Genomic DNA, 72,089 nt, shown 5'->3' on the forward strand with positions numbered 1-72,089 from the left:
TTCTGAATTTATAGGAATTTATGGCGGTGGAATTACGTCGGTTGGGCCCACGAGGAGGTCACAAGCGTGCCCTGCGCCACCTAGGGGGGTGGTGGCGGTGTTAGGGCTTGTGACTCCCTCGTGGCCCATCTGGCCTTCTTCCAAAGCTTCGGGGGTCTCTTTTGGTCCAAAAAATCATCATAAAGTTTCATTCCATTTGGACTCCGTCTGAAAAATGGTCAAAAACACGGAAAAAATAGAAACTAGCTCTTGGCACTGAGTTAATAGGTTAGTCCCTGAAAAGATGTAAAATAGCATATTCATGCATATAAAACATCCAAAGTTGACAAGATAATAGCATGGAACCATAAACAATTATAGATACGTTGGAGACGTATCAAGCATCCCCAAGTTTAACTCCTGCTCGTCCTCGAGTAGGGAAGTGATAAAGAATGAATTTTTGATGTTGCATGCTACCTAGCATAGTTGTCCTTTGTAACTTGTCTCATGTGACATGAATATTCAGATCCGTTAGATTCAAAACAATAGTTTGCTATTGATGTGGAGACAATAATACTTCAAGCAAACTAGCAAGGTAATCATGAACTTTCAAAATAACAAGGCCAAAAGAAAGGTATCCCTACAAAATCATATAGTCTGGCTATGCTCTATCATCCTTGCACAACGAATTTAAATCATGCACAACCTCGGTATTGGCCAAGTAATTGTTTTCACACCTTTACTTTCTCAAACTTTTTCAACTCTCACACAATACATGAGCGTGAGCCATGGTTATAACACTATAGGTGGAATGGAGTGGTGGAGGTTGTGAGACAAAAAAGGAGAAGATGGTCACATTGGCTAGGCATATCAATGAGCTATGGAGATGCTCATCAATGGATATCAATGTGAATAAGTAGGGATTTCCATACAAATGATGCACTAGAGCTAAGAGTATGTGAAAGCTCTTAAAGAAAACTAGTGGGTGTGCATCCAACTTGCTTGCTCACGAAGACCTAAGGCAATTTTGAGGAAGCCTATCATTGGAATATACAAGCCAAGTTATATAATGAAAATTTCGCACTAGCTATATGGTGGTGACAAAGCGAGAGACTCTCAATCATGAAGATCATGGTGCTTAATATGAAGCACAAGTGTGGAAAGGAGATAGTAGCATTGTCCCTTCTCTCTTTTTCTCTCATTTTTTTGGTGGGCTCTTTGGCCTCTTCTTTTTTGGGTGGGAATCTTTGGCCTCTTTTTGTATATGGGCTTCACTGGCCTCTTTTATTTCCTCACATGGGACAATGCTCCATCAATGATGATCATCGCACTTACAACTCAAAACTTAGAGCAATGATGACTCTATATGTAATGCCTTCGGTAGTGTACCGTGACAATGATCTAGCATGGCATAGACATCAAATGGAAACATCATGCTAGCTATCTTATGATCATGCAATGGCAATGTAGAAGTGGTGGCACATGTCATGGTGGTAGTTGCATGGCAATATATCTCTAATGGCTTTGAAAAAGCCATAGTAGGTAGGTATGGTGGCTGTTTTGAGGGAGGCTAATGGTGGGTTTATGCACCGGCGAAAGTTGCACGACACTAAAGAAGATAATGATGGTGGAAGGTGAAAGTGCATCTAAACCATGGACTCAACATTAGTCATGAAGAACTCATATACTTGTTGCAAAAGTTTTATTAGTAATCGAAACAAAGCATTCAACGCATACTCCTAGGGGAAGGGTTGGTAGGTATAAACCATCGCGCGATCCCGACCGCTACACAAAGGATGACAATCAATAAACTAATAATGCTCAAAATTCATCACATAGCGGTTCACCATACGTGCATGCTATGGGAATCACTAACTTCAACACAAGTATCTCTAGATTAACAACACCATACTAACATAACTTAAATATTACCACAACCACATCTCAAAACTAATTGAGAGGAATCAAGCTTCTCTTTCTACTCAATGCACATGAAGATGGAGGTTTTCGTATCCCTTTGGATAACTACCACTTTTGAGACTACTTTAAAAGCATAGATCAACTACCAAGCCACGCACCGCTGCGCTCTAAAAGATATAAGTGAAGCACATAGAGCAAAAGTATCTAGCTCAAAAGATATAAGTGAAGCACATGTGAGCTGAATTGTCTACCAAAGGATATAAGTGAAGCTCGACAAAATCACAGTGAGTGCATGTCTCTCTCTCTAGGTGTGAAGCAAGGATGATTGTGACACAACAAAAAATAAAAGACTCCTACGATACAAGACGCTCCAAGCAAAACACATAACATGTGGTGAATAAAAATATAGCCCCAAGTAACGTTACCGATGGATCGAAGACGAAAGAGGGGATGCCTTCCCGGGGCATCCCTAAGCTTAGGCTTTTACGGCATCCTTGAATCAACTTGGGGTGCCTTGGGCATCCCCAAGCTTGAGCTCTTGCCACTCTCTATCTCTTTGTACATAAGAACTTCACCCAAAACTTGAAAACTTCACAACATGAAACTTAAGCAGAAACTCGTGATATCATTAGTATAAGAAAGCAAATCACCACTTCCTTAGGTACTATAGCAAACTTAAATTCTACTTATGTTGATTTTGGGTTGCTGTATTTTCACTTTTCCATGGCTAGTACCCTCTGATACTATCCATAGTTTCATCAAAATAAGCAACCAACTCAACAAAAACAGAATCTGTTAACAGCAGACCGGTCTGTAGCAATCTATATACTTCGTATACTTATGGTACTTAAAAAATATGAAAACTTACGAAAGTCTGAAGAAATTGCATAGAAATCATAAGCAAAAAGAATCAAATCAAAAGCTCTTACATAATAAAAATGAAAATTATTTTCGTGAGCAGAAAGTTTCTGTCTTTTTCCAGCATGATCAAACAATCATCACCAAGACTAATCATAACGGTTTTGCTTGGCACAAACACAAAAAGAAACACAAAAGACACAATCATAACATAATTATGATGGTGTGGAGAAAACAAAGAGGAAGCAAAAATCAAAGAAAAATTTATTCATTGGGTTGCCTCCCAACAAGCGCTATTGTTTAACGCCCTTAGCTAGGCATTGATTTCAATGATGCTCACATAAAAGGTAAGGATTGAAACACAACGAGAGCATCATGGAGCAAATGGCTAGCACATTTAAGTCTAACCCACTTCCTATGCATAGGGATTTTGTGATCAAACAATTTATTGGAGCAAGAATCAACTAGCATAGGAAGGCAAAACAAGCATAGCTTCAAAAATTTCAACACATGGAGAGGAAGCTTGATACTATTGCAATAAGTAGAAGCATACGATCCTCTCTCATAGTAATTTTCAGTAGTATCATGGATGAATTCAAAAATATAACCAGCACCTAAAGCATTCTTTTCATGATATACAAGCACATAAATTTTACTACTCTCCACATAAGGAAATCTATTCTCAAGAATAGTGGTGGGAGTATCGTAAAAGACTTGAGCACTACAAATTGTGTCCACAATGAAAAAGCAAGGTTTAGCAAAGGGGTTCTCAAGAGTATGACAAGTTTTATCATCCCTCTTCTTTAAAGCATAAGTATCCTCACAATAATCATCATAGATAGGGGACATGCTTTCATCAAAATGATTTTGATCATTCAAAGTGGAAGAACTGAAAAGATCATGTTTATCAAATATAGCATCCCCAAGCTTGTAGCTTTGCATATCATTAGCATCATGGGTATTCAAAGAATTCATGCTAAGAACATTGCAATCATGCTCATCATTCACATATTCTATGCCAAGAATTCTATGTAATTCTTCTTTCAGCACTTGAGCACAATTTTACTTCCCATCATGCTCATGAAAGACATTGAAAAGATGGAGCATATGAGGCATCCTCAATTCCATTTTTTTGTAGTTTTCTAGCGAAAGAACAAGAAACAAAAAGATTCGATTGCAAGATCTAAAGATATACCTTCAAGCGCTAACCTCCCGGCAACGGCGCCAGAAAAGAGCTTGATTTCCCCTCAAGTGGGTGACCTAAGGTTTATCAATCCGCGGAAGGCTAGGATGAAGATGGTCTCTCTCAAGCAACCTGCAACCAAATAACAAAGAGTCTCTTGTGTCCCCAACACACCCAATACAATGGTAAGTTGTATAGGTGCACTAGTTCGGCGAAGAGATGGTGAAACAAGTGCAATAAGGATGGTAGATATAGGTTTTTGTAATCTGAAATTACAAAAACAGCAAGGTAACAAATTGTAAAAGTGAGCACGAACGGTATTGCAATGCGTGGAAACAAGGCCTAGGGTTCATACTTTCACTAGTGAAGTTCTGTCAACAATGATAACATAATTGGATCATATAACTAGCCCTCAACATGCAACAAAGAGTCACTCCAAAGTTACTAATAGCGGGGAACAAACGAAGAGATTATTGTCGGGTACGAAACCACCACAAAGTTATTCTTTCTGATCGATCTATTCAAGAGTCCGTAGTAAAATAACACGAAGCTATTCTTTCCGTTCGATCCATCATAGAGTTCGTACTAGAATAACACCTTAAGATACATATCAACCAAGACCCTAATGTCACCTAGATACTCCATTGTCACCTCAAGTATCCGTGGGCATGATTATACGATATGCATCACATAATCTCAGAATCATCTATTCAACCAACACATAGAACTTCAAAGAGTGCCCTAAAGTTTCTACCAGAGAGTCAAAACGTGTGCCAACCCCTGTGCATAGGTTCCCAATGTCACGAACCCGCAAGTTGATCACCAAAACATACATCAAGTACTCACATGAATCCACGTGTGCCAACCCATATGCATAGGTTCCCAATTGTCACAAACCCGCAAGTTGATCACAACAGATAGACACGTGCAAGACATACATCAAGTGTTCTCAAAGACTCAATCCGATAAGATAACTCCAAAGGGGAAACTCAATTCATTACAAGAGGGAGAGGGGGAAGAACATCATAAGATCCAACTATAGTAGCAAAGCCCATGGTACATCGAGATCAAAACATCTCAAGAACATGAGATAGAGAGAGAGATCAAACACATAGCTACTAGTACATACCCTCAACCCCGAGGGAGAACTACTCCCTCCTCATCATGGAGATCACCGGAATGATTAAGATGGCCACCGGAGATGGATTCCCCCTTCGGCAGGGTGCCGGAACGGGCTCCAAATTGGTTTTTGGTGGCTACAGAGTCTTGCGGCGGCGGAACTCCCGATCTAGGTTTCTTTTTGGGGGTTTCTGAATTTATAGGAATTTATGGCGGTGGAATTACGTCGATTGGGCCTACGAGGAGGTCACAAGCCTGCTCTACGCCACCTAGGGGGGTGGTGGCAGAGTCAGGGCTTGTGACTCCCTTGTGGCCCATCTGGCCTTCTTCCAAAGTTTCGGGGGTCTCTTTTGGTCCAAAAAAAATCATCGTAAAGTTTCATTCCATTTGGACTCCGTCTGAAAAAGGGTCAAAAACACGAAAAAAACAGAAACTGGCACTTGGCACTGAGTTAATAGGTTAGTCCCAAAAAAGATATAAAATAGCATATTCATGTATATAAAACATCCAAAGTTGACAAGATAATAGCATGGAACCATAAAAAATTATAGATACATTGGAGACGTATCAGACATCACCTCCTGCTAGAAATCTTGATATGTCTCCTGTGCTTGATGATGCTTATGATGCTACTATGCCTCATACTGCAAGAGATGCTATGCCTGATACTGCTAGAGATGTTATGCCTGATGATGCTATGCTTGATACTGCTTTGCCTGATGATGCTAGAGATGCTATTTTTCCCGATGATGCTATGCTTGATACTGCTAGAGATACCACTTTGCCTGATATGCCACTAGGGGTATTCCTTGATTCTCATATGGCTAGAGTTACTGCCAATGCTGGTGATGCTTCTGAAACTGCCGATACTATTGAGATAGAACCTGCTTTTGCTCCTGCTAGATCTAGCTCTCCTAGATATGAATTGCCTGATATACCTGAGGGTTATGTTATGGAGGGAGAGATAGCTGAGGATTTTCTTGCGTGTAAGGATGCCTATAACACTGAGAAATTACTTCTCAAGTGGAAGGAAAAATCTCTGAAAGCTAGGATGAAATATGACTCGAAGTTTGCCACTTCACCTATCTTTATCACCGATAAGGATTATGAATTCTCTGTCGACCCTGAGATAATCTCATCCTTTCCACGGCTATGAGTCTGAGACGGTCGTAGCCCATCTTACCAAACTACATGATATAGCCACCCTTTTCACTAGTGAGGAGAAGATCCGCTACTACTATATCCTTAAGTTGTTTCCTTTCTCTCTAAAGGATGACGCTAAAGCCTGGTTCACTTCTCTTGCTCTTGGATGTGTGAGTAGTCCCCAGGATATGGTCTATTACTTCTGTGAGAAATATTTCCCTGCCTATAAGAAGCAAGCTGCCTTGCAGGAAATATACAACTTTGCTCAACTCAAAGAAGAGAGTCTCCCACAAGCTTGGGGGAGGCTCATCCAGCTACAGAATGCTTTGCCTGATCACCCTCTTAAGAAGAACGAGATACTTGATATCTTCTATAACGGACTTACCGATGCTTCTAGAGACCACCTAGATAGTTGTGCCGGTTGTGTTTTTAGGGAACGAACTGTAGAACAAGCTGAGATCCTACTGAATAACATCTTGATCATCGATAATGCTTGGACTATTCCCGAACCACCTCCTAAGCCAACTCCTAAGAAAAGAGGTATTCTATTCCTCAGTCCCGAAGATATGCAAGAAGCCAAGAAATCTATGCAAGAGAAAGGCATTAGATCTGAAGATGTCAAAAACCTACCACCTATCGAAGAGATCCATGGTCTCGATAACCTGATACAAGTAGTAGAAGTGAACTCTCTGCGTAGGTTTGATGAGAGTGATATTCCTTTTGACAAACCTGCTAGCCTATGCTTTGATGAATTTGACAACTTTGTTGCCAAACAACAGAGTTTCAATGATTATGTTAGCAGACATTTGGAACAAAGTACTCGTATGCCTAGTCATTTAAGTGCTTGTGTAGACAGAAATGTCAATGATCTGAAGCTTCTGAGTAAACATGCCTCTATGATTACTACTCAGGTAGAACAAGTACTTAAGGCTCAGAATGACTTGCTCAATGAATTAAATGACAACTCTGTCCGAGTCATTACTAGAGGAGGAAAAATGACTCAGGAACCTTTGTATCCTGAAGGCCATCCTAAGAGAATTGATCAAGATTCTCAAGGAATTAATGCTGATACACCTAGTCATCCTAAGAAAAAGGATGATAGAAACCTACATGTCAGTTCACCAAATACTGTCACACCTGAAGAACCAAATGATATTTCTGCATCTGATGCAGAAACACAATCTGGTGATGAACATGAACCTGGTGACAATATGGACAACGATGTTCATAATGATGCTCAACCTAGCAATGATAAGGATGTGGAGATTGAACCTATGGTTAATCTTGATAACCCACAACCTAAGAGATACGATAAGAATGACTTCGCTGCTAGGAAGCATGGTAAAGAAAGGGAGCCATGGGTCAGAGACCCATGCCCTTTCCTCCTAAGCCATCCAAGAAAAAGGATGATGAGGATTTTGAGCGCTTCGTTGAGATGATAAGACCCGTCTTTCTGCAGATGCGGTTAATTGATATGCTCAAAATGTCTCCATATGCCAAGTACATGAAAGATATCGTGACTAATAAACGGAAGATACCAGATCTTGAGATCTCCACCATGCTTGCCAATTACACTTTGAAAGGTGGAACTCCTAAAAAACTTGGTGATCCCGGAGTGCCCACTATACCTTGCTCCATTAAAGGAAACTATGTAAGAACTGCCTTATGTGACCTTGGAGTCGGTGTTAGTGTTATGCCGCTCTCTCTTTATCGTAGACTTGAATTAGATAAGTTGACACCCAATGAAATTTCTATGCAAATGGCCGACAAATCAACTGCTTTCCCTATCGACATTTGCGAGGATGTGCCTGTTGTGGTTGCTAACACCACCATCTTAACATACTTTGTTATCGTGGATATTCCCGAGGACGATGCCATGGATGTCATCCTCGGAAGACACTTTTTAAACACTGCAGGGGCTGTTATGGATTGCAACAAAGGCAATGTCACTTTCCATGTCAACGGTAATGAGCATACGGTGCACTTTCCGAAGAAACGATATTAAGTACATTGCATCAATGCTATCGAAAAAACTTCATCGATTCTTATTGGGAGCTTTGAATGCCCTATTCCCCGTGTCAAGATGAAGTATGATTTGCTTGTTGGTGAGGTGACTTAGTGGCTATTCGACAATTCTTCGTTTCCTCTTGCGATTCGAAAAGGTTTTGTCATGAGGATTTGATCAACCCCAATGACTGATTTCTTTTGATGACCATGAAATGGATGAATCAAAGAGTCACATACCTCTGTTTTAAGCTTTCACTTTCTGTTGCTTAGAAGAAAAATGATAGATTTAGTTTAGTTTTTCTTGTTTTCTGTTTTAGCGTCCCAGAGAAAAATACCCTGAAAATAAAAGTTCTCCGATGGTCCTGAAAATCTAGTATGATTTTTTCTGGAATATTTGAAAAATACTGGGACTGAGAGCTGGCCTAGGGGCCACACTAGTGGGCCACAAGCACTATAGCCGCCGCCTCCCCCTAGTGGCGGCTACCAAGCTTGTGGGGCCCACAGGGACCCCCTCCACTCATTCCAGCTCCCATCCTCTTCTTCTACCTCCAGAAAAAATCGTTTCGCAGCTCAAACCCGTGTTCTTGCTCATTTGGCTGAGATTTTCGATCTCCTTGCTCAAAGCACCATTCTCCGAACCATTTTGGGGAAATTACTCCTTGGTAAGTGACTCCTCCATTGGTCCAATTAGTTTTTGCTCTAGTGCTTTATCCTTCGCGTATTCTTGCTACCTTGGTGACCCTGTTCTTGAGCTTGAAATGTTGATTTTAGCTTGTCCCAAGTAGTTTTAGCGTGTGATATGGTCTCTAGGCACCAGTAGGAGTAGTTGCTACAAGGTGTGGTTGGTCTTCATTCACTTTTCTCTTGAACTTCGAAAATTTCAGCAAAAGGAAATTATGTTCAGGAGGAAGTTTCATGGTGGTTCCTCAAGTAAGAAGGGTCCCCGTCTTTCTTTCCGGGATCCCGAACCTTATCAACCAAGGGACGCACCGGTACAACCATGTGAATGGCCTTCCGATGAGTTCATGATCTAAGCAGGCTTCAAGGATGAGTTTGATACACTTGTCCGGAATGCCGGTTAGAAGAATTCCTATCAGATAAATGTGAACAGTATGCTATGCTCACTACCTCTTTCGTGCGTAGATTTAAATTTTCAGTTGGCCGTGACTCATCCATACCGTTTGATCTGTATGAAAAATTCTACACCATGGATTTGGAGGATTTCAATAGGATTTGCAAGATACCCGATGGGGGTAGTCTTAATGATCCTGCTAAGTCTTCGGTTAGAGATTTTGTCTCTAGTATAACTGTTGGAGAAACTAGAGACATCACGCAAGCTACCATAGGAGGCATTCATTTCCCCGCCTTGCACTACTTTACCCTCTTCATAGGTAGATGCATTAACGGCAAGGGTGCACATTGTCACCTATGCACATCCGACCTTAGTATCCTTAAGAGCGCAATAACATGTGACAGGAGTTTCAACTTGGGAGCTATAATAGCAAGGAGGCTGAATAATAATGCCATTGATGGGGATTTCTTTGGTGGAATTTATGCTACGCGCTTAGCAAATTTTCTTGGAGTACCCATCCGTTCAGGAGACCCCCCTCTCCGTACAGCCTACCTTGATCGTGTCGCTATAACACGCTACCAGTTCCTTGAGAGGGATGATGAATCCCTCCTATACCGTTTGATATTTAACCGGCAGCGTGTTTTCCATATTACCCTTCCTGCTCCTGCTTTCTTTCACTTTCAGGTAAAACGGAGATACTACATAACCATAGGAGAGGCAGATGAGTATGAGAGGGAGGCGACGGCTGCTCGTCTTCGTGAGGCAGCTATTCAGGCAGTGGCTGTAGCACTCCCGTATAACACCCAGTATGATTTTGGGTTTCGCCAGTATCATCCATGGGAGTAGACCAAGCTAGGCCAAAAGCCTAAGCTTGGGGGAGTACGTGTTTGCACCAACTTTACATTCATGCTTATGCTTTCACTTTGTTAGTCAGTGTTTACACTTTGCCACTGTATTATCCATGCTAGTTTAATTTCGTTTTCTTGTTTTCTTGTTTTGTGTCCTTTTGAGAAAACCCAAAAAGATTTTCCTTTCTTCTTTTGCTTGTTGGGAGTTTTCCCGTGTAAATAGTTTTCTTTTTCTTTGGGTCAAGGTAGAAGATATTGGTTACAATGTTTAGTGGCTCTTGCATGCATACCTGTTTAGCTTTCAAAGAGCCATATTACTTTGTCTTCTCCTTTGTGTTTGCCTGCAGATTCAGCTTAGTCCAATGCACGAGCACTCTTATTATTGTTCACATCGTTCGATCGTGCAAGTGAAAGGCAATAATGATGATATATGATGAAGTGACTGATACTGGAAAAGCTGGTATGAACTCTATCTATTTTGTTTTTGTAAATATGACTAGCTTGTCGTCCCAGATTCAGCTTTGTTGATGGAGAACCATGTTTGCAATGACAACTTAGAGATCATAGTTTCTGATGCCATGTTTAATTAGCTGAGAGCTTATAATGGTTTGTCTTGAATCCCAACATAGATTTTGAGATGACTATGATGTAGTATGATAGGATGGTATTCTCCTTTGAATGATTCAAGTGGCTTGACTTGGCGCATGTTCGTGCATGTAGTTGAAACAAAATCAACATAGCCTCTATGATGTTCGTATTCGTGGTGATTTGTATCCTGTTCATGCTTGCACTCAATGTTAGTCAAACTCATTGCATCTTGATGACTGTTGTCGCTCTCTAGTTGGTCGCTTCCCAGTCTTTTGCTAGGCTTCACTTGTACTAAGCGGAATACTGCTTGTGCATCCACTTCCATAAATCCAATTTTTTTCCATGAGAGTCCACCATACCTACCTATTTGCGGTATCTGCCTGCCGTTCCAAGTAAATTTGCATGTGCCATTCTCTAAACCTCCAAGAAATAATCTGTTTTGCATGCCCGAACCGCTCATGTGGTGACAGGGGGCTATTGATATCTTCCATTTTAGGCGTGTTATCCTCGACATGTGTTTATTCACTGTCATTCACGAGAAAGGGGTCGGTAATTGGAATGCCCAGTTCCACGCTTAAATCGAAAACATAACTGTAAAACAAGACTCCCCCCGGATTGATGTTAGTAAGGACGGTACCCGAGGATTCGGCTCGCCGTGGAGTGTGATTGATTGGTGGTGGGGGAGTTAAAACTTTACTTTTCTGTTTGGGAACCGCCTATAGCATGAGTAGCATGGAAGATATTGAGAACTCTTGGTCATTGCGTTGACAATGAAAGCATGCCACCCAAAATTATTATCTCTGTTTTCAAAGCTTGAGCTCTAGCACCTCTGCAAATCAATGCTTCCCTCTGCGAAGGGCCTGTCTATTTATTTTCCTGTTGAGTCATCCTCCTCTTGTATAAGCACCAATTAGAGAGCACCTCTGTCATTTTTATGCTTTGCTTTTTGATTGATATTGAGTATGACTATGACTGGATCTTCGTTGCTATGAACTACAATGTTTAGTCAGCCCTTGATCTTTGAAAGTGCTCTGCATTTATGTTTTGCGGTCTCAGAAAGAGCTAGCGAGATACCACCTATTCATATTGCTTCATGCTTGTTTCGATTTAATTGTTGGTATCTGAAACTCATTATTATTTGCTCGCTAGCTGATTATGCCATTGATATTAGTTTACCGTGAGACCTTTGTGTCACTTGCTTATGTGGTTAACTTGTGATCTTGCTGAAATTCTGGTTATGAGTTAGACATAGTTGCAACAACAAGATCAAACAGAGTTTGTCAAAGTTTTTCTTTCTCTTTCAGTTTGTCAACTGAGTTGCTTGAGGACAAGCAAGGTTTTAAGCTTGGGGGAGTTGATACGTCTCCATCGTATCTACTTTTACAAACTCTTTTGCCCTTGTTTTGGACTCTAATTTGCATGATTTGAATGGAACTAACCTGCATTGACACTGTTTTCAGCAGAATTGCCATGGTGTTGTTTTTTGTGCAGAAATGATAGTTCTTGGAACGTCCTGAAAATTTATGGAGAATATTTCTGGAAAATATGAAAAATACGTGCGCAAAGATCCACCGATGGGGATGGGCCAGTGGGCCACAAGCCCTATAGCCGCCGCCCCCTGGTGGCGGCTACCAAGCTTGTGGGGCCCACGTGGCTCTGCCGCCCCCAATTCCAGCGCTATTTATTCCCTTTCGTCCTAGAACAAATAAAGAGAGAAGATTTGATCGCGTTTGCGATACGGAGGCGCCGCCACATCATGTTCTTCATCTGGAGGGCAGATTTGGAGTCCGTTTTGGGCTCCGGAGAGGGGAAATCGTCGCGTTACCTACTATGTGTTATGACTCGGCAAGTTGTAGTTACCTACTATGTGTTATGACTCGGCAACCCCGGAGTGACAATAACCGGAACCACTCCCGGTGATGACCATAGTTTGAGGAGTTCATGTGTTCACCAAGTGCTAATGCGTTGGTCCGGTTCTTTATTAAAAGGAGAACCTTAATATCCCATAGTTTCCTTTTGGACCCCGCTGCCACGGGAGGGATGGACAATAGACGTCATGCAAGTTATTTTCCCTAAGCATGTATGACGACACACGGAATGCATGCCTACATCACATTGACGAATAGGAGCTAGCCACATATATCTCCATGTTATAACTGTTGCATGATGAATAACATCCAAACAAATCACCGACCCATTGCCTATGAGTTTGTCCTGTTGCTGCTGTTGTTACTTGTTTTGCTCTGTTGCTGTTACTACTGTTGATGCTGCTGTTACTTGTTTTGCTCTACTGCTGTTACTACTGTTGCTGCTGCTGTTACTTGCTTTGCTCTGCTACTGTTACTACTGTTGCTGCTGCTGTTACTTGCTTTGCTCTGCTGCTACTTGCTACTGTTGCTACTTGCTACTGCTGTCACTACTACTGTTCCTTGCTACTGCTGTTACTCGTTACACTGCTGCTACCCGCTACAATACTTGTTCTCTCGACGTTGCCGGGAAAAGACTATTTCCCGTCCACGAGCAACTTCTGGCGCCATTGATACAACCGTTAGGAATAGTCTGCCATCAACAGATCGTTTCTGGCACTGTTGTTATCATACTACTTTGGTGCTGATACTTTGCTTGCAAATACTAATCTTTCAGGTGTGGTTGAATCTGACACATTCAGCTGCTGATACTTGAGAGTATCCTCTCACTTCCTGTCGGGCGAACCAACAAATTTGGGTTGAATACTCTACCCTCGAAAACTGCCGCGAACCCACGCGCTGGTGGGCCATTGCAAGACAATTGCTAATTGTTGAGCAACTGGGAGCAGTATTTTTCTGGCTCCGTTGCCGTGGAGGCATCAAGTCAGGAATACGTCAACAACATTTTTCTAGTGTCGTTGCCGGGGACTGCTAGCATTCACCACTGTTTTTAGGAACAAAAACAAACTTGGTGGCCGTATTGTGGGAAGAATTTGGAGTGTTCTGAACAGCGGCAAAAGCGGAACCCAAGTTGGTTATGACATCCTATAGTTTGCCAATTCTAGCGGAATCATGACCTAGTTTTTCGTTAACCAGAGGTTCCCTCTCCTTTAAATTTTTCAAAGTCATTCCCACGTTGGATCCATACTGAGTGATTTGATTGTGGATCTTTTTATCCCAATTTTCAATGGGTTCAATCGTAGCAACTTTATTTTCAATGATATCCAGCCTACGCATCACATGTTCCAAAGTTAAGGTAGTTCCATTGACCATGAGTGGGGGTGAGCCTACCAAATTTATTAAGGCACCGTAAGAATCAACGGTATGGCTACCCAAGAAATTTCCACCTACGATTGTGTCAAGAACATACCTATTCCAAGGGGAAATACCCACATAAAAGTTGCGAAGCAGAACGATAGTAGATTGCTTACGAGTAGATCTATTCTGAGCATTGCAAATCCTATACCAAGCATCCTTTAAGTTTTCTCCCTCATTCTGTTTGAAATTAAGAACTTTCCTCTCGGGAGTATCGTTCAAAGCGATATGACTAACCATAAGGATAGGTAGACTATCCCGCACAAGCAAACAGAAAGCAAACAAAAGAAAGGGCGAACGAAAAAGGCAAATATTTTTGTAATTTTTTGTTTTTTTCAGAAGTGGGGGAGAGGAAAACGAGAGGCAAAAGGCAAAAATAAATAAATGCAAGAGATGAGTTTGCGATAGTTACTTGGATAAGCTTCACTTAGAATAGTCCCCGGTGCCAGAAATTGACACGTTGAAGGGAGACTATTCTTGACTTGATACTCCCCGGCAACGGCGTCAGAAATTCTTCTTGCTACCTCTTGAGCTTGCGTTGGTTTTTCCCTTGAAGAGGAAAGGGTGATGCAGCACATTAGCAGTAAGTATTTCCCTCAGTTTGAGAACCAAGGTATCAATCCAGTAGGAGTATCAAGGCAAGTCACCAATGTACCTGCGCAAAAACAAACAAACTTGCACCCAACGCTATAAATGGGTTGTCAATCCCTCCATGATTAATTGCAAGGTGAGATCTGAAGGTGGAAAGTGAAACAAAGTAAAAGTGTAGAGCTGAAAATATGATGTGAAGTAGACCCGGGGGCCATAGTTTTCACTAGAGGCTTCTCTCATGATAGCAAGTATTACAGTGGGTGAACGAATTACTGTCGAGCAATTGATAAAACCGCGCAAAGTCATGATGATATCTAAGGCAATGATCATACATATAGGCATCACGTCCGAGACAAGTAGACCGATACTGTCAGCATCTACTACTATTACTCCACACATCGACCGCTATCCAGCATGCATCTAGTGTATTGAGTTCATAACGAACATAGTAACGCCTTAAGCAAGATGACATGATGTAGAGGGATAGATTCATGCAATAGATATAAACCCCAGCTTTTTACCCTTGATGGCAACAACAGGATACGTGCCTCGCTACCCCTTCTGCCACTGGGTGAGGACACCGCACGGTATGAACCCAAAACCAAGCACTTCTCTCATTGCAAGAATTATAGATCAAGTTGGCCAAACGAAACCCACAACTTGAAGAGAATTACAAGGATACAAAATCATGCATATAAGAGATCAGAGGAGACTCAAATAATATTCATAGATAATCTGATCATAAATCCATAATTCATCGGATCTCGACAAACACACCGCAAAAGAAGGTTACATCGAATATATCTCCATGAAGATCATGGAGAACTTTGTATTGAAGATCCAAGAGAGAGAAGAAGCCATCTAGCTACTAGCTATGAACCCGAAGGTCTGTGGTGAACTACTCACGCATCATCGAAGAGGCAATGGTGTTGATGAAGAAGCCCTCCGTGTCCGAATCCCCCCTCCGGCAGGGCACCAGAACGGTCCCCAGATGGGATCTTGCGGAGACAGAAGCTTGCGGCGGTGGAAAAATATTTTCGTGTCTCTCCTGTCAGTTTTGGATTTTTAGGGAATTTATATGCGGAAGAAGTAGGGCAAAGGAGCCACGGGGGGCCCACAAGCCTGGTAGGCGTGACCCCCCAGGCCGCGGCTAGGGGGCTTGTGGTCTCCCCCGGGGTCCTTTGCCTTGGTTCTCAAGTTCCCTGCGTATCTTCTGTTACGGAAAAAAAATCTTTCCGAAGGTTTTATTCCGTTTGGACTCTGTTTAATATTCTTCTCTGAAAAGGGTCAAAAACACGGAAAAAACAGGAACTGGCACTTAACACTGAGTTAATAGGTTAGTCCCAAAAAATATATAAAATAGCATAATCATGCATACAAAACATCCAAAATTGACAAGATAATACCATGGAACCATAAAAAATTATAGATACGTTGGAGACGTATCAACTCTTCACACTGATCATGTTGCTATTAAGTACCTTCTAGAAAAGAAGGATGCTAAACCTAGACTTATTAGATGGGTGTTACTAGTCCAAGATTTTGATTTGCATATCATTGATAGAAAGGGAGCTGATAACCCTGTAGCAGATAACTTATCTAGGATGGAAAATGTTCTTGATGACCCACTACCGATTGATGATAATTTCCCTGATGAGCAACTTGCCGTTATAAACACTTCGCATAGTACTCCTTAGTATGCGGATTATGCTAATTACATTGTTACTAAATATATTCCGCCTAGTTTCACCTATCAACAAAAAAATCTTTGATGATTTACGACATTACTTTTGGGATGAGCAACATATTAGTAAATAGGAGTAGATGGTGTTATTAGACCTTGTATACCGGAGCATGAACATGAACAGATCCAAAGGAAATGCCATTCTGAAGCTTATGGGGGACATCATGCTGGTGAGAGAACGACACACAAGGTATTACAATCTGGTTTTTATTGGCCTATTCTTTTTAAAGATGCTCGTAAGTTTGTCCTTTCTTGTGATGAATGCCAAAGAGTTGGTAATATCAGTAAACATTAGGAAATGCCCATGAATTATTCACTAGAAATTTAACCATTTGATGTATGGGGTTTTGACTTTATGGGACCTTTTCCTTGTTCGAATGGATATACTCATATTCTAGTTGTTGTTGATTACATTACTAAATGGGTAGAAGCTATTCCAACTAGTAGTGTTGATCATAACACTTCTATTAAAATGTATAAATACACTATCTTTCCGAGGTTTAGTGTCCTGATGACCCACAAGTATAGGGGATCTATTGTAGTCCTTTTGATAAGTAAGAGTGTCGAACCCAACGAGGAGCAAAAGGATTTGACAAGTGGTTTTCAGCAAGGTAAAATCTGCAAGCACTCAAATTATCGGTAACAAGTAGTTGTGTGGTGAGATGATTCGTAGCAAGTAGCAAGTAACAAAAGTAACAACGGTGCAGCAAAGTGGCCCAATCCCTTTTGTAGCAAGGGACAAGCATGGACAAAGTCTTATAGGATGTAAAACGCTCCCGAGGACACATGGGAATTTCTGTCAAGCTAGTTTTCATCATGTTCATATGATTTGCGTTTGTTACTTTGATAGTTTGATATGTGGGTGGACCAGCGCTTGGGTACTGCCCTTACTTGGACAAGCATCCCACTTATGATTAACCCCTCTCGCAAGCATCCGCAACTACGGAAGAAGAATTAAGACAAAGTCTAACCATAGCATTAAACTAGTGGATCCAAATCAGCCCCTTACGAAGCAACGCATAAACTAGGGTTTAAGCTTCTGACACTCTAGCAACCCATCATCAACTTACTACTTCCCAATGCCTTCCTATAGGCCCAAATAATGGTCAAGTGCTATGTAGTCGACATTCACATAACACCACCAGAGGAAATACAACATACAACACATCAAAATATCGAACGAATACCAAATACACATGACTACTTATAGCATGACTTATCCCATGTCCTCAGGAACAAAAGTAACTACTCACAAAGCATAATCATAATCATGACCAGAGAGGTAATGAGTAGCATCAAAGTTCTGAACATAAACTCTTCCACCAAGTAATCCAACTAGCATCAACTACAAGGAGTAATTAACACTACTAGCAACCTTACAAGTACCAATCGGAGTCATGAGATGGAGATTGGTTACAAGTGATGAACTAGGGTTTGGAGATGAGATGGTGTGGTTGAAGATGTTGATGGTGGCGAGTCCCCTCCGATGAGAGGAGTGTTGGTGATGACGATGGCGACGATTTCCCCCTCCGGGAGGGAAGTTTCCCCGGCAGGATCGTCCTGCCGGAGCTCTAGATTGGTTCTGCTCATGTTCCGCCTCGTGGCGGCGGCGAATCCTCCGAAAAGCCTCCTCTCGATTTTTTTCCAGACCGAAACCCTTCTTATAGCAAAAGAGGGGGGCCAGTGGGCCAGTAGGGATCCCACAAGCCCCCTAGGCGCGGCCACCACTTCTTAGGCCCAGTATTTTTTATAAATCCCAAAAAAATCCACGTTGATTTTCACGGCTTTTGGAGTTGCGCAGAATAGGCATCTCAGACTTGCTCCTTTTTCAGGCCAGAATTCCAGCTGCCGGCATTCTCCCTCTTCAAGTAAACCTTGCAAAATAAGAGAGAAAAGGCATAAGTATTGTACCGTGAAGTGAAATAACAGCCCAAAAAGCGATAAATATCAACATGAAAGCATTATAAAAATGGACGTATCAACTCCCCCAAGCTTAGACCTCGCTTGTCCTCAAGCAAAAGCCTAGATCAATAAACATGACCACATGTTTAGATAGAGAGGTGTCGACAAAACAAGATACGAACATGCAGACATCATGATCATGATCAGAACAGCGATACCAACATATAATCTCTCATGCTAAAGTGACAATTCCTTCACAAAGAAAAGTATGGATCAAGAACCTTACCGAGAATTAGCAACCAATAGCCTTTAGTCATTGAAGCAATTGCAATTTATCACAACATCAGAAAGAGTCAAATAAGAGCTTGTATAGCAAATCCACATACTCAATCATCTTTTCGTTCTCTACAATTGCTACAACTCACGTGGTACTCATGAGATCAAAGTTTCAGCTGGACACAAAGAAAGAGAGGGGCTTATAGTTTCGCCTCCCAACTGCATACCTCAAGGGTAATGTTAACAATAATAATTCAGGAATACTTACCTCCAAGTTGACATATGAATATAGATCTTTCCCAAGCATATGACATTAGCCAAGATAAAGGCGAAATAAGGAATTGGTGTAGATCACCATGACTCTTTCAGGGGCAAAAAGTAAAGGTACAAGATAGGCCCTTCGCTGAGGGAAGCAGAGGTTGTCATGCGCTTTTGAGGTTTGGATGTGTGTCCTCTTAGTGTGGAGGAACGTCACTTTATATTGCCTGCTGTGATAAAGAACTTTATTATGCAGTCTGTCGCTTTTATGTCTTCCTCATCACAAGCTTATTTTCCACACACTAATAGATCATACATATTAGGGAGCAATTTTTATTGCTTGCACCGATGACAACTTACTTGAGGGATCGTATTCAATCCATAGGTAGGTATGGTGGACTCTCATGGCAAAACTGGGCTGAAGGTTTGTGGATGCACAAGTAGTATCTCTACTTGGCGCGGGAGTTTTGGCTAATATGAGGTGGAAGTAGTCGTCACATGCTAAGGGATCTCTAGTCATATAACATTGTTTGGGACCAAGCAAACACAATTCATTAAGTTGTCTTCCTTGTCCAACATCTACTTCTAAGCATGCAATAGTTTAGTGAGTGTTCACAATCATAGATGGTGTCAAAGATGATATATTTATAGGTGAACCTCTCCTTCTTTATCACTTCCTATTAATTGCAACAATGACCAAGGTCTACGTTTGTCTACCCTCAACAAGTTTCAATCAACATTCTTTTTATATGTGAAGCCATTACTTCCCATAAGATCATTACATGATCTTTCATGCTTTTGTTCTTTTCTCAATCTTTTGATCATGGCAGGAGGCAAGGCCCTTCAACTAAGACACTCTTTATTATATGGCTCACGAGCTCGAATACATAGGGGGTGACACAAAGCAAAACTCAAGCCTAAAACACTAATACCTTTATTCTACTAGAGAAAGAGAAAACTGAAAAGGAACAAACTAAAACAAAGGTAAAGGCAAAAGATGTGATGGTGATTCGATACCGGGGCAACTCCCCCAAGCTTGGCACAAGCCAAGGGGATTGCCCATACCCATGCTTAGTTTTCTTCCTTTGGAGGTGATGGTGGTGGAGTTGTTGCAACATGGGTTTGATCCTCCGTCTTCCAAGGCATAGGTGCTCCATCATGGAAAGATGAACGAGTCTCCGGAATCCTCAAATCTGCAGCCAACCGTATTGATTTAAATCTATATTCATACTCACGGTTTTGGTTCTGCAGGTCATAGATCTGGGCTTGGAGGTGATCAATCATGTCATAGAGCCTAGAGAGGTGCTTCCCAATGTCATTGGCATCAATCTTGTGCTTGTTGGTGAACTCCACGATCATCATGTGGTTGGCATTGAGTCCACGCTCCACCATCCCTTGGCACTTTAAGACCTATTGCTCCATTTCTTCGAGCCTCGCCTCCATGCTCCCGGTCTTCTTGGCCCCCTCAACATCACGGGTGTGCAACATCCCCTCACGCATCTCGATAGATTGAGCGTGTTGCAGCACTCCCGCGAGGTAGGGATTGATGACCTTCTCGAAGATCTTGTCCTTCAGAGCTTTTGGGGACGTCATAGCGAACTAGATCTGCAGCAGAAACAAGCTCGAAACGAAAACAAAGGAAATTTGCGTGATATGAGGTCAGACCTTTCGAGAGAATATATAATGATTTTTTCCAGACCAGGAGGAGTACTCCGCACGAAAGCGGAGTCCGGGAGGCACACGAGGTGGCCACAAGCCCCCAAGCGCGGCCAGGGGTGGGCCCGCGCCTAGCAGGCTTGTCGCCTCCTCGCGCGCTTTGCGGACTAATTCCAATTTTTCTATTTTTTCAAATATTCCAAAACGGAGAAAAATTCCTACTAGAAAAGTTTTGGAATCTGTTTTCTTACCGAATCACATACCTCTTCGTTTTCGGAGTCTGAAACAGGCTGATAAATATCCCTTAGGTATTCTTCCGGAGTTATGGTATTGATAATATTGCATCATCACCTTAGGCTGATAAGTGGGTAGAAGTTATGGTATCCAAAATGGAGAAAAAATCCTATTGGAAAAGTGTTGTTGATCTTGATAGCACCGGAATGATATACTTCCTCAACAATATAGGGACCTTCCCATTTAGAGAGAAGCTTGCCTGCAAAAAATCTTAAACGAGAATTATATAGCAAGACATAATCACCTACATTGAACTCACGCTTTTGTATTCTCTTATCATGCCACCTCTTAACCTTTTCTTTGAACAACCTGGCATTCTCATATGCCTGAGTTCTCCATTCATCAAGCGAGCTAATGTCAAATAACCTCTTTTCACTAGCAAGTTTGAAATCAAAGTTGAGCTCTTTGATTGCCCAATAAGCTTTATGCTCTAGCTCAAGAGGTAAATGACATGCTTTACCATACACCATTTTGTACGGAGACATGCCCATGGGATTCTTATAGGCAGTTCTATAAGCCCATAGTGCATCATCGAGCTTCTTAGACCAATTCTTTCTAGACCTGTTGATAGTCTTTTGCAGAATCAGTTTAATTTGTCTATTGCTTAGCTCTACTTGACAACTGGACTGAGGGTGATAGGGAGACACAATTCTATGGTTGACATCGTACTTAGCAAGCGTTTTACAGAAAGCACCATGAATGAAATGTGAACCATCGTCGGTCATTAGATATCTAGGGACTCCAAATCTAGGGAAAATAACTTCTTTAAGCATCCTGATAGAGGTGTTGTGATCAGCACTACTAGTGGGGATAACTTCTACCCACTTATTGAAGTAATCAACAGCAACTAGGATATGAGTATACCCGTTGGATTTTGGAAAAGGTCCCATATAATCAAAGCCCAGGACATCAAATGGTTCAATGACAAGTGAATAGTTCATAGGCATTTCCTGACGTTTACCGATATTGCCTATTCTTTGACATTCGTCACAAGACAAGACAAACTTACGGGCATCCTTGAAGAGAGTGGGCCAATAGAATCCTGATTGCAATACCTTGTGTGCAGTTCTGTCTCCGGCATGGTGTCCTCCGTAGGCCTCGGAGTGACACTTCTATAGAATCTGTCCCTGTTCATGTTCAGGTACACAACGTCTAATAACACCATCTACTCCTTCCTTATAAAGGTGAGGATCATCCCAAAAGTAATGTCTCAAATCAAAGAAGAATTTCTTCTTTTGCTGGTATGTGAAACTAGGTGGTAAATATTTGGCAACGATATAGTTTGCATAATCAGCATACCACGATGCACTACATAAGTATTGATGACATTCAATTGCTCATCAGGAAAGTTGTCATCAATAGGTTGTGGGTCATTAAGAACGTTCTCCAACCTAGACAAGTCATCTGCTACTGGGTTATCAGCACCCTTCCTATCGACAACATGCAAATCAAATTCTTGTAACAGGAGAACCCATCTGATAAGTCTAGGTTTAGCATCTTTCTTCTCCATGAGGTACTTAATAGCAGCGTGATCAGTGTGAATAGTGACTTCTGAATCAACTATCTAAGACCTGAACTTTTCACAGGCAAACACGAGTGCTAAAAATTCCTTTTCCGTAGTAGCATAGTTTCTTTGGGCATTGCCTAGAGTTTTACTAGCATAGCGAATAACATTCAACTTCTTATCAACTCTTTGCCCTAGGACAGCAGCAATAGCATAATCACTAGCATCACACATGATTTCAAAAGGTAAGTTCCAATCAGGTGGTTGAACAATAGGTGCGGTTATCAAAGCCTTCTTAAGTATTTTGACGGCTTCCTCACAATCATCGTCAAAAACAAAAGGAATATCCTTTTGCAAGAGATTGGTAAGAGGTCTAGAAATCTTAGAGAAGTCTTTAATGAACCTTCTATAGAAACCAACATGACCAAGGATACTTCTTATACCTTTGATATCTGTGGGGTATGGCATTTTCTCGATTGCATCAACCTTAGCCTTATCGACTTCAATACCTCTTTCAGAAATTTTATGTCCTAAGACGATGCCTTCATTAACCATAAAGTGGCACTTCTCCCAATTCAAGACAAGATTGGTGTCTTTACATCTCCGCAAGACTCGATCAAGGTTGCTGAGGCAATCATCAAAGGAAGACCCGTAAACGGTGAAGTCATCCATGAAAACCTCAACAATCTTTTCATTAACCATAAAGTGGCACTTCTCCCAATTCAAGACAAGATTGGTGTATTTACATCTCTGCAAGACTCGATCAAGGTTGCTAAGGCAATCATCAAAGGAAGACCCGTAAACGGAGAAATCATCCATGAAAACCTCAACAATCTTTTCACAAAAGTCAGAGAATATAGCCATCATACATCTTTGAAAGGTGGCAGGTGCATTACATAAGCCAAAAGGCATACGTCTATAAGCAAATGTACCGAAAGGGCAGGTGAAAGTGGTTTTCTCCTGATCAGATTGTGCAACAGGTATTTGGGAGAAACCAGAATAACCGTCTAGAAAGCAGAAGTGTGTGTGTTTAGACAGTCTTTCTAGCATTTGGTCGATAAAAGGCAAAGGGTAATGATCTTTCCTAGTGGCTTTATTCAATTTCCTAAAATCGATCACCATCCTATAGCGGGTGATAATCCTGTGTGGGATCAATTCATCCTTATCATTAGGGACAACGGTAATGCCTCCCTTCTTAGGGACGCAATGCACCGGACTCATCCAATCACTATGAGCGACAGGATAGATAATACCTGCTTCCAGGAGCTTTAGTATTTCTTTTCTTACTACCTCTTTCATCTTAGGATTTAATCTCCTTTGATGATCATCAACTGGTTTGGAATCAGGACCAGTTTTAATCTTGTGCTGGCATAGAGTGGGACTAATGCTCTTAAGATCATCAAGAGTATATCCAATAGCAGCACTAATTAACTTTAGAGTATCTTCATTCTCCGAGAGGCTAGCTCTAATTATAACACGATATATCTCTTTTTCATCAAGATAAGCATACTTAAGAGTATCTGGCAATTGTTTAAGCTCGAACACAGGATCACCCTTTGGTGGGGGTGGATCCCCAAGCAGTTCAATAGGCAAGTTATTCTTAAGGATAGGATATTGTTCTAAGACAACTCCACCTATCTCATCCCTTTCATCCATACGCATATCATTTTCATGCTCAAGCAAGTATTGCTCTAAGGGATCAGTAGGAGGCACGGCAATAGAAGCTAAGGCAATAGTTTCATCCTTACTAGGCAACTCTTTTTCATGAGGTTGTCTACCAAACTTGGAGAAATTTAACTCATGTGACACGACTTCAAAGCCAATAGTGACAGTTTGCTTCTCACAATCAATATGAGCATTGACAGCATTGAGAAAAGGTATGCCAAATATAATGGGACAAAAGCTATCTTGAGCGGTAGCAAGAACGAGGAAATCAGCAGGATACTTCGTTTTACCACACAAGACTTCAACATCCCTAACAATTCCCACATGGCAGGTAGTATCTCTATAGGCAAGCTGAATAATGACATCAATAGGTTCTATCTCAATAGGTGCAATCTCGTCTTTGATTTCATCATATAAGGATTGAGGTATTGCACTAACACTAGCACCCACGTCACATAAACCATGATAGCAATGATCTCCTATCTTAACAGAAACAACAGGCGTGCCAACAATAGGCCTATGTTTGTCTCTAGCGTGAGGTTTAGCAATTCTAGCAGCATCTTCACAGAAGTGAATATTATGTCCATCAACATCATCGAACAGGAGATCTTTGATAATAGCAATGCTAGGTTCAACTCTAATTTGCTCAGGGGGTGTAGGTGTTCTAATGTAGCCTCTACGTATCACTGTTGAAGCTTTACAATGATCCTTTATCCTAACAGGGAAAGGTCGTTTCTCAATGTAAGCACTAGGAACAATAGGACCATTATAGGCAATGACTTTCTCTTCAACTGGACTGGGTTTAACTACATTGACTTCTAAGGGAGGATGATATTTAAACCAGTTCTCTTTGGGGATATCAATATGAGCAGCATATGATTCACACAATGAAGCTACTATCTCAGAGTCAAGTCCATACTTAGCGCTAAAATCACAAAAAGTATTTGTTTCAACAAACGATTTAACGCAATCAAACTTGAAATTCATACCTGACTCCTTACCTTCTTCAAGCTCCCAATCTTCAGAGCTGCGTTTAATTCTTTCCAATAATTTCCATTTGAATCAATATCTCTCTTCATAAAAGAACCGGTACAAGAAGTGTCAAGCATGGTGCGATCATCATGAGAAAGCCGAGCATAGAAGTTCTGAATGATAATTTCTCTCGAGAGCTCATGATTGGGGCATGAATATAACATTGACTTAAGCCTCCCCCAAGCTTGAGCGATGCTTTCTCTATCACGAGGCCAAAAATTGTAAATATAATTCCAATCACGATGTACTAGATGCATAGGATAAAACTTTTGATGAAATTCCAATTTCAACCGATTGTAGTTCCATGATCCAGTATCATCACATAGCCTATACCATGTCAACGCCTTATCCCTCAAAGATAAGGGAAAGACCTACTTCTTGACCTCATCCTCGGGCAAACCTGCTAGCTTAAATAAACCACAAACTTCATCTACATAGATTAGATGCAAGTCTGGATGTGATGTTCCATCTCCTGTAAAAGGATTAGCGAGCAGTTTCTCAAGCATACCCGAAGGAAGTTCAAAGCAAATATTTCCAGTAGGTGAAGCAGGTTGAGGAGCAACTCTTTGTGCTTCCGTTCGAGGTGAAGATACCCCGAACAAGCCCCTCAAAGGATTAGTTTCCATAGTGACAAGTGACAATAAATTTCAGCACACTATATGAATGTTTCCTTACCAAGTTCCACTTACCAAAGGCGCTTCACTCCCCGGCAACGACGCCAGAAAAGAGTCTTGATGACCCAAAAGTATAGGGTATCTATCATAGTAATTTCTATAAGGAAGAGTGTCGAACCTAACGAGGAGCAGAAGGATCTGACAAGTGGTTTTCAGCAAGGTAAAATCTGCAAGCACTGAAATTATCGGTAACAAGTAGTTGTGTGGTGTCATTATTCATAGCAAGTAGCAAGTAACAAAAGTAACAACGGTGCAGCAAAGTGGCCCAATCCCTTTTGTAGCAAGGGACAAGCCTGGACAAAGTATTATAGGAGGTAAAACACTCCTGAGGACACATGGGAATTTCTGTCAAGCTAGTTTTCATCATGTTCATATGATTTGCGTTCGTTACTTTGATAGATTGATATGTGGGTGGACCGGCGCTTTGGTACTACCCTTACTTGGACAAGCATCCCACTTATGATTAACCCCTCTTGCAAGCATCCGCATCTATGAAAGAAGAATTAATACAAAGTCTAACCATAACATTAAACTAGTGGATCCAAATCAGCCCCTTACGAAGCAACGCATAAACTAGGGTTTAAGCTTCTGTCACTCTAGCAACCCATCATCTACTTACTACTTCCCAATGCCTTCCTCTAGGCCCAAATAATGGTGAAGTGTTATGTAGTCGACGTTCACATAACACCACTAAAGTAAAAACAACATACAACACATCAAAATATTGAACGAATACCAAATTCACATGACTACTTATAGCATGACTTATCCCATGTCCTCAGGAACAAAAGTAACTACTCACAAAGCATAATCATATTCATGACCAGAGAGGTAATAAGTAGCATCAAAGATCTGAACATAAACTCTTCCACCAAGTAATCCAACTAGCATCAACTACAAGGAGTCCCGAGACGGAGATTGGTTACAAGTGATGAACTAGGGTTTGGAGATGAGATGGTGCTGATGAAGATGTTGATGGTGATGAGTCCCCTCCGATGAGAGGAGTGTTGGTGATGACGATGGCGACGATTTCCCCCTCCGGGAGGGAAGTTTCCTCGGCACGATCGTCCTGCCGGAGCTCTAGATTGGTTCTACTCAAGTTCCGCCTCGTGGCGGCGGCGAATCCTCCAAAAAGCCTCCTCTCGATTTTTTCCACACCGAAACCCTTCTTGTAGCGAAAGAGGGGGGCCAGTGGGCCAGTGATACGTCTCCAACGTATCTATAATTTTTGATGGTTTCATGCTATTATCTTGTCAAACTTTGGACGTTTTGCATGCCTTTTATTTATTTTTTGGGACTAACCTATTAACTCAGTGCCAAGTGACAGTTCCTGTTTTTTCCATGTTTTTGACCTCTTTCAGAGAAGATTTTGAAATGGAGTCCAAACGGAAGAAAATCCCCGAAAATATTTTTCTGGAACGGAAGAAGATCGAAGAGCTTGGGGTCCAAGCCAGAAGAGCCCTAGGGGCCCCACAAGCCCCCACCCCGCGGCCAGGGGGGCCGCGCCATGCAGGCTTGTGGGCCCCCTGGAGGTCCCCCGACCTAGATCTTGCGCCTATAAATTCCCAAATATTCCCAAAAAAATCAGGGGAGCATCGTAATCACTTTTCCGCCGCCGCAAGCTTCTGTCTCCGCAAGATCCCATCTGGGGCACGTCCTGGTGCCCTGCCGGAGGGGGGATTCGGACACGGAAGGCTTCTCCATCAACACCATGACCTCTCCGATGATGCGTGAGTAGTTCACCATAGACCTACGGGTCCATAGCTAGTAACTAGATTGCTTCTTCTCTCCTTGGATCTTCAATACAAAGTTCTCCATGATCTTCATGGAGATCTATGTGATGTAATCTTCTTTTGCGGTGTGTTTGTCGAGATCCGATGAATTGTGGATTTATGATCAGATTATATATGAATCTTATTTGAGTTTCTTCTCATCTCTCTTATGCATGATTTCATATCCTTGTAATTCTCTTCGAGTTGTGGGTTTTGTTTGGCCAACTAGATCTATGATTCTTGCCATGGGAGAAGTGCTTGGTTTTGGGTTCATACCGTGCGGTGACCTCACCCAGTGACAGAAGGGGTAGCGAGGCACGTATTGTGTTGTTGCCATCAAGGGTAAAAAGATGGGGTTTTCGTTTTCATCATTGGTTTGAGATTATCCCTCTACATCATGTCATCTTGCTTAAAGCGTTACTCTGTTCGTCATGAACTCAATACACTAGATGCATGCTGGATAGCGGTCGATGTGTGGAGTAATAGTAGTAGATGCAGAAAGTATCGGTCTACTTGTCTCAGACGTGATGCCTATATGCTAGATCATTTCCTTAGATATCGTCATGACTTTGCGCGGTTCTATAAATTGCTCGACACTAATTTGTTCACCCACCGTAATACTTGCTATTTTGAGAGAAGCCTCTAGTGAACACTATGGCCCCAAGGGTCTACTCCACACCATATTTTCAGCCTTACACTTTTTACTTCGTTGCACTTTCCGCCTTGAGATCTAACTTTTGCAAACAATCTTGAAGGGATTGAGAACCCCTTTGAAGCGTTGGGTGCAAGTTTGTTTGTGTTTGCGCAGGTACTCTGGACTTGACGAGACCCTCCTTCTGGATCGATACCCTGGTTCTCAAACTGAGGGAAATACTTACTGCTCCTGTGCTGCATCACCCTTTCCTCTTCAAGGGAAAAACCAATGCAAGCCCAATCTCCGTCAACGTGTCAATTTCTGGCGTTGTTGTTTGAGAAGTAGCAGCTAGCAGGGAGCCCACAAGCCCCCTAGGCGCAGCCAGTGGGGTGGCTGCGCCTAGTAGGCTTGTGGCCACCTGCTCGCGCCCCTCTGGCACTTCTTAGGCCCAGTATTTTTTATAAATCCCAAAAAAAATCCATGTTGATTTTCACGAATTTTAGAGTTGCGCAGAATAGGCATCTCAAACTTGCTCCTTTTTCAGGCCAGAATTCCAGCTGCCGGCATTCTCCCTCTTCATGTAAACCTTGCAAAATAAGAGAGAAAATGCATAAGAATTGTACCATGAAGTGAAATAACATCCCAAAAAGCGATAAATATCAACATGAAAGCATGATGCAAAATGGACGTATCATGTCCCTAGATACTTAATGACCGATGGTGGTTCACATTTTATCCATGATGCTTTCCATAAACTGCTACCTAAATACGATGTTAACGATAGAATTGCATCACCTTATCATCCTCAGTCTAGTGGACAAGTTGAATTGAGCAATTGTGAAATAAAATTAATCCTGCAAAAGACTGTCAATAGGTCTAGAAAGAATTGGTCTAAGAAACTTGATGATGCTTTATGGGCTTATAGGACTGCTTATAAGAATCCCACGGGGATGTCCCCATATAAAATGGACCGTGGAAAAGCTTCTCATTTACCTCTAGAGCTAGAAGATAAAGCCTATTAGGCAATTAAAGAACTTAATTATGATTTCAAACTCGTCGGTGAGAAAAGGTTGTTTGATATTAGCACACTGGATGAATGGATGACACAAGCTTATGGAAATGCTAAGTTATTTAAAGATAAAGTTAAAATATGGCATGACAAGAGAATTCAACAATGAGAATTTAATGTAGGTGACCTAGTGCTTTTGTACAATTCTCGTTTCAGATTTTTTGCAGGGAAACTCCTCTCCAAATGGGAATGACCCTATGTGGTCGAGGTGGTTTATCGCTCCGGTGCCATAAAAATAAATAACTTGAAGGTAAAATCCCGAGAGTGGTGAATGGTCAAAGAATCAAACAATATATTTCAAGTGCACCCGTTAATGAGGAGACCAATATCATACAAGTCATAACATGGGAGGAGCACATAAAGGAAGTCTTGTAGAACACTCCGGAACCCTGAAAAAGGGGTAGGTAAGTGGTACATAAGTAAACCGACTCCAAAAATTACAAAAAACAATTTCTATAGGTTTTGGTATTTTAGAAAAAATACAAAAATAAAAAGGAGTCCAAGGACCCACGAGGGAGGCACAAGCCAACATACCCCCCCGTTGCGCCCTGATGGCTTGTGGGGCCCTCGTGTGCCTCCAAGGCTCCGACTTCTTCCCGAGCACGTATTATGATCCAGAAAAAATCATTATACATACTCCCGATTGTTTTGACTATCACATCGTGAGGTTTTCCTCTGTTCTCGTTTCGAATTGTTTTCTGGCAGGCCTAAGAATATGTCGTCTCAAGATTCGGATGGAGAGAGCTACGTCTCCCATTATATTTCAGACCCAAGGATCTTTGGGGATATCCACCCCTATCTTTGGTCCACTGATGAGGAGGAGGACATTGAATTGGAGGAAATAAAGGAAGCCAGCTCAGATGAAGATGAAATTCCACTACCTCAACCCAAAAATATGCATTTGGAATTGATATGTCACCAACGTATTTACTTTTCCAAACTCTTTTGCCCTTGTTTTGGACTCTAATTTGCATGATTTGAACAGAACTAACCCAGATTGACGCTGTTTTCAGCAGAATTGCCTTGGTGTTATTTTTGTGCAGAAATAAAAGTTCTCGGATTGACCTGAAAATTTACGGAGAACATTTTTGGAATTAATAAAAAATATTGGCAAAAGAATCAACCGGAGAGGGGCCACCACTTGGCCACAAGACTGCAGGGCGCCCCCCTAGGGCGCGCCCCTCGCTAGTGGGGCCCCTATGGCTCCATCGACCTCGTTTCCACTTCTATATATTCCTATTCAGGGAGAAAAAATCACACAGAAGAGTTCATCGCGTTTTACGACACGGAGTTGCCCGGGAGGGCGGATCTGGAGTCTGATTTGGGCTCTGGAGAGGGGGAAATCGACGTCGTCATCATCACCAACCATCCTTCATCACCAATTTCATGATGCTCTCCATCGTTCGTGAGTAATTCCATCGCATGCTTGCTATATGGTGATGGGTTGGATGAGATCTATCATGTAATCGAGATAGTTTTGTTAGGGTTTGATCCTTAGTATCCAGTATGTTCTGAGATTGATGTTGCTATGACTTTACTGTGCTCAATGCTTATCACTAGGGCCCGAGTGATCAGAACCTATTATATTTCAAGTTATAGACACCTATTACGAGTTATGATCCGCATCCCCCACAGTGACAATAACTGGGATTCTTTCCGGTGATTACCGTAGTTTGAGGAGTTCATCTGTTCACTAAGTGCTAATGCTTTGGTCCGGTTCTCTATTAAAAGGAGGCCTTAATATCCCTTATTTTCCATTTGTACCCCGATGTCACGGGAGGGTAGGACAAAAGATGTCATGCAAGTTCTTTTCCATAAGCATGTATGACTATATATGGAAAACATGCCTACGTTACATTGATGAATTGGAGCTAGTTCTGTATCACCCTATGTTAGAACTGTTGCATGATGAATGCCATCCGACATAATTATCCATCACTAATCCATTGCCTATGAGCTTTCTACATATTGTTCTTTGCTAAGTTATTTTCCCGTTGCTATTGTTACAATCACTACGAAAATGCTACTATCACGGTTGCCACCATTACCGTTACTTCCATACTACTTTGCTACTGAATACTTTGCTGCAGGTATTAATTCTTTCAGGTGCGGTTGAATTGACAACTCAGCTGCTAATACTCGAGAATATTCTTTGGCTCCCCTTGAGTCAAATCAATAAATTTGGGTTGAATACTCTACCCTCGAAAACTGTTGCGATCCCCTATACTTGCGGGTTATTAAGACCTTCTTCTCGCGACGTTGCCGGGGAGCATAACTTTATTCTCTGAGTCACTTGGAATTTATATCTGTTGATCACAATGAAGAATCTAAAAGACGCTAAGGAACTGCCATCTAGCTCTGCACTTGATTCATCGTCTGTTATGAGTAAATTTGCGACACCACCACCTCCTACTGAATCTGATATGTCGCAAGTAATTGATGATGCTACTTTTGTTATGCATGGTACTTATGATGATACTTTGCTTGATACTATTGTTCCAATCGGTGAATTTCTTGATGAACAAATTGCTAGAGTGAATGCTGAAACTGATGATATTTTTGAATCTGATGAAATTATTGAAACTAAACATCATGATGCACCTACTAGACCTAGCTCTCCTAGTTATGAATTATCTAATATACCTAAGGGTTATGTTATGGAAGGAGAAGTAGCTAGGGACTTTCTTGCTTGTAAGGATAGAGATGATCTTAAGAAACTCCTATGCAAGTGGAAGAAAAAAATATTTGAATGCTAGAATGCAATATGATCCCAAGTTTGCGACTTCACCTATCTGTGTTAATGATAAGGATTATGAATCTGTGTCGATCCCGAGTTAATTACTTTAGTAGAATCTGATCCTTTCCATGGTTATGAATCTGCAACTGTTGTGGCACACCTTACTAAATTGAATGATATAGCCACCCTATTTAGTGATGAGGAAAAAGTTTGTTAGAACTATATTCTTAAGCCGTTTCCGTTCTCATTAAAGGGTAATGCTAAGATATGGTTTAATTCTCTTGCTCCTGGTTGTGTGCGTAGTCCTCAGGATATGATCTTCTACTTCTCTGAAAAATATTTTTCTGCCCATAAGAAACAAGCTGCCTTGTAGGAAATATTTAACTTTGTGCAAATTGAAGAAGAGAGTATCCCACAAGCTTGGTGGGAGATGATGACCCACAAGTATAGGGGATCTATCATAGTCCTTTCGATAAGTAAGAGTGTCGAACCCAACGAGGAGCGGAAGGATCTGACAAGTGGTTTTCAACAAGGTAATATCTGCAAGCACTGAAATTATCGGTAACAAGTGATTGTGTGGTGAGATGATTCATAGCAAGCAACAAGTAACAAAAGTAGCAACGGTGCAGCAAAGTGGCCCAATCCCTTTCGTAGCAAGGGACAAGCCTGGACAAAGTCTTATAGGAGGAAAAACGCTCCCGAGGACACACGGGAATTTCTGTCATGCTAGTTTTCATCATGTTCATATGATTCACGTTCGTTACTTTGATAGTTTGATATGTGGGTGGACTGGCGCTTGGTTACTGCCCTTACTTGGACAATCATCCCACTTATGATTAACCCCTCTTGCAAGCATCCACAACTACGAAAGAAGAATTAAGACAAAGTCTAACCATAGCATTAAACTAGTGGATCCAAATCAGCCCCTTACGAAGCAACGCATAAACTAGGGTTTAAGCTTCTGTCACTCTAGCAACCCATCATCTACTTACTACTTCCCAATGCCTTCCTCTAGGCCCAAATAATGGTGAAGTGTTATGTAGTCGACGTTCACATGACACCACTAGAGGAAAAACAACATACAACACATCAAATTACCGAACGAATACCAAATTCACATGACTACTATTAGCATGACTTATCGCATGTCCACAGGAACAAAAGTAACCACTCACAAAGCATAATCATATTCATGACCAGAGAGGTAATGAGTAGCATCAAGTATCTGAACATAAACTCTTCCATTAAATAATCCAACTAGCATCAACTACAAAGAGTAATTAACACTACTAGCAACCTTACAAGTACCAATCGGAGTCGCGAGACGGAGATTGGTTACAAGTGATGAACTAGGGTTTGGAGATGAGATGGTGCTGATGAAGATGTTGATGGTGATGAGTCCCCTCCAATAAGACGAGTGTTGGTGATGACGATGGCGAAGATTTCCCCCTCTGAGAGGGAAGTTTCCACGGCAGGATCATCCTGCCGGAGCTCTAGATTGGTTCTGCTCAAGTTCCGCTTTGTGGCGGCGGCGAATCCTCCGAAAAGCCTCCTTCTGATTTTTTCCGGAAAAAACCCTTCTTGAAGCAAAAGGGGGGAGCCAGAGGCCCAGCTGGGTTCCCACAAGCCCCCTAGGCGCGGCCAGGGGGGTGGCCGCACCTAGCAGGCTTGTGGCCACCTGCTCGCGCCCCTCTGGCACTTCTTCGACCCAGTATTTTTTATAAATCCCGAAAAAATCCTCGTTGATTTTTACGGCGTTTGGAGTTGCCCAGAATAGGTATCTCAAACTTGCTCCTTTTTCAGGCCAGAATTCCAGCTGCCGACATTCTCCCTCTTCATGTAAACCTTGCAAAATAAGAGAGAAAAGGCATAAGTATTGTACTGTGAAGTGAAATAACAGCCCAAGGAGCGATAAATATAAACATGAAAGCATGATGCAAAATGGACGTATCAACTCCCCCAAGCTTAGACCTCGCTTGTCCTCAAGTGAAAGCTGAGCTCAATAAATTTGTCCACATGTTGAGGGAGAGAGGTGTCGACAAAACAAGATACGAACATGCACGCATCATTATCATGATCAGAACAGCAATACCAACATATAATCTCTCATGCTAAAGTGATAATTCCTTCACAAAGTAAAGCATGGATCAAGAACCTTACCGAGAAGTAACAACCGATAGCCTTTAGTCATTGAAGCAATTGCAACTTATCACAACATCAGAAAGAGTCAAATAAGAGCTTGTAAAGCAAATCCACACACTCAATCATGTTTTCATTCTCTACAATTGCTACAACTCACATGGTACTCATGAGATCAAAGTTTCAGCCGGACACAGAGAAAGATAGGGGCCTATAGTTTCGCCTCCCAACTGCTTACCTCAAGGGTAATGTCAACAATAATAATTCATGAATGCTTACCTCCAAGTTGACATATGAATATAGATCTTTCCCAAGCATATGACGTTAGCAAGATAAAGGCGAAACAGGGAATTGGTGAAGATCACCATGACTCTTTCAAGGACAAAACGTAAAGGTACAAGATAGGCCCTTCGCAGAGGGAAGCAGAGGTTGTCATGCGCTTTTGAGGTTTGGATGTGTGTCCTCTTAGTGCGGAGGAACGTCACTTTATATTGCCTCCTGTGATAAAGAACTTTATTATGCAGTTTGTCACTTTTATGTCTTCCTCATCACAGGTTCGTACAAAGCTTATTTTCCACACACTGAACATATTAGGGAGCAATTTTTATTGCTTGCACCGATGACAACTTACTTGAAGGATCTTATTCAATCCATATGTTGGTATGGTGGACTCTCATGGCAAAACTGGATTGAAGGTTTGTGGATGCACAAGTAGTATCTCTACTTGGTGCGGGAGTTTTGGCTAATAAGAGGTGGAAGCAATCGTCACATGCTAAGGGATCTCTAATCATATAACATTGTTCGGAACCAAGCAAACACAATTCATTATGTTGTCTTCCTTGTCCAACATCTACTTCTAAGCATGCAATAGTTTAGTGAGTGTTCACAATCATAGATGGTGTCAAAGATGATATATTTATATATGAACCTCTCCTTCTTTATCACTTCCTATTAATTGCAACAATGACCAAGGTCTACGTTTGTCTACCCTCAACAACTTTCAATCAACATTCTTTTTATATGTGAAGCCATCACTTCCCATAAGATCATTACATGATCTTTCATGCTTTTGTTCTTTTCTCACTCTTTTGATCATGGCAAGAGGCAAATCTCTCAACTAAGACACTCTTTATTATATGGCTCACGAGCTCGAATACATCGGGGGTGACACAAAGCAAAACTCAAGACTAAAACACTAAGACTTTTAATCTACTAGAGAAAGAGAAAACTGAAAAGGAACAAACTAAAACAAAGGTAAAGGCAAAAGATGTGATGGTGATACGATACCGGGGAAACTCCCCCAAGCTTGGCACAAGCCAAGGGGATTGCCCATACCCATGCTCAGTTGTCTTCCTTTGGAGGCGATGGTGGTGGAGTTGTTGCAACATGAGTTTGATCCTCCGTCTTCCAAGGCATAGGTGCTCCATCATGGAAAGATGAACGAGTCTCCGGAATCCTCAAATCTGCAGCCAATCGTATTGATTTAAATCTATACTCATACTCACAGTTTTGTTTCTGCAGGTCATAGATCTGGGCTTGGAGGTGATCAATCCTGTCATAGAGCCTGCAGAGGTGCTTCCAATGTCAGTGGCATCGATCATGTGCTTGCTGGTGAACTCCATGATCATCATGTGGTTGGCGTTGAGTCCACGCTCCACCATCCCTTGGCACTTGAAGACTTGTTGCCTCATTGCTTCGAGCCTCGTCTCCATGATTTCGGTCTTCTTGGACCCTCAACATCATGGATGTGCAACATCCCCTCACGCATCTCGATATATTGAGGGTGTTGCAGCACTCCCGTGAGGTAGGGATTGATGACCTTCTCGAAGATCTTGTCCTTCGGAGCTTTTGGGTCGTCATAGCGATCTAGATTTGCAACAAAAACAGGCTCGAAACGAAAACAGAGAAAATCTGCGTGATACGACGGTCATACCTTTTGGGAGAATATATAATGATTTTTTCCAGACTAGAAGGAGTACTCCGCACGAAAACAGAGTCCGGGAGGCACACGAGATGGCCACAAGCCCCCCAGGCGCGGTCAAGGGGTGGGCTCGCGCGTGGCAGGCTTGTCGCCTCCTCGCGCGCTTTCTGAACTACTTCCATTTTTTGTATTTTTTCAAATATTCCAAAACGGAGAAAAACTCCTACTTGAAAAGTTTTCGAGTCTGTTTTCTTACTGAATCACATACCTCTTCGTTTTCGGAGTCTGAAACAGGCTGATAAATATCCCTTAGGTATTCTTCGGGAGTTAAGGTATTGATAATATTGCTTTCAACATTTATGTGAGTACCTGAGATATAATGCTTGATTCTCTGCCCATTTACCACTCTTGGACAATTACCTTCCGTGTTGTTGATCTTAATAGCACCGGAACGATATACTTTCTCAACAATATAGGGACCTTCCCATTTAGAGAGAAGCTTGCATGCAAAAAATCTTAAACGAGAATTATATAGCAAGACATAATCACCTACATTGAACTCATGCTTTTTTATCCTCTTATCATGCCACCTCTTAACCTTTTGTTTGAAAAACTTGGCATTCTCATATGCCTGAGTTCTCCATTCATCAAGCGAGCTAATGTCAAATAACGTCTTCTCACCAGCAAGTTTGAAATCAAAGTTGAGCTCTTTGATTGCCCAATAAGCTTTATGCTCTAGCTCAAGACGTAAATGACATGCTTTACCGTACACCATTTTGTACGGAGACATGCCCATGGGATTCTTATAGGCAGTTCTATAATCCCACAATGCATCATCGAGCTTCTTAGACCAATTCTTTCTAGACCTATTGACAGTCTTTTGCAGAATCACTTTAATCTCTCTATTGCTTAGCTCTACTTGACCACTGGACTGAGGGTGATAGGAGACGCAGTTCTATGGTTGACATCGTACTTAGCAAGCGTTTTACGGAAAACACCATGAATGAAATGTGAACCACCGTCGGTCATTAGATATCTAGGGACTCCAAATCTAGGGAAAAGAACTTCCTTAAGCATCCTGATAGAGGTGTTGTGATCAGCACTACTAGTGGCGATAGCTTCTACCCACTTAGTGACGTAATGAACAACAACTAGGATATGAGTATACCCGTTGGATTTTGGAAAAGGTCCCATATAATCAAAGCCCCAAACATCAAATGGTTAAATGACAAATGAATAGTTCATAGGCATTTCGTGACGTTTACCGATATTACCTACTCTTTCACATTCGTTACAAGACAAGACAAACTTACACGCATCCTTGAAGAGAGTGGGCCAATAGAAACCTGATTGCAATACCTTGTGTGCAGTTCCATCTCCCGCATGGTGTCCTCCGTAGGCCTCGGAGTGACACTTCTGTAGGATCTGTCCATGTTTATGTTCAGGTACACAACGTCTAATAACACCATCTACTCCTTCCTTATAAAGTTGAGGATCATCCCAAAAGTAATGTCTCAAGTCAAAGAAGAATTTCTTCTTTTGCTGGTATGTGAAACTAGGTGGTATATATTTGGCAACGATATAGTTTGCATAATCAGCATACCACGGTGCACTACGTGAAGCATTGATGACATTCAATTGCTCATCGGGAAAGCTATCATCAATAGGTTGTGGGTCATCAAGAACGTTCGCCAACCTAGACAAGTTATCTGCTACTGGGTTATCAGCACCCTTTTTGTCAACAACGTGCAAATCAAATTCTTGTAGCAAGAGAACCCATCTGATAAGTCTAGGTTTAGCATCCTTCTTCTCCATGAGGTAATTAATAGCATCGTGATCAGTGTGAATAGTGACTTTGGAATCAACTATGTAAGACCTGAACTTTTCACATGCAAACACGACTGCTAAAAACTCCATTTCCGTAGTAGCATAGTTTCTTTGGGCAGTGTCTAGAGTTTTACTAGCATAGTGAATAACATTCAACTTCTTGTCAACTCTTTGCCCTAGGACAGCACCAACAACATAATCACTAGCATCACACATGATCTCAAAAGGTAAGTTCCAATCAGGTGGTTGAACAATAGGTGCAGTTATCAAAGCCTTCTTAAGTATTTCGAAGGCTTCCTCACAATCATTGTCAAAAACAAAAGGAATGTCCTTTTGCAAGAGATTGGTAAGAGGCCTAGAAATCTTAGAGAACTCTTTAATGAACGTTCTATAGAAACCAGCATGACCAAGGAAACTTCTTATACCTTTGATATCTGTGGGGTATGGCATTTTCTCGATTGCATCAACCTTTGCCTTATCGACTTCAATACCTCTTTCAGAAATTTTATGTCCTAAGACGATGCCTTCATTAACCATAAAGTGGCACTTCTCCCAATTCAAGACAAGATTGGTGTCTTTACATCTCCGCAAGACTCGATCAAGGTTACTGAGGCAATCATCAAAGGAAGACCCGTAAACGGTGAAGTCATCCATGAAAACCTCAACAATCTTTTCATTAACCATAAAGTGGCACTTCTCCCAATTCAAGACAAGATTGGTGTATTTACATCTCTGCAAGACTCGATCAAGGTTGCTAAGGCAATCATCAAAGGAAGACCCGTAAACGGAGAAATCATCCATGAAAACCTCAACAATCTTTTCACAAATGTCAGAGAATATAGCCATCATACATCTTTGAAAGGTGGCAGGTGCATTACATAAGCCAAAAGGCATACGTCTATAAGAAAATGTACCAAAAGGGCAGGTGAAAGTGGTTTTCTCCTGATCAGATTGTGCAACAGGTATTTGGGAGAAACCAGAATAACCGTCTAGAAAGCAGAAGTGTGTGTGTTTAGACAGTCTTTCTAGCATTTGGTCGATAAAAGGCAAAGGGTAATGATCTTTCCTAGTGGCTTTATTCAATTTCCTAAAATCGATCACCATCCTATAGCGAGTAATAATCCTCTGTGGGATCAATTCATCCTTATCATTAGGAACAACGGTAATGCCTCCCTTCTTAGGGATGCAAAGCACCGGGCTCACCCAATCACTATGAGCAACAAGATAGATAATACCCGCTTCCAGGAGCTTTAGTATTTCTTTTCTTACTACCTCTTTGATCTTAGGATTCAATCTCCTTTGATGATCAGCAACTGGTTTGGAATCAGGATCAGTTTAAATCTTGTGCTGCCATGGAGTGGGACTAATGCCCTTAAGATCATCAAGAGTATATCCAATAGCAGCACGGTGCTTCCTGAGAGTTTTCAGTAACTTCTTTTCTTCATGCTCTCAGAGGCTAGCACTAATTATGACAGGATATATCTCTTTTTCATCAAGATAAGCATACTTAAGAGTATCAGGCAACTGTTTAAGCTCGAACACAGGATCACCCTTTGGTGGGGGTGGATCCCCAAGCAGTTCAACACGCAGATTATTCTTAAGGATATGATATTGTTCTAAGACAACTCTATCTATTTCATCTCTCTCATCCATATGCATATCATTTTCATGATCAAGCAAGTATTGCTCTAAAGGATAAGTAGGAGGCACATCAATAGAAGCTAAGGCAATAGTTTCATCCTTATTGGGCAACTCTTTTGGATGAGGTTGTCTACCAAACTTGGAGAAATTGAACTCATGTGACACACCTTCAAAGCCAACAGTCATAGTTTGCTTCTCATAGTCAATATGAGCATTGACGGTATTGAGGAATGGTCTACCACATATGATGGGACAAAAGCTATCTTGTGCGGTAGCAAGAACGAGGAAATCAGCAGGATACTTCGTTTTACCACACAAGACTTCAACATCCCTAACAATTCCCACAGGGCAGATGGTATCTCTATTGGCAAGCTGAATAGTGACATCAATGGGTTCTATCTCGACAGGTACATTCTCGTCTTTAATTTCATCATATAAGGATTGAGGTATTGCACTAACACTAGCACCCACATCACATAAACCATGATAACAATGATCTCCTATCTTAATAGAAACAACAGGCGTGCCAACAACAAGCCTATGTCTGTCTCTAGTGTGAGGTTTAGCAATTCTAGCAGCATCTTCAGAGAAGTGAATATTATGTCTCTCAACATCATCGGACAGAAGATCTTTGATAATAGCAATGCTAGGTTCAACTCTAATTTTCTCAGGGGGTGTAGGTGTTCTAGTGTAGCCTCTACGTATCGCATTGAAGCTTTAGAATGATCCTTTATCCTAACATGGAAATGTGGTTTCTCAATGTAAGCACTGGGAACAACAGGATCATTATAGGCAATGACTCTCTCTTCAACTGGATTGGGTTTAACTACATTGACTTCTAAAGGAGGAGGATATTTAAACCACTTCTCTTTGGGGAGATCAATATGAGCAGCAAATGATTCACACAATGAAGCTACTATCTCAGAGTCAAGTCCATACTTAGCGCTAAAGTCACAAAAAGTATTTGTTTCAACAAAGGATTTAACGCAATCAAACTTGAAATTCATACCTGACTCCTTACCTTCTTCAAGCTCCCAATCTTCAGAGTTGCGTTTAATTCTCTCCAATAAATTCCATTTGAAGTCAATATCTCTCTTCATAAAAGAACCGGTACAAGAAGTGTCAAGCATGGTGCGATCATCATGAGAAAGCCGAGGATAGAAGTTCTGAATGATAATTTCTCTCGAGAGCTCATGATTGGGGCATGAATATAATATTGATTTAAGTCTCCCCAAGCTTGAGCGATGATTTCTCTGTCATGAGGCCAAAAATTATAAATATAACTCCGATCACGATGTACTAAATGCATAGGATAAAACTTTTGATGAAATTCCAATTTCAACCGATTGTAGTCCCATGATCCAGTATCATCACATAGCCTATAACATGTCAACGCCTTATCCTTCAAAGATAAAGAAAATACCTTCTTCTTGACCTCATCCTCGGGCAAACCTGCAAGCTTAAATAAACCACAAACTTCATCTACATAGATTAGATGCAACTCTCGATGTGATGTTCCATCTCCTGTAAAAGGATTAGCCAGCAGTTTCTAAAGCATTCCCGAAGGAAATTCAAAGAAAATATTTTAAGTAGGTGCAGAAGGTTGAGGAGCAACTCTTTGTGCTTCCGTTCGAGGTGAAGATACCCCGAAGAAGCCTCTCAAAGGATTAGTATCCATAGTGACAAGTGACAATAAATTTCAGCACACTATATGAATGTTTCCTTACCAAGTTCCACTTACCAAAGGCGCTTCACTCCCCGGCAACGGCACCAGAAAAGAGTCTTGATGACCCACAAGTATAGGGGAACTATCGTAGTCCTTTCGATAAGTAAGAGTGTTGAACCCAACGAGGAGCAGAAGGATCTGACAAGTGGTTTTCAGCAAGGTAATATCTGCAAGCACTGAAATTATCGGTAACAAGTCATTCTGTGGTGAGATGATTCGTAGCAAGCAAAAAGTAACAAAAGTAGCAACGGTGCAGCAAAGTGGCCCAATCCCTTTTGTAGCAAGGGACAAGTCTGGACAAAGTCTTATAGGAGGAAAAACGCTCTCGAGGACACACGGGAATTTCTGTCATGCTAGTTTTCATCATGTTCATATGATTCGTGTTCGTTACTTTCATAGTTTGATATGTGGGTGGACCGGCGCTTGGGTACTGCCCTTACTTGGACAATCATCCCACTTATGATTAACCCCTCTCGCAAGCATCCGCAACTATGAAAGAAGAACTAAGACAAAGTCTAACCATAGCATTAAACTAGTGGATCCAAATCAGCCCCTTATGAAGCAACGCATAAACTAGGGTTTAAGCTTCTGTCACTCTAGCAACCCATCATCTACTTACTACTTCCCAATGCCTTCCTCTAGGCCCAAATAATGGTGAAGTGTTATGTAGTCGACGTTCACATAACACCACTAGAGGAAAAACAACATACAACACATCAAATTACCAAACAAAAACCTAATTCACATGACTACTATTAGCATGACTTATCCCATATGTCCTCAGGAACAGAAGTAACTACTCACAAAGCATAATCATATTCATGACCAGAGAGGTAATGAGTAGCATCAAGGATCTGAACATAAACTCTTCCACCAAATAATCCAACTAGCATCAACTACAAAGAGTAATTAACACTACTAGCAACCTTACAAGTACCAATCGGAGTCGCGAGACGGAGATTGGTTACAAGTGATGAAGTAGGGTTTGGAGATGAGATGGTGCTGATGAAGATGTTGATGGTGATGAGTCCCCTCCGATGAGAGGAGTGTTGGTGATGACGATGGCGACGATTTCCCCCTCCGGGAGGGAAGTTTCCCCGGCAGGATCGTCCTGCCGGAGCTCTAGATTGGTTCTGCTCAAGTTCCGCCTCGTGGCGGCGGTGAATCCTCCGAAAAGCCTCCTTCTGATTTTTTACGGACGAAACCCTTCTTGTAGAAAAAGGGGGGGAGCCAGAGGGCCAACTGGGTGCCCACAAGCCCCCTAGGCGCGACCAGGGGGTGGCCGCGCCTAGGAGGCTTGTGGCCACCTGTTGGCGCCCCTTTGGCACTTCTTCGGCCTAGTATTTTTTATAAATCCTGAAAAAAATCCTCGTTGATTTTTACAGCGTTTGGAGTTGCGCAGAATAGGTATCTCAAACTTGCTCCTTTTTCAGGCCAGAATTCCAGCTGCCGGCATTCTCTCTCTTCATATAAACCTTGCAAAATAAGAGAGGAAAGGCATAAGTATTGTACCGTGAAGTGAAATAACAACCCAAGAAGCGATAAATATCAACATGAAAGCATGATGCAAAATGGACATATCAGGAGACTATTACTTAATGATTTACGTGATCATCCTCTCAAGAAAAATGAAATATGTCGGGACCCCGATCCTAAGCCATAAGAACCCAGCCTGTAACACATCACATCACTTTGCGGCCTCACGCACGGTAAACTCCACCGCTGCCACCTAACCTTGGCCAGGACCGTTTGCGTCTTTTGGCTCACGTATATGAATAAGTTGCTAGCGTTCAAACGACAAAGAACCCGGGTCGACATGACTAGTTATAAACCCAAGCGGTACATCCGTACAGGGACATGCATACATAACCTAGCAAAGCAGGTGTCGGTCATCAGCGTGTGTAGACGAGTCGTAGCAAGCTACAAGGACTCCATTACACCGCGTGACATTTCCCCGAGGGGACAGACACGGCATCAAAGAAGGATACATGCCGGTCAATCAATGTGTTCCGAGCAGTAGCAAGCTACCAAGGCCCGATGGAAACACAAAGAGGCATTTCCCTATAAAGAGTACTACTAAAGGCAAACAACTAGGTGTCAAATCCCACACATATAATGCATTTCAAACATACACCCATTATGCACGATATGTGTAGATTCAACATGGCATCACAACATAACTCTATGACTCAAGCATTTATTAAAGACTCATAAGAGTCAACATAGTATGATATTACAAACAGGGGTCACATGACCCGGCACTCAAGTCATACAAGCATCAAGCAGAAGCAATCATGTCTAGGTACACACATCTACTAAAAGTGGCTGGAAGAGCCTGAAAAGCCACTACGACCCTACCAAAGCAGCCAGACCTCTGTCTGGGATTCCCAAGCTATTCCGGTCAACATCGAACACATCGTGTAGAACCTTCTAACGAGTCTAAGTCTTCTCTGCAAAAACATAAATAAAGCAACCGTGAGTACAAAGGTACTCAGCAAGTCTTACATCAGAACTATCTACATATGCATCATGTTTCAATGAAAGGATTGTGGGGTTTGATTGCAGCAAGCCAGCTTTGACTCTTGGCTAACCTGTACTACGACTACAAGTTCTTTCTTTAAGGTGGGATAGCGCACACGAGTCCACATATTCACCAATGCAATACACCACTATGGATCCACTCTCATCTCCCTACGAGAAGGCATCCCATAGCACTCACACTTATCTTGCATGTTTTAGAGTATCCATTTAACTTGTCTATGTACCACGTAATGTTTCCAAGTAGTCCATATCCGAGGACGCGGCTATTCGAACAGATTAAATCACCCTGCAGGGGTATACTTCTTCACACACGCTCCCACCACTTATCACCATGTGCACGTCATGCATCTCGGCAACCTTCAAGCGGAAGCACTGGCGTGGGTGTCAGCCACGACCGTTAACCACACAAGACCCTAGTCCAGGTTTATCGCATATTTGAGACTGAACCCGCAAGGAATTCCGGCCGAGGTTTCCTCTACGGCCCCAAACGATGTGCGCAGGGTTCCCAAGCGCACCATCCGGGTGCCACTTGGTACACCGTGCCACTGTGTATCTACCGCAGAGAAGCCTACCCCGTCGGGCAGAGCTAAACACGGTCGCCAACACTTTTCTTACAAACACCAAAAACTAATTGCAACTCCTGGACAGGGATCTAGGCAACTAATAAGCCGAGCGGGGTCATATTTCAGGGCCCAATGCATGGTAGTATCTTGTCTTGGATAACATACACAGAACTCAGTTCTTAAGGACGGTCCCAATGAGAAAACCCACCATGTACTCCTACATGGCCTCTCATCGCTACCTTTACCAAATCGAGTTCACACTTTTACTCTCACACTGTAGGACATGAACACAACCATTCCGATTCATCATCCAGATGGATCAGACCCGACACGACTCTAAGCATAGCAGGCATTGTAAGCAAGCATGGATGAGTAAGCACAACAAGGCTCAAGCAGTTACTACTCATGCTAAGTGGTTTCAACTATTTACTGTGACAAAATCAGGTCATGCAGAGGAATGGGCTCAACTATCGATAACATGTACACTTGAATTGTGTTTGTCCTAATGCAGTAAAGAGAGCAGGAGCGAGAGAGTGGGTTTACATCAATATGCTCAAGTGGGTTTGCTTTCCTGACACGTCTGAAGATAGCAATGAGTCTTCATCAATGTCAACGATCACATCGTCGGAAACATCATCTACCGGGAGGGAACAACACCGGCAAACAAGAAAGGAACAACAATCACTTCAAGGAAATGCAACACCATGATGCATGCTCCTGACATGAAATGAAAGGTGACAAGGCTAATGTGGCTATCATTTCTTAAGTTGAAGTTGGTTTGAATTAGGATTCAAACATCACTTCAAGCCGGGTATTTTCCAAGTACCCTTATAATTAATTCGACCTGATGCTCATAACAAATTGTTCCAACATGCATGGAGTTAGTATTTGGAGGTACTGATTTTGCTAGCTCATTGATTGAACATAGTAATTGAAGTGGAATTCAAATAGGAATCAAATTCCAACTCCAAACTATTTATTAAATTTACCCTATTCATCATTTTTCCTATTTGGTGTTGTTAACTTTCTCAAACCAGCATAAAAATGCCATAATCAGATTCTTTGGATTTTTTTGATCCTTTTTCATATATAAATTATTTTCATCCGAGTTATATTTTAATTTCTATGATTTTTACAAGTTTTAGCAATTTCCTGGATTTATCTTATAATAGAAAATCAATTACTGCGTCAGCATTGCGTCAGTAGTCAACTGTCGTGGTCAGAGTCAAACCTGACGTGTGGGTGCCACACGTCAGTGAGCCAGGGCTAATCCCGAGTTGACCCGCTCTAAGTGGGGTTTGACCCATGCGTGGGGCCCTCTGCCAGTGTGTAGGGGGGGTTAATTAGTTAGTAGGTTAGTGCTAACCATCAGGCCACGTCAGCACACCGGAGCTTCGTCGGCGGCAACCAAACCGACGGCGGCTACGTGCCGGAATCGCATGAACGGCAACGGTTTGACGCACACAGAGAACGTGGAGATAGCCCATGCTGGGCCGCATCCATTCCGGCAGGTTTGGAGCGCGGGGATCCCCGGAGACGGCGGCAGCAGCGTCGGAGGCGGCGATCGGTCCTCGGGCAGGACGGGGTCATCGCTAGGGGGCACGAGGGAAGGAACTGAGGGTTGGGGCAGCAACTACAGCCCCCCCCCCCCCCGAACACGCCAGCGTGCTCGGCCGGGCGAGGAAGAGGCCCTGGCCGCGGCGGCCATTGCCGGCGGCAGGGAGCTCGGGCTCCGCGATGGGAGGCGGCTAGAGGAGGGGAAACTCGAGGGAAAGAGAGGGAATGGGAAGAGGGGCTCACGGCGGTGCTTCAAGCGCCGACGGCAGGGTCGGGGGTGCACCAAAGGCGACAAATCGGTGACGGCTTGGATCCCCGAGAGAGAGAGGGAAAAGGGAAAAAGAGAGGGAGAGAGGAGGAAGAAGAAGATGAGGCAGAGGGGTCGGGGGCGACTCAGCGGCGCGGAGATAAGGGAGAGGAGGGCGATGAGGCTGGCAGGCAGGGAGGAGGTGGGAGCAGGAGGTGGCGCGGCCAGCCCTGTGCTCATCTTCCCCTCTGCCTACTGGCACGAGGAGGAAGATGACAAGGGAGCCCGTGGTGGGCTCGGCCTGCCAGATGAGCGACAGGTAAGTCTGCCCTCTGTTTTTTTCTTTTTCTGTTTTGATTTCTTTCTGGCATTTAGTTTTAGGTTTTAAAATAAATTGTTTGACCAAAAATAAAACCCTAAAATGTTATTATGTGACAGAGATAATAATATCCAATGCCACATAAAAGTTTCAACATTTTTGAAACATTAAAATAGAAGGAATCAAAATAATTCCATTCCAATTAGCTATTTGGTCAACTCAAAATCTGTTTCAAAAATTCCTGTGACCTAGAATTTTGGTTTGACAAATTTATTTTATGTCACTATTTTGCCAAATATTTGGAACATTTTCTTGGTCCCTTTTAAGGTATTAAATTTTATTGCCTTGTTGTCAATTTTTCAAATCATTGGGGTTTTGATCACTTCCTAATTGTAGATCATCCCCATTGTATTAAGTTGATTTGAATGCATGCATGAATGCTCACTGATGCAACTAACTACAAGCTATAATCTAGGGATGTGACAACTCACCCCCACTAAACAAGAATCTCGTCCCGACATTCAAGTGTAGTCGAGAAGAGGAAGAGAGGCACTAGACTATCAGAATCTTCACGATCCAATTGCCCTTCTTGAAGGTGTTGATTCATTGCATCAGGTTGATCTTGACATCTTTGTCTTTGAGATCTTCATCTAGCTCGACGACAAAAGAACAGGAAGGCTCTACAAGATTCGATCTCCTCAAGATCAGCAACTCAAGATCAATTTTTAGAATGAGACGTGGAAACGTCCCTTGAGCTGAGACACTATACACATAACAGGGATGAGGAAATGGGACATATTAGAGAGGTTCAATTGGTAGGCAACAAATCCACGCTTAAGACAGATGGTGACGAGGTTTCAAAGTAGCAAGGATTAGATTGCCCTTCATACAATAACGGGGCACCTTAGAAGATGACTCGTAGAGGTATTCCTTTAAGTGGCAAAAAGAATTACTTTTGATCCAAAGATCATTGAAACTCTTCATACCAGGGTAAGGCAATTCACAAATGATTGTTGAAGGAATTTGAAAGAATGGCGTACTCAGTTGGAAAGAAACTAGAGTTATAGAACAACTCGGCGAACGGAAGGCACATTCCAAGTATTACCGAGGATATAACCTAGTGTCTGAGCGTGCTCTCAAGAACTTGAGCATTTCCATATTCATCAATGTTTACCAACATCCGTGCCAAGGATCCTGGTGACACAACATACTACCATGATGAACAGTGATGGAGGATGCAGATGCAAAGGAAGACAACACTTCCTCAGATCTCACCTTAGATGTGCCAAGGGAACGAAATCTGGTTGATCGACAGAGAGACATTTAGCACTCCGCTTCTAATGTTCTCCTTGATGTACTAGCACAACCCAATTATAGATCATGCTTGATATCTAGCACATCAAGTATAGGTCAGAATTCGAGGCATCAAAAGGAGTCCATGAGGAACAACTTCCAAAATAGGTCATACCAAAAACCTCACGGAAGATGGCTAAGGTTGCTGATGCAAGATATTGTAATATCAAGTCTTCCGGCTAGGTGTGTTAGCCATTTCACCACTTTATCGGGTTACATAGAGACCAACATTATAATTCTTGAGAAAGTTCCAACCATTATAACTGCCTGAGATTCAGCTTCGGTTGGTGACACGATGCTTCAGAGTCGGCATGTCTGAAAAGAAAGTTTGCAACACAAATCGACGAGATAACGTTGCGAGATTCTCAGGAAATGAACTATGGAAGACAACTCCAAAACATGAGCTGGGTTGCAAGACCCACGTGATCACACTGCCCAAGACAACTGTGAACACATATAAATCTTACAACAAAACACTACCGAGTTCTGGATGGGAACCATTATTGCGGATATCGAAGCCATGTGCAAGTCCGTCTGGTACCTTCACGAATGGCACTTACCTTCTTTTCCTTGAAAAAATCAATCAGTGGCTTGGTGTGCTAGGAGATACATATGGAGTGAAGATGATCAGTCTATCAAACCATAGAATACTTCGCACGTGCATGATTGACTTGGGATAATTCCGAAGAAACAAATTAACTTTTCTCGAATTCACGGCGGCAACTTGTATCAGATGCACATGAATTAGAGGAAGTCACTTCTTACACCTAACATATACCTCCTGCTCGAGACACGAAGACAATGTCTACAAAGTTTCCAGCACTAGCTTAATTTCCAACATAGATCATGGGACAAATGAGAATGTTGCCGATGGGCTCAACAACAATTCATCAAGATACCCATATAGATGGAATTCCACAACTATGTGAGCAATATAATAGCATTGGTCAGATCAAACAATATAATAGTGTAGGCTCAAGGAAAACCCTAAGTAAGACACCGTTACGAAAATCTTTGGTTCTGAGTTTGATTTGACAATAGCCCATACTCAAATCAAAATTGAACAAGATAATATATGCAACAATTGATCACACGAATCAATCGATGAAATATCATCTTTCTTCAGACTCACACAACAGGAAAAATATCCTTTTTAAATGAACTAAGTTTAGGCGAAGCTTTTATCTTCCAACTCTCCAAGTTGTTGTTTAGCTTAACCAACTAGCTCGGGTATCCAATATGGATTCTTGGAGAAGGGGTTGGTTTATAGAAAAAACAACTTGATCACGAGCTCTATCATAACAGTCAGGAAAGAACCTGGTAATACTTCCGAGAAGATATTCGGAAAATCACGAACCACCGATATATTATTAAGCTCGGGGACAATCTCGCTTTTCAGGGCAAGATGATGTGATCAATAGAGAGAGGGATTGACACAATCCTAACCCATCGATCGAAAAGTGCACCATGAAACATGGACTAGGTAGCACGCTCAATCTTAGGATGACGATTCAATCACCATCACCATAAGAGTGAAATTATTGTCTATTAGCTACCAAGCAATTACATTGCTAGGAGTATTGATTTCACACATCATGGTTCACTTGTCGATATTCCGGTTACAGCCAACACGGATACCGAGGAATGAATAATGATAGCGAGACATATCACTACATCAAGAGCTCATAAGAGATGGTGCAATTCTCATAATATTCTTGACAAAAGAAGATAATACTCCAAGATAGAACAGAACAAAAGCTGGTTTAGCATTTCGATCTGCGGAATACAACCACTTTGACCCAATCCAAGAAATGGATGAGGTACTGGAGTTTGCTTCTCCCAGTCATTCAAGAATAGAACAACTTGACAGACCATGAAATAAAAGACATTAATGACATGAATGCACAACTACTCTTGGCTATCCCTTCAATGATGAAGGTCAAAATACAACTAGATAGGGCCAACTCAAGAGCACATGGTTTCTTGAGTTGTGGATGCAGGGATTAGCATGTCGAACGGGTTCAACATAATTCTTCCAGATAACCCATGCAGAAGGGGGAAGTAGGCAGAATCACAATATGGAGTAGAGAACTCATCACGAGCACTCTTGTTATGATCTTTAATTCACGGAGAACTTCTGCCAAAGATGATTCATGGTGTTGGAAGAATGATATACCATGAACCTTGGGAGCTACAACATGGTTATTAATCATTCTAAAGGAACTAGCAACACTATCAACAGAGATGAGCAGAATGATCCTTGGATTCAAAGACCCAGAAATAGAATACCTACAAACTATTTAACTGCTGGGGAACGTCGCATGGGAAACAAAAAATTTCCTACGCGCACGAAGACCTATCATGGTGATGTCCATCTACGAGAGGGGATGAGTGATCTACGTACCCTTGTAGATCGTACAGCAGAAGCGTTAGTGAACGCGGTTGATGTAGTGGAACGTCCTCACGTCCCTCGATCCGCCCCGCGAACAATCCCGCGATCAGTCCCACGATCTAGTACCGAACGGACGGCACCTCCGCGTTCAGCACACGTACAGCTCGACGATGATCTCGGCCTTCTTGATCCAGCAAGAGAGACGGAGAGGTAGAAGAGTTCTCCGGCAGCGTGACGGCGCTCCGGAGGTTGGTGATGACCTTGTCTCAGCAGGGCTCCGCTCGAGCTCCGTAGAAACGCAATCTAGAGGAAAAACCGTGGAGGTATGTGGTCGGGCTGCCGTGGAAAAGTCGTCTCAAATCAGCCCTAAAACCTCCGTATATATAGGTGGGAGGGAGGGGAGGAGGCAGCCTCAAAACCTAAAGGTTTGGCCAAAATTGGAGGTGGAGGAGTCCTACTCCAATCCTACTTGGAGTAGGATTCCACCTTCCCACTTGGAAACTCTTTCCACCTTGTGTTTTTTCCTTCTCAAACCTTATGGGCCTTACTGGGAACTTATTCCAGCCCACTAGGGGCTGGTTTATCTCGTCCCATAGCCCATGAGACCCCTTGGGGCGTGACACCCCTCCCGATGGTCCCCGGCACCCCTCCCGGCACTCCCGGTACACTACCGATGAGCCCGAAACTTTTCCGGTGACCAAAACAGGACTTCCTATATATCAATCATTACCTCCGAACCATTTCGGAGCTCCTCGTGACGTCCTGGATCTCATCCGGGACTCCGAACAACATTCGGTAACCAACCATATAACTCAAATACGCATAAAACAACGTTGAACCTTAAGTGTGCAGACCCTGCGGGTTCGAGAACTATGTAGACATGACCCGAGTGACTCCTCGGTCAATATCCAATAGCGGGACCTGGATGCCCATATTGGATCCTACATATTCTCCGAAGATCTTATCGGTTGAACCTCAGTGCCAAGGATTCATATAATCCCGTATGTCATTCCCTTTGCCCTTCGGTATGTTACTTGCCCGAGATTCGATCGTCAGTATCCGCATACCTATTTCAATCTCGTTTACCGGCAAGTCTCTTTACTCGTTCCGTAATACAAGATCCCGCAACTTACACTAAGTCACATTGCTTGCAAGGCTTGTGTGTGATGTTGTATTACCGAGTGGGCCCCGAGATACCTCTCCGTCACACGGAGTGTCAAATCCCAGTCTCGATCCATACTAACTCAACGAACACCTTCGAAGATACCTTTAGAGCATCTTTATAGTCACCCAGTTACGTTGCGACGTTTGATACACACAAAGCATTCCTCCGGTGTCCGTGAGTTATATGATCTCATGGTCATAGGAACAAATACTTGACACGCAGAAAACAGTAGCAACAAAATGACACGATCAACATGCTACGTCTATTAGTTTGGGTCTAGTCCATCACATGATTCTCCTAATGATGTGATCCCGTTATCAATTGAAAACACTTGCCTATGGCCAGGAAACCTTGACCATCTTTGATCAACGAGCTAGTCAACTAGAGGCTTACTAGGGACAGTGTTTTGTCTATGTATCCACACAAGTATTGTGTTTCCAATCAATACAACTATAGCATGGATAATAAACGATTATCATGAACCAAGAAATATAATAATAACTAATTTATTATTGCCTCTAGGGCATATTTCCAACAGTCTCCCACTTGCACTAGAGTCAATAATCCAGTTCACATCACCATGTGACTCCAACGAATCTAACACCCATATAGTTATGGGGTCTGATCACGTCTTGCTCGTGAGAGAGGTTTTAGTCAATGGTTCTGAAACTTTCAGATCTGTGTGTTCTTTACAAATCTTTATGTCATCTTATAGATGCTGCTACTATGTACTATTCGGAAATACTCCAAATATCTACTCTACTATACGAATCCGTTTCACTACTCATAGTTATTCGGATTAGTGTCAAAGCTTGCATCGACGTAACCCTTTACGACGAACTCTTTAACCACCTCCATAATCGAGAAAAATTCCTTAGTCTATTTAGTTACTAAGGATAACTTTGACCGCTGATCAGTGATTCAATCCTGGATCACTCTGCGTACCTCTTAACAGACTTGCTGTAAGGCACACATCAGGTGCGATTCTCAGCATGGCATACTTTAGAGTCTACGGCTAAGGCATAGAAGATGACCTTCGTCTATTCTCTTTATTCTGCCGTGGTCGGGTTTTGAGTCTTACTCAAATCCACACCTTACAACGCAACCAAGAACTCCTTCTTTGCTGATCTATTTTGAACTCCTTCAAAAACTTGTCAAGGCATGCATCTTATTGAAACTTTCATTAAGCGCTTTTGATCTATCTCCATAGATGTTTGATGCTCAACGTTCAAGTAGCGCAATCCAGGTATTCCTTTGAAAACTCCTTTCAAACAACCTTATATGCTTTACAGAAATTCTACATTATTTCTGATCAACAATATGTCCACCACATACACTTATCAGAAATTCTATAGTGCTCCCACTCACTTCTTTGGAAATACAAGTTTCTCATAAACCTTGTACAAACCCAAAATCTTTGATCATCTCATCAAAGTGTATATATTCCAACTACGAGATGCTTGTACCAGTCCATTGAAGGATCACTGGAGCTTGCACAATTGCTAGTATCTATAGGATCGAAAAAACCTTCTGGTTGTATCACATACAATGTTTGCTCAAGGAAACCGTCGAGGAAACAATGCTTTGACATCCTACGTGCAATATTTCATAAATAATGCATCAACAACTAACATAATTCTAACAGACCTTTAGCATCGCTACGAGTGAGAAAGTCTCATCATAGTCAACTGTTTGATCTTGTCGAAAACATCTTTGCGACAAGTCGAGCTTTTGTTAATAGTGACTTATCACCATCATCGTCTGTCTTCCTTTAAAGATCCATTTTTACTCAATAGTCTTATGACCACCAAGTAATTCTTCCAAAGTCTACACTTTGTTTTCACATATGGATCCTCTCTCGGATTTCATGGCTTCCAGCCATTTGTCGGAATCTGGGCCCACCATCGCTTTCTCCATAACTCGTAGGTTCCCTGTTGCTCAACAACATGACCTCCAAGACAGGGTTACCGTACTACTCTGCAGCAGTACGCGACCTTGTCGACCTACGAGGTTTGTAGTAACTTGATTTGAAGCTCAATGATCATCATCATCAGCTTCCACTTCAATTGGTGTAGGCGCCACATGAACAACTTCCTGCGCCCTGCTACACACTGGTTGAAGTGATGGTTCAATAACCTCATCAAGTTCTACTACCCTCCCACTCAATTCTTTCGAGAGAAACCTTTCCTCGAGAAAGGATCCATTTCTAGAAACAAACACTTTGCTTTCGAATCTGAGATAGGAGATGTACCCAACTGTTTTGGATATCCTATGAAGATGCATTTATCCGCTTTGGGTTCGAGCTTATCAGACTGAAACTTTTTCACATAAGTGTCGAAGCTCCAAAACTTTCAAGAAACGACAGTTTAGATTTCTCTAAACCTCAGTCTATACTGTGTCATCTCAACAGAAATACGCGGTGCCCTATTTAAAGTGAGTGTGGTTGTCTCTAATGCATAACCCATAAACGATAGTGGTAATTCGATAAGAGACATGATAGTATGCACCATACCAAATAGTGCGTGGATATGACGTTCAGACACATCATCACACTATGATGTTCCAGGTGGCATGAACTGCGAAACAATTTCCACATTGTCTTAACTGCGTACCAAAACTCGTAACTCAGATATTCATTTCTATGATCATATCGCAGACAGTTTATCCTCTTGTTACGACAAACTTCACTCCGAAACAGAATTGAACTTTTCAATATTTCAGACTTGTGATTCATTAAGTAAATACTCTAGTATCTACTCAAATCGTCAGTGAAGTAAGAACATAATGATATCCACTGCGTGCCTCAGCACCCATTGGCTGCATACATCAAAATGTATCACTTCCAACAAGTTACTATCTTATTTCATCTCAATGAAAACAAGGCCTTGCTCATGTGGTATGATTTGCATGTCACTAGTGATTCGAAATCAGGTGAGTACAAAGATCCATCAGCATGGAGCCTCTTCATGCAATTTATACTAACATGACTCAAGCGGCAATGCCACAAGTAAGTGGTACTATCATCATCAACTCGTATCTTTTGGCACCAATATCATGAACATGTGTAACACTACGATCGAGATTCAATAAACCATTGAAGGTGATTATTCAAGAAAACAGAGTAACCATTATTCTCTTTAAATGAATAATCGTATTGCAATAAACACGATCCAATCAGGTTCATGCTTAACGCAAGCACCAAATAACAATTATTTAGGTTTAACACCAATCCCGATGGTAGAGGGAGCGTGCGACGTTTGATCATATCAACCTTGGAAACACTTCCAACACGTATCGTCACCTCGCCTTTAGCTAGTCTCTGTTTATGTCGTAGCTTACATTTCGTGTTACTAATCACTTAGCAACTGAACCGGTATCCAATACCCTCATGCTACTAGGAGTACTAGTAAAGTACACATCAACATCATGTATATCAAATACACTTCTTTCGACTTTTGCCAGCCTTCTTATCTACCAAGTATCTAGAGTTGCTCCGCCTCAGTGACTGTTCCCCTCATTACAGAAGCACTTAGTCTCGGGTTCGGGTTTAATCTTGGGTCTCTTCATTAGTGCAGCAACTGTTTTGTCGTTTCACGAAGTATCCCTTCTAGCCCTTGCCTTTCTTGAAACTTAGTGGTTTTACAAACCATCAACTATTGACGCTCCTTCTTGATTTCTACTTTCGCAGTGTCAAACATCGCGAATCGCTCAAGGATCATTGTATCTATCCTTGATATGTTATAGTTCATCACGAAGCTCCCACGGCTTGGTGGCAGTGACTTTGGAGAACCATCACTATCTCATCTGGAAGATTAACTCCCACTTGATTCAAGTGATTGTCGTACTCAGACAATCTGAGCACACGCTCAACGATTGAGCTTTTCTCCTTTACTTTGTGGACAAAGAATCTTGTTGGAGGTCTCGTACCTCTTAACAAGGGCACAAGCATGAAATCACAATTTCATCTCTTTAGAACATCACTTATGTTCCGTGACGTTTTACAACGTTTTCGGCGCCTTGCTTCTAAGCCATTAAGTATTTTGCACTGAACTATTGTGTAGTCATCAGCAACGTGTATGTCGGATGTTCATAGCATCCACAGACGACGCTCGAGGTGCAGCACACCGAGTGGTGCATTAAGGACATAAGCCTTCTGCGTAGCAACGAGGACAATCCTCGGTTTTACAGACTCAGTCTGCAAAGTTTGCTACTATCAATTTTCAACTAAATTTTCTCTAGGAACATATAAAACAGTAGAGCTATAGCGCAAGCTACATCGTAATTCGCAAAGACCATTAGACTATGTTCATGACAATTAGTTCAATTAATCATACTACTTAAGAACTCCCACTCAAAAAGTACATCTCTCTAGTCATTTGAGTGGTACATGATCCAAATCCACTATCTCAAGTCCGATCATCACGTGAGTCGAGAATAGTTTCAGTGGTAAGCATCTCTATGCTAATCATATCAACTATACGATTCATGCTCGACCTTTCGATCTCATGTGTTCCGAGGCCATGTCTGCACATGCTAGGCTCGTCAAGCTTAACCCGAGTGTTCCGCGTGCGCAACTGTTTTGCACCCGTTGTATGTGAACGTTGAGTCTATCACACCCGATCATCACGTGGTGTCTCGAAACGACGAACTGTAGCAACGGTGCACAGTCGGGGAGAACACAATTTCGTCTTGAAATTTTAGTGAGAGATCACCTCATAATGCTACCGTCGTTCTAAGCAAAATAAGGTGCATAAAAGGATTAACATCACATGCAATTTATAAGTGACATGATATGGCCATCATCACGTGCTTCTTGATCTCCATCACCAAAGCACCGGCACGATCTTCTTGTCACCGGCGTCACACCATGATCTCCATCATCATGATCTCCATCAACGTGTCGCCATCGGGGTTGTCGTGCTACTCATGCTATTACTACTAAAGCTACGTCCTAGCAAAATAGTAAACGCATCTGCAAGCACAAACGTTAGTTATAAAGACAACCCTATGGCTCCTGCCGGTTGCCGTACCATCGACGTGCAAGTCGATATTATCTATTACAACATGATCATCTCATACATCCAATATATCACATCACATCGTTGGCCATATCACATCACAAGCATACCCTGCAAAAACAAGTTAGACGTCCTCTAATTTTGTTGTTGCATGTTTTACGTGGTGACCATGGGTATCTAGTAGGATCACATCTTACTTACGCAAACACCACAACGGAGATATATGAGTTGCTATTTAACCTCATCCAAGGACCTCCTCGGTCAAATCCGATTCAACTAAAGTTGGAGAAACCGACACTTGCCAGTCATCTTTGAGCAACGGGGTTACTCGTAGCGATGAAACCAGTCTCTCGTAAGCGTACGAGTAATGTCGGTCCAAGCCGCTTCAATCCAACAATACCGTGGAATCAAGAAAAGACTAAGGAGGGCAGCAAAACGCACATCACCGCCCACAAAAACTTTTGTGTTCTACTCGAGAAGACATCTACGCATGAACCTAGCTCATGATGCCACTGCTGGGGAACGTCGCATGGGAAACAAAAAATTTCCTACGCGCACGAAGACCTATCATGGTGATGTCCATCTACGAGAGGGGATGAGTGATCTACGTACCCTTGTAGATCGTACAGCAGAAGCGTTAGTGAACGCGGTTGATGTAGTGGAACGTCCTCACGTCCCTCGATCCGCCCCGCGAACAATCCCGCGATCAGTCCCACGATCTAGTACCGAACGGACGGCACCTCCGCGTTCAGCACACGTACAGCTCGACGATGATCTCGGCCTTCTTGATCCAGCAAGAGAGACGGAGAGGTAGAAGAGTTCTCTGGCAGCGTGACGGCGCTCCGGAGGTTGGTGATGACCTTGTCTCAGCAGGGCTCCGCCCGAGCTCCGCAGAAACGCGATCTAGAGGAAAAACCGTGGAGGTATGTGGTCGGGCTGCCGTGGAAAAGTCGTCTCAAATCAGCCCTAAAACCTCCGTATATATAGGTGGGAGGGAGGGGAGGAGGCAGCCTCAAAACCTAAAGGTTTGGCCGAAATTGGAGGTGGAGGAGTCCTACTCCAATCCTACTTGGAGTAGGATTCCACCTTCCCACTTGGAAACTCTTTCCACCTTGTGTTTTTTCCTTCTCAAACCTTATGGGCCTTACTGGGAACTTATTCCAGCCCACTAGGGGCTGGTTTATCTCTTCCCATAGCCCATGAGACCCCTTGGGGCGTGACACCCCTCCCGATGGTCCCCGGCACCCCTCCCGGCACTCCCGGTACACTAGCGATGAGCCCGAAACTTTTCCGGTGACCAAAACAGGACTTCCTATATATCAATCTTTACCTCCGGACCATTCCGGAGCTCCTCGTGACGTCCTGGATCTCATCCGGGACTCCGAACAACATTCAGTAACCAACCATATAACTCAAATACGCATAAAACAACGTTGAACCTTAAGTGTGCAGACCCTGCGGGTTCGAGAACTATGTAGACATGACCCGAGTGACTCCTCGGTCAATATCCAATAGCGGGACCTGGATTCCCATATTGGATCCTACATATTCTCCGAAGATCTTATCGGTTGAACCTCAGTGCCAAGGATTCATATAATCCCGTATGTCATTCCCTTTGTCCTTCGATATGTTACTTGCCCGAGATTCGATCGTCAGTATCCGCATACCTATTTCAATCTCGTTTACCGACAAGTCTCTTTACTCGTTCCGTAATACAAGATCCCGCAACTTACACTAAGTCACATTGCTTGCAAGGCTTGTGTGTGATGTTGTATTACCGAGTGGGCCCCGAGATACCTCTCCGTCACACGGAGTGACAAATCCCAGTCTCGATCCATACTAACTCAACGAACACCTTCGGAGATACCTGTAGAGCATCTTTATAGTCATCCAGTTATGTTGCGACGTTTGATACACACAAAGCATTCCTCCGGTGTCCGTGAGTTATATGATCTCATGGTCATAGGAACAAATACTTGACACGCAGAAAACAGTAGCAACAAAATGACACGATCAACATGCTACGTCTATTAGTTTGGGTCTAGTCCATCACATGATTCTCCTAATGATGTGATCCCGTTATCAATTGACAACACTTGCCTATGGCCAGGAAACCTTGACCATCTTTGATCAACGAGCTAGTCAACTAGAGGCTTACTAGGGACAGTGTTTTGTCTATGTATCCACACAAGTATTGTGTTTCCAATCAATACAATTATAGCATGGATAATAAACGATTATCATGAACCAAGAAATATAATAATAACTAGATAGGGCCAACTCAAGAGCACATGGTTTCTTGAGTTGTGGATGTATGGATTAGCATGTCGAACGGGTTCAACATAATTCTTCCAGATAACCCATGCAGAAGGGGGAAGTAGGCAGAATCACAATATGGAGTAGAGAACTCATCACGAGCACTCTTGTTATGATCTTTAATTCACGGAGAACTTCTGCCAAAGATGATTCATGGTGTTGGAAGAATGATATACCATGAACCTTGGGAGCTACAACATGGTTATTAATCATTCTAAAGGAACTAGCAACACTATCAACAGAGATGAGCAGAATGATCCTTGGATTCAAAGACCCAGAAATAGAATACCTACAAACTATTTAACATCACGAGATGTATTTCGAAAATGATGGCCAGGACTATCGCACTGGAAGACATAGCACACATCTAGACTATTGGGTAGTTTTCGGAGTAACATGTTTTCCTAATACTTCAACAAAACGCCGAGGTAATAGAGTACCTCAACACAGTGATTATTGTGCTTTGTCTGGCCAAAAGACATTAGAAATAAGAGGAAGGAAGTTGCAATTGCAACAGATTATTTTGGAACTTTGGAAAACTCGGACAACATAACGGTTGTACGGACATGAAATATGAGGCAACCTGCAAGAAAACTAACAACATAACAATTGAATTCTTACGGAGACACTGATCCAGGAAGACAACAACTTTTCTATAAGTCTCCAACATAGTAACTCATCATCCTAATGAATAGATGAGAAAGCCTAATTCTTAAACCCCGTAGAATAAAGAAGATGGTGACTAAGAATAAGAATGACACAAGGAAAGGAGTAAAAAGAGCCTTACGTTCCCTTCCGCAAACAATTCCCTTATATAACTAAAAAGTTGCTAGACTCAACATCGACCAGTTTGGCTTGGTTATCCTACAGGGAGTCAAGCTCTGATACCAAAGCTGTCGGGACCCCGATCCTAATCCATAAGAACCCAGCCTGTAACACATCACATCACTTTGCAGCCTCACGCACGGTAAACTCCACGGCTGCCACCTAACCTTGGCCGGGACCGTTTGCGTCTTTTAGCTCACGTATATGAATATGTTGCAAGCGTTCAAACGACAAAGAATCCGGGTCGACATGACTAGTTATAAACCCAAGCGGTACATCCGTACAGGGACAGGCATACATAACCCAGCAAAGCAGGTGTCGGTCATCAGCGTGTGTAGACGAGTCGTAGCAAGCTACAAGGACTCCATTACCCCGCGTGACATTTCCCCAAGGGGACAGACACAGCAGCAAAGAAGGATACATGTCGGTCAATCAATGTGTTCCGAGCAGTAGCAAGCTACCAAGGCCCGATGGAAACACAAAGAGGCATTTCCCTGTAAAGAGTACTACTAAAGGCAAACAACTAGGTGTCGAATCCCACACATATAATGCATTTCAAACATACACCCATTATGCACGATATGTGTAGATACAACATGGCATCACAACATAACTCTATGACTCAAGCATTTATTAAAGACTCATAAGAGTCAACATAGTATGATATTACAAACAGGGGTCACATGACCCGGCACTCAAGTCATACAAGCATCAAGCGGAAGCAATCATGTCTAGGTACAGACATCTACTAAAAGTGGCTGGAAGAGCCTGAAGAGCTACTACGACCCTACCAAAGGAGCCAGACCTCTGTCTGGGATTCCCAAGCTATTCCGGTCAACATCGGACACATCGCGTAGAACCTTTTAATGAGTCTAAGTCTTCTCTGCAAAGACATAAATAAAGCAACCGTGAGTACAAAGGTACTCAGCAAGTCTTACATCAGAACTATCTACATATGCATCATGTTTCAATGAAAGGATTGTGGGGTTTGATTGCATCAAGCCAGCTTTGACTCTTGGCTAACCTATACTACGACTACAAGTTCTTTCTTTGAGGTGGGATAGCACACACGAGTCCAAATATTCACCAATGCAATACACCACTATGGATCCACTCTCGTCTCCCTACGAGAAGGCATTCCATAGCACTCACACTTATCTTGCATGTTTTAGAGTATCCATTTAACTTGTCTATGTACCATGTAATGTTTCTAAGTAGTCCATATCCGAGGACGCGTCTATTCGAACAGATTAAATCACCCTACAGGGGTATACTTTTTCACACACGCTCCCACCACTTATCACCATGTGCACGTCATGCATCTCGGCAACCTTCAAGCGGAAGCACTGGCGTGGGTGTCAGCCACGACCGTTAACCACACAAGACCCTAGTCCAGGTTTATCGACTAGTTGAGACTGAACCCGCAAGGAAGTCCGGCCGAGGATTCCTCTACGGCCCCAAACGATGTGCGCAGGGTTCCCAAGCCCACCATCCGGGTGCCACTTGGTACACCGTGCCACTGTGTATCTACCGCAGAGAAGCCTACCCCGTCGGGCAGAGCTAAACACGGCCGCCAACACTTTTCCTACAAACACCAGAAACTAATTGCAACTCCTCGACAGGGATCTAGGCAATTAATAAGCCGAGCGGGGTCATATTTCAGGGCCCAATGCATGGTAGTATCTTGTCTTGGATAACATACACAGAACTCAGTTCTTAAGGACGGTCCCAATGAGACAACCCACCATGTACTCCTACATGGCCTCTCATCGCTACCTTTACCAAATCGAATTCACACTTTTACTCTCACACTGTAAGACATGAACACAACCATTCTGATTCATCATCCAGATGGATCAGACCCGACACAACTCTAAGTATACCACGCATTGTAAGCAAGCATGGATGAGTAAGCACAACAAGGCTCAAGCAGTTACTACTCATGCTAAGTGGTTTCAACTATTTACTGTGACAAAATCAGGTCATGCAGAGGAATGGGCTCAACTACCGATAACATGTACACTTGAATCGTGTTTGTCCTAATGCAGTAAAGAGAGAAGGAGCTAGAGAGTGGGTTTATATCAATATGCTCAAGGGGGTTTGCTTGCCTGACACGTCTGAAGATAGCAATGAGTCTTCATCAATGTCAACGATCACATCGTCGGAAACATCGTCTACCGGGAGGGAACAACACCGGCAAACAAGAAAGGAACAACAATCACTTCACAGAAATGCAACACCATGATGCATGCTCATGACATGAAATGAAAGGTGACAGGGCTAATGTGGCTATCATTTCTTAAGTTGAAGTTGGTTTGAATTAGGATTCAAACATCACTTCAAGCCGGGTATTTTTTCCAAGTATCCTTATAATTGATTCAACCTGATGCTCATATCAAATTGTTCCAAGATGCATGGAGTTAGTATTTTGAGGTACTGAATTTGCTAGCTCAATGTTTGAACATAGTAATTGAAGTGGAATTCAAATAGGAATCAAGTTCCAACTCCAACCTATTTACTAAATTTACCCTATTCATCATTTTGCCTATTTGGTGTTGTTAACTTTCTCAAACCAGCATAAAAATGACATAATCAGATTCTTTGGATTTTTCTGATCCTTTTTCATATATAAATTATTTTCATCCGAGTTATATTTTAATTTCTATGATTTTTACAAGTTTTAGCAATTTCCTGGATTTATCTTATAATAGAAAATCAATTACTGCGTCAGCAGTCAACTGGCCTGGTCAGAGTCAAACCTGACGTGTGGGGGCCACACGTCAGTGAGCCAGGGCTAATCCCGAGTTGACCCGCACTAAGTGGGGTTTGACCCACGCGTGGGGCCCTCTGTCAGTGTGTCGGGGGGGTTAATTAGTCAGTAGGTTAGTGCTAACCATCAGGCCACGTCAGCACGCCGGAGCTTCGTCGACGGCAACCAAACCGACGGCGGCTATGTGCCGGAATCGCATGAATGGCGACGGTTTGACGCACAGAGAGCACCTGGAGATAGCCCATGCTGGGCCGCATCCATTCCAGCATGTTTGGAGCGCCGGGATCGCCGGAGACGGCGACAGCAGCGTCGGAGGCGGCGGTCGGTGCTCGGGCGGGACGGGGTCATCGCTAGGGGGCACGGGGGAAGGAACTGAGGGTTGGGGCAGCAACTATAGGTCCCCCCCCCCGAACACGCCAGCGTGCTCGGCCGGGCGAGGAAGAGGCCCTGGCCGAGGCGGCCACTGCTGGCGGCAGGGAGCTCGGGCTCCGCGACGGGAGGCGGCTAGAGGAGGGGAAACTCGAGGGAAAGAGAGGGAATGGGAAGAGGGGCTCACGGCGGTGCTTCAAGTGCCGACGGCAGGGTTGGGGGTGCACCGAAGGCGACGAATCGGTGACGGCTTGGATCCCTGAGAGAGAGAGGGCAAAGGGATAAAGAGAGGGAGAGAGGAGGAAGAAGAAGATGAGGCAGAGGGGTCGGGGCGGCTCAGCGGCGCGGAGATAAGGGAGAGGAGGGCGACGAGGCAGGCAGGCAGGGAGGAGGTGCGAGCAGGAGGTGGCGCGGCCAGCCCCATGCTCATCATCCCCTCTGCCTACTGGCAGGAGGAGGAAGATGACACGGGAGCCCGTGGTGGGCTCGGCCTGCCAGATGAGCGACAGGTAAGTCTTCCCTTTGTTTTTTTCTTTTTCTGTTTTGATTTCTTTCTGGCATTTAGTTTTAGGTTTTAAAATAAATTGTTTGACCAAAAATAAAACCCTAAAATGTTATTATGTGACAGAGATAATAATATCCAATGCCACATAAAAGTTTCAACATTTTTGAAATTTTAAAATAGAAGGAATCAAAATAATTCCATTCCAATTAGCAATTTGGTCAACTCAAAAATCTTTTTCAAAAATTCCTGTGACCTAGAATTTTGGTTTGACAAATTTATTTTATGTCACTATTTTGCCAAATATTTGGAACATTTTCTTGGTCCCTTTTAAGGTATTAATTTTTATTGCCTTGTTGTCAATTTTTCAAATCATTGGGGTTTTGATCACTTCCTAATTGTAGATCATCCCCATTGTATTAAGTTGATTTGAATGCATGCATGAAAGCTCACTGATGCAACTAACTACAAGCTATAATCTAGGGTTGTGACAAAATACTTGATATATTTTGAATGGACTAACCGATGCTTCTAGGGACCACCTAGATAGTTGTGCTGGTTGTGTTTTCAGGGAACAAACTGTTGAACAAGTTGAACTACTATTGAATAATATATTGAGAAGTGATAATTATTGGACTATTCCCAAACCACCTCCAAAACCAACTCTGAAGAAAAGAGGTATTCTATTCCTCAGTCCCAAACATATGCAAGAGGCAAAGAAATCTATGAAGAAAAAGGTATTAAAGTTCAAGATGTTAAGAATCTACCACCTATTGAAGAAATACATGGTCTTGATAACCCGACACAGGTAGTAGAGGTAAATTATCTTCGTAGATTTGATAAAGGTGACATTCCTTATAATAAGTCTGCTAGCCAATGCTTGGATGAATTTGATAACTTTGTTGTTAAACAAGAAAATTTCAATGCTTATGTTAGTAGACAATTCAAGCATAATGCTTACATGCTTGATCATTTGGGTGATTATATGAGTAGAACTGTCAATGATCTTAGGCTTATTAGTAAACATGCTTCCATGGTAACTACTGATACGTCTCCGACGTATCTGTAATTTTTGATTGTTCCATGCTATTATATTATATGTTTTGGATGTTTTTTATGCATTAATATGTTGTTTTACATTATTTTTGGGACTAACCTATTAACCTAGAGCCTAGTGCTAGTTTCTGTTTTTTCCACGTTTTTGAATATTGCAGATAAGGAATATTAAACGGAGTCCAAACGGAATAAAATCTCCGGAAATATTTTTCTTGGACCACAAGACACGCAACAGACTTGGAGTAGGGGGAAAGGCATTAGCCGTGAGGCCACAATCCTGTAGGGCGCGCCCTGGGGGTGGTCACGCCCCTGGCTTGTGGGCCCCTTGTAGGTCTCCTAGCTCTAATTCTTGGCCTATAAAATCCCAAATATTCCAGAAACGCAAAAAAGAGCCACAAAAATACTTTTACACCGTCGGAAGCCTCTGTTCCCGAGAGATCCATTCTAAGAGCCTTTTCCAGTAATCTACCGGAGAGGGAATTAATCACGGAGGGCATCTACATCAACTCCATTGCCCCTCCGATGATGTGTGAGTAGTTCACCACAGACCTATGGGTCCATAGCTAGTAGCTAGATGGCTTCTTCTCTCTCTTTGATCTTCAATACCATGTTCTTCATGATCTTGAAGGAGATCTATCCGATGTAATACTGTTTTGCGGTGTGTTTGTTGAGATTCGATGAATTGTGAGTTTATGTTCAGATTATCCATGAATAGTCTCTTCTGAATTCTTATATGCATGTTTTCATATCTTTGCAAGTCTCTTCGAATTATTTGTTTGGTTTGGCCAACTAGATTGGTAATTCTTGCAATGGGAGAAGTGCTTAGTTTTGGGTTCAATATTGCGGTGTCCTCACCCAGTGACAGTAGGGGTAGCAAGGCACGCATTGTATTATTGCCATCAAGTGTAAAAAGATGGGAGTTTCATCATATTGCTTGAGTTTATCCCTCTACATAATGTCAGCTTACTTAATGCATTACTGTCTTCTTCATTAACTTAATACTCTAGATGCAGGTAGGAGTCGGTCGATGTGTGGAGTAATAGTAGTAGATGCAGAATCGTTTCGGTCTACTTGATACGGACGTGATGCCTATATGCATAATCATTGCCTTGGATATCTTCATAATTATTTGATTTTCTATCAATTGCTCGACAGTAATTTGTTCACCCATCGTAACATTTTCCTTTATGAGAGAAGCCTCTAGTGAAACCTATGGCCCCGGATCTATTTTCCATATCATATTTTCAGATCTATAAACCAAAAATACTTTGCTGCAATCTATTTTCCATATCATATTTTCAGATCTACTGGATTGATACCTTGGTTCTCAACAAATTGAGGGAAATACGTATCTACTTCACTGCATCGCCCCTTCCACTTCAAGGGAAAACCAACGCAAGCTCAAGAGGTAGCAAGAAGGATTTCTGGCGCCGTTGCCGGGGAGGATACATAGCAAGATCACCAAGTACCCATCACAAACCCATCTCTTGCATTTACTTTATATGCCATTTGCCTCTCTTTTTCCTCTCCCCCGCTTCACAAAAAATTGCCGTTTTATTCGCCCTCTTTTCCGTTTGCCTCTTTGCTTGTGTTGCCATATGCCTTCTACTTCCTTGCATATTCGCTTGCTAAAATCTAATGATATGGATCCTCATACACTTGCTAATCTTTTCAAAAGACAAAATTATGATGAACCAATCTAGTGAGTTGAGTGCACTTGATTATCTCTATGAAGTTTTGTTTGAAAATCATGAATATGGAAATTTTGATGAAGTGTTGAAAGAAGAAATTTATAGTGATCCATGGTAGCTCCTTGATTGAAAAGTATGATTGCAATGACGTTAATAAAAATTCTATTAATGTCAATTATGTTAATCATATGCAAAACTACAAGATTGGGGAAGATAACTTTGTCATGTCCACTACTCATTGTAATGATCATGATTCGGGTGATGGTTCTTATGATCTTAAAAATTTATTGACAATAAGGTTTGCAATAGTATCGAAAGTGAATTTGTAAGAGTGTCAATTTTAGGTAAAAAGAATCCCACATATTTGGAGTGTTCAATCTTATGAATTTTATTGATAAAAGTGGGTTTGGAGAGGTCATGACTTTAGTTAATGATAATCCCACTATTTTGTAAAGTGTCAACTTTGCATGCATGTGGACCATGAAGAAAAAAATTATATGATATTTATATTTTTAAATTAATTCATGATGCTACTGAAATTTATTATGAGGGAGGAACATATGCTTGTAGGGATTGCAATAATATCAAGTTTCCTGTGTATGTGTTTAAAGTTTTGAAGTTATGCTTGTTTTGTCTTCCTATGCTAGTTGATTCGTGTTCCCATAAATTGTTTGCTCACAAAATCCCTATGCATAGGAATTGGGTTAGACTTAAATTTGTTTTTCATGCTTTTCATGAATCTCTTTTGCATATCTCAATTACTACTTTTTACGCGAGCATCATTGAAATCGTTATGCCTAGCTAGGGACGTTAAACAATAGTGCTTGTTTGGAGGCAACCCAATTTTTTTTTGCTTTTATTTCTGTTTCTGTTTTTGTGTGCTGCACATATAATTACCTCTGTAATAATTGTTTTTTCTTGTTTTAATTAGTGTTTGAGCCAAGTAAGACCTTTGGGATGATCTATGGCGCTTGCAAGTTGATTTTGCTGGAAAACAGAAACTTTTTCTCTCAGTCCAGGAATTGTATAAATTCACTCGAACGTGATTTTAATATGATTTTTTACACAAGATTTTTTTACAGATTGCCCACATCTTCCTAATGTTTCAGAATTTTGGAGTTACAGAAGTATTGGAAGTAAACAGATTGCTATAGAATGTTCTGTTTTTGACAGGTTCTGTTTTCTTTTTGTTGTTTGCTCATTTTGATGAATCTATGGGTTGTATCAAGGATTATGTGTTGGAAATATGCCCTACAGGCAATAATAAAATGGTTATTATTATATTTCCTTGTTCATGATAATTTTCTATTGTTCATGCTCTAATTGTATTAACCAGAAACAGTAATACATGTGTGAATACATAGACCACACCATGTCCCTAGTGAGCCTCTATTTGACTAGCTCGTTGATCAATAGATGGTCATGGTTTCCTAACCATGGACATTGGATGTCATTGATAACGGGATCACATCATTAGTAGAATGATATGATGGACAAGACCCAATCCTAACCATAGCACAAGATCGTGTAGTTCGTTTGCTAGAGCTTTTCTAATGTCAAGTATCACTTCCTTAGACCATGAGATTATGCAACTTCCATATACCGTAGGAATGCTTTGGGTGTATGAAACGTCACAACGTAACTGGGTGACTATAAAGGTGCACTACATGTATCTTCGAAAGTGCCTGTTGGGTTTGTACGAATCGAGACTCGGATTTGTTTCTCCGTGTGACGGAGAGGTATCTCTGGGCCCACTCGGTAATACATCATCATAATGAGCTCAATGTGACTAAGGAGTTAGTCATGGGATCATGTGTTATGGAACGATTAAAGAGACTTGCCAGTAACGAGATTGAACAAGTTATAGGGATACCGATGATCGAATCTCGGGTAAGTAATATACCGATGGACAAAGGGAATTGTATACGGGATTAACTGAATCCCCGACATCTTGGTTCATCAAATGAGATCATCGTGGAACATGTGGGAGAGAATATGGGTATCCAGATCCCGCTATTGGTTATTGGCCGGAGAGGTGTCTCAGTCATGTCTGCATGGCTCCCGAACCCGTAGGGTCTACACACTTAAGGTTCAGTGACGCTACAGTTGTAATGGGAATTGTATGTGGTTACCGAAATTTGTTCAGAGTCTCGGATGAGATCCCAGACGTCACGAGGAGTTCTGAAATAGTCCAGAGCTGAAGATTTATATATGGGAAGTCTAGTTTCGGTCACTGGAGAGGTTTCGGGGTTTATCTATATTGTATCGGGGCCACCAAAAGGGTTTCGGGGGTCCACCTAGAGGGGCCACCTATCCCGGAGGGCCACGTGGGCTGAAAGGTGGGTGGGGACCAGCTCCCTGGTGGGCTGGTGTGCACCACCCAAGGGCCCAAGGCGCCTAGGGCTGGGAACCCTAGGGCGTGGGGGGTGCCTCCCACCAACTTGGGAGGCCAACCACCCCCCTTGGCCGCCGGCGCCCCCTCTAGAGGGATCTAGGGTGGCCGCCCCCTCTTCCCTTCCACCTATAAATAGAGGAGGGGTGAGAGGGCTGCAACACACGTGAACCCTCTGCCCCTGGCGCAGCCCTACCCCCCTACACCTCCTCCTCCGTTGAGCTTAGCGAAGCTCTGCCGGAGAACCATGAGGTCCACCGCCACCACGCCATCGTGCTGCTGGAACTCTCCCTCAACTTCTCCCCCCTTGCTGGATCAGGAAGGAGGAGACGTCCCCGGGTTGTACGTGTGTTGAGCGCGGAGGCGCCATTCGTTCGGTGCTTGGATCGGAGTTTTCGCGATTTGAATCGCCGCGAGTATGATTCCATCAACCGCATTCTTTGCAATGCTTCCGCTTAGCGATCTTCAACGGTATGAAGATGCACTCCCTCTCTCTCGTTGCTAGCATCTCCTAGATTAATCTTGGTGTAACGTAGGAAAGTTTTGAATTATTACTATGTTCCTCAACAATAGCATCATGAGCTAGGTCTATGCGTAGATTCTATGCACGAGTAGAACACAAGTAGTTGTGGGCGATGATTTGGTTAATTTGCTTACCGTTACTAGTCCTATCTTGATTCGGCGGGATTGTGGGATGAAGTGGCCCGGACCGACTTTACACGTATGCTTACGTGAGACGGGTTCCACCACATGACATGCACTTGTTGCATAAGGTGGCTAGCGGGTGTGTGTCTCTCCCACCTTAGTCGGACCAGATTCGATGAAGAGGGTCCTTATGAAGGGTAAATAGCAATTGGCATATCATCATTGTGGTTGTAACGTAGGTGAGAAATGTTCTTGCTAGAAACCCATAGCACCCACGTAAAAGTTGCAAACAACAATTAGAGGACGTCTAACTTGTTTTTGCAGGGTATGCTATGTGATGTGATATGGCCAAAAGGATGTGATGAAATATATGTGATGTATGAGATTGATCATGTTCTTGTAATAGGAATCACGACCTACATGTCGATGAGTATCACAACCGATAGGAGCCATAGGAGGTGTCTTAGTTTATTGTATGACCTGTGTGTCAATAAAAACGCCATATGATTACTTTACTTTATTGCTAACCGTTAGCCATGTAGTAGAAGTAATAGTTGGCGAGACAACTTCATTAAGACACAATGATGGAAATCATGATGATGGAGAACATGGTGTCGTGCCGGTGACAATGGTGATCATGCCGCACCCCGAAGATGGAGATCAAAAGGCGCAAGATGATATTGGCCATATCATGTCACTTTATGATTTGCATGTGATGTTTATCATGTTCATACATCTTATTTGCTTAGAACGACGGTAGAAAATAAGATGATCCCTCACTAAAATTTCAAGAAATGTGTTCCCCCTAAGTGTGCACCATTGCGAAGGATTGTTGTTTCGAAGCACCATGTGATGATCGGGTGTGATAGATTCTAACATTCGCATACAACGGGTGTAAGACAGATTTACACACGCGAAAAACTTAGGTTGACTTCACGAGACTAGCATGTACAGACATGGCCTCGGAACACGAGAAACCAAAAGGTCTAACATGAGTCGTATAGTTGATGTGATCAACATGGATATGTTCACCATTGATGACTAGTCCGTCTCACGTGACGATCGGACACGGCCTAGTCGATATGGATCATGTATCACTTAGATGACTAGAGGGATGTCTATCTGAGTGGGAGTTCATTAAATAATTTGATTATATGAACTTAGTCTGAAATTTTCTTTAAAATCTATATTGTAGATCCAATGGCCCACGCTAATGTTGCCCTCAACTTCAACGTGTCCGTAGAGAAAACCAAGCTGAAAGACGATGGAAGCAACTATACGAACTGGGTCCGTAACTTGAGGCTCATCCTCATAGCTTCCAAGAAAATATATGTCCTTGATGCACCGCTAGGTGACACATCCATTTTCCCAGCAACTCAAGACGTTATGAACGCCTGGCAGTCGCATAGTGATGATTACTCCGTGGTTCAGTGCGGCATGCTTTACCGTTTAGAACCGAGGCTCCAAAAGTGTTTTGAGAAACATGGAGCATATGATATGTTCCAAGAGCTGAGAATGGTTTTCCAAGCTCATGTCGGGGTCAAGGGATATGAAGTCTCCGACAAGTTCTTCAATTGTAAGATGGAGAAAAATGGTTCTGTCAGCGAGCACATACTCAAAATGTCTGGGTTGCACAACCGCTTGTCTGAGCTAGGAGTTAATCTTCCGGATGACTCGGTTACTGAGAGAATCCTCCAGTCGCTCCCACCTAGCTACAAGAGTTTTGTGATGAACCACAATATGCAAGGGATGGAGAAGTCCATCCCGAATTATATTCAATGCTGAAATCAACGGAGGTGGAAATCAAAAAGGAACATCAAGTGTTGATGGTGAACAAGACCACCAGTTTCAAGAAAGGCAAGGGTAAAAAGAACTTCAAGAAGGACGGCAAAGCAGTTGTCGCGTCCGGTAAATCAGTTACCAGGAAGAAGCCCAAGAATGGACCCAAGCCTGAGACTGAGTGTTATTATTGCAAGGGAACTGGTCACTGGAAGCGGAATTGCCCCGAGTACTTAGCGGATAAGAAGGCCGGCAACGTCAAAGGTATATATGATATACATGTTATTGATGTGTACCTTACCAACGCTCGTAGTAGCTCCTAGGTATTTGATACCGGTGTAGTTGCTCACATTTGTAAATCAAAACAGGAGCTGCGAAATAAGCGGAGACTCGCGAAGGACGAGGTGATGATGCGCGTCGGGAATGGTTCCAAGGTCGATGTGATCGCCGTCGGCACGCTACCCCTACATCTACCTTCGAGATTAGTTTTAAACCTTAATATTTGTTATTTAGTACCAGCTTTGAGCATGAACATTGTATCTGGATCTCGTTTGATGCGAGATGGCTACTCATTTAAATCCGAGAATAATGGTTGTTCTATTTATATGAGAGATATGTTTTATGGTCATGCCCCGCTGGTCAATGGTTTATCCTTATTGAATCTCGAATGTGATGTTACATATATTCATAGTGTGAGTACCAAAATATGTAAGGTTGATAATGATAGTCCCACATACTTGTGGCACTGCCGCCTTGGTCATATCGGTATCAAACGCATGAAGAAACTCCATGCAGATGGACTTTTGGAGTCTCTTGATTATGAATCATTTGACACGTGCGAACCATGACTCATGGTCAAGATGACCAAGACTCCGTTCTTCGAAACAATGGAGCGAGCAACCAACTTGTTGCAAATAATATATACCGACGTATGCGGTACAATGAGCGTTGAGGCTCGCGGTGGCTATCGTTATGTTCTCACCCTCACTGATGACTTAAGAAGATATGGGTATGTCTACTTAATGAAACACAAGTCTGATACCTTTGAAATGTTCAAGGAATTTCAGAGTGAGGTAGAGAATCAACATGACAATAAAATAAAGTTCTTACAATCTAATCGTGAAGGAGAATATTTGAGTCACGAGTTTGGCACGCACTTAAGGAACTGTGGAATTGTTTCACAACTCACCCCGCGTGGCACAACTCAGCGTAAGGGTGTGTCTGAACGTCGTAATCGCACTCTATTGGATATGGTGCGATCTATGATGTCTCTTACTGATTTACTGCTATCATTTTGGGGATATGCATTGGAGACTGGTGCATTCACTTTAAATTGGGCACCGTCTAAATCTGTTGAGACGACACCGTATGAATTATGGTTTGGGAAGAAACCTAAGCTGTCGTTTCTGAAAGTTTGGGGATGCTATGCTTATGTCAAGAAACTTCAACCTGAAAAGCTCAAACCCAAGTCAAAAAAGTGTGTCTTCATAGGATACCCTAAGCAAACTATTGGGTATACCTTCTATCTC

The sequence above is a fragment of the Hordeum vulgare genome, chromosome 5H (assembly GCF_904849725.1).
Source record: "Hordeum vulgare subsp. vulgare chromosome 5H, MorexV3_pseudomolecules_assembly, whole genome shotgun sequence".
Lineage (NCBI taxonomy): Eukaryota > Viridiplantae > Streptophyta > Magnoliopsida > Poales > Poaceae > Hordeum > Hordeum vulgare.